General features: G+C 40.2%; 9 protein-coding genes across 10 annotated transcripts in view; 6 read left to right on the top strand and 3 right to left on the bottom strand.

Moving 5' to 3' along the window:
- LOC134000030 (uncharacterized) overlaps positions 1 to 1352 on the bottom strand; it is a 6160-nt gene extending 4808 nt beyond the window's left edge. The window contains exon 1 of the mRNA XM_062439337.1: positions 909 to 1352. Coding sequence (XP_062295321.1) covers positions 909 to 1352 — 444 coding nt within the window. The remainder of the gene's footprint in view (positions 1 to 908) is intronic.
- Positions 1353 to 13720: 12368 nt separating this feature from the next.
- On the top strand, positions 13721 to 19140 carry LOC134000028 (uncharacterized). Its single transcript, XM_062439336.1, has 3 exons — positions 13721 to 14164; positions 14316 to 14717; positions 15229 to 19140. The coding sequence occupies exons 1-3, from the start codon at positions 13721 to 13723 to the stop codon at positions 19138 to 19140; spliced, it is 4758 nt and encodes a 1585-aa protein (XP_062295320.1).
- Positions 19141 to 23622: 4482 nt separating this feature from the next.
- On the top strand, positions 23623 to 25179 carry LOC133999123 (mitochondrial ribosome and complex I assembly factor AltMIEF1-like). Of its 2 annotated transcripts, none has more exons than XM_062438287.1 (2): positions 23623 to 23702; positions 24930 to 25179. In XM_062438287.1, the coding sequence occupies exon 2, from the start codon at positions 24967 to 24969 to the stop codon at positions 25177 to 25179; it is 213 nt and encodes a 70-aa protein (XP_062294271.1). In that variant the 5' UTR covers positions 23623 to 23702; positions 24930 to 24966. The 2 variants fall into 2 exon arrangements, with proteins under 2 accessions (XP_062294271.1, XP_062294273.1); XM_062438289.1 differs by having other exon boundaries at positions 23682 to 23706.
- Positions 25180 to 25610: 431 nt separating this feature from the next.
- mief1 (mitochondrial elongation factor 1) lies at positions 25611 to 30405 on the top strand. Its single transcript, XM_062438285.1, has 4 exons — positions 25611 to 25757; positions 25859 to 26039; positions 26435 to 26706; positions 26803 to 30405. Exons 1-4 carry the CDS (start codon positions 25611 to 25613, stop codon positions 27631 to 27633), a joined length of 1431 nt encoding a protein of 476 aa, XP_062294269.1. The 3' UTR covers positions 27634 to 30405.
- On the bottom strand, positions 29988 to 35403 carry napsa (napsin A aspartic peptidase). Its single transcript, XM_062438286.1, has 9 exons — positions 35217 to 35403; positions 34680 to 34833; positions 33976 to 34099; positions 33604 to 33722; positions 33233 to 33432; positions 32980 to 33102; positions 32095 to 32239; positions 31914 to 32012; positions 29988 to 31299 (listed from the first exon to the last, which is right to left on the bottom strand). Exons 1-9 carry the CDS (start codon positions 35282 to 35284, stop codon positions 31138 to 31140), a joined length of 1194 nt encoding a protein of 397 aa, XP_062294270.1. The 5' UTR covers positions 35285 to 35403; the 3' UTR covers positions 29988 to 31137.
- Positions 35404 to 43725: 8322 nt separating this feature from the next.
- On the top strand, positions 43726 to 46680 carry atf4b (activating transcription factor 4b). Its single transcript, XM_062439168.1, has 3 exons — positions 43726 to 43880; positions 44658 to 45119; positions 45288 to 46680. Exons 2-3 carry the CDS (start codon positions 44762 to 44764, stop codon positions 46289 to 46291), a joined length of 1362 nt encoding a protein of 453 aa, XP_062295152.1. The 5' UTR covers positions 43726 to 43880; positions 44658 to 44761; the 3' UTR covers positions 46292 to 46680.
- Positions 46681 to 49764: 3084 nt separating this feature from the next.
- si:dkey-110g7.8 (GTPase IMAP family member 8) lies at positions 49765 to 53760 on the bottom strand. Its single transcript, XM_062439130.1, has 6 exons — positions 53651 to 53760; positions 52269 to 52824; positions 51955 to 52052; positions 51700 to 51831; positions 50853 to 51443; positions 49765 to 50637 (listed from the first exon to the last, which is right to left on the bottom strand). The coding sequence occupies exons 1-6, from the start codon at positions 53679 to 53681 to the stop codon at positions 50564 to 50566; spliced, it is 1482 nt and encodes a 493-aa protein (XP_062295114.1). The 5' UTR covers positions 53682 to 53760; the 3' UTR covers positions 49765 to 50563.
- Positions 53761 to 55008: 1248 nt separating this feature from the next.
- On the top strand, positions 55009 to 61555 carry adsl (adenylosuccinate lyase). The gene is made up of 12 exons (XM_062438434.1): positions 55009 to 55257; positions 57699 to 57902; positions 58237 to 58281; positions 58542 to 58621; positions 58782 to 58953; positions 59076 to 59122; positions 59493 to 59583; positions 59758 to 59827; positions 59934 to 60081; positions 60553 to 60733; positions 60911 to 61087; positions 61347 to 61555. The coding sequence occupies exons 1-12, from the start codon at positions 55114 to 55116 to the stop codon at positions 61431 to 61433; spliced, it is 1446 nt and encodes a 481-aa protein (XP_062294418.1). The 5' UTR covers positions 55009 to 55113; the 3' UTR covers positions 61434 to 61555.
- An 858-nt stretch (positions 61556 to 62413) lies between these two features.
- On the top strand, positions 62414 to 65212 carry tmem150b (transmembrane protein 150B). The gene is made up of 7 exons (XM_062439335.1): positions 62414 to 62448; positions 62644 to 62730; positions 63201 to 63260; positions 63351 to 63418; positions 63821 to 63948; positions 64131 to 64308; positions 65001 to 65212. The coding sequence occupies exons 2-7, from the start codon at positions 62666 to 62668 to the stop codon at positions 65210 to 65212; spliced, it is 711 nt and encodes a 236-aa protein (XP_062295319.1). The 5' UTR covers positions 62414 to 62448; positions 62644 to 62665.
- Positions 65213 to 69751: the final 4539 nt, after the last annotated feature.

Below are 69751 nucleotides of genomic sequence, written 5' to 3'. Positions count from 1 at the left end.
TAGATAGATAGATAGATAGATAGATGAATAGATCTAACTATATGTGTCAACTCAAGGCCCGTAGGCGACATCCAGCCCGCAGTACAATTGTATTCGGCCCACAAGATCATATCTTATGTCTATCAGAACTGGCCCTGTGGTATATAGCATGCACACCGCTGATGCTACAAATCCCAGATTGCACTGCAATAGCTGGCACATTGGCAAGTCAATCAAGGCCTGCAAGCACCAGCTACCCCTCTCCCCTCTTAATTGACATACTCATCAGTGTCCCATGCTCATCCAGTCATTTGATTCAAATTTAAGCTAGCCCTTAAAAGAAATGGTCAAACAAAAGGTGGACTCTGAAAACAGGCTTTCAAGACAGGTGGGAGTCTAAGTCGAGGAAAAGTGCTGAACAGATGTTTCAAGTTGCGTGAGGAAATCTGTCAGTCTATGGAAAGCATTTCCACAGTTCAGAATCTGTCCCCAAACACTGACGAACTTGTACAAGAAAAGATGCCAAGCATCTGGTTTGGGCTAAGGGGCATCAGAGCAGACTGAGCTTAAATGTTTTCTTTTTGCATTTTTCTATTGTAATCACAATATAGACTGTTAATAGCTGTATGTTTGAAATGTTTGCACATTTTCAACAGCGTGATTTAGATTTTCATTGAAGAAAATTATAATTTTTTGAGAATTGTATTGCCTGCAATAAAATGACTCAGTGAAAAAAGTGCTGATAGAGAGGAAGACAGAAAAATGACTACCACTGATATGTATTCTATGCGATATCTTGAGAGACTCAGACTTTTTCAATTCCAAAGGGGAATTAATAAGATGTTAGAGCAAGAGATTATCTAATTCAGGATTCACCCTGACATGTTTAAAATTGAAAACCCTCAGTTGTGTTCTGCCAGTAATCTTACCTTAATCTCATCTTGATTTCTGCCAGGAATCCGGCTGGCAGCAAAAACCTCAGACTGCTGTGTGCGCTCTATTGGCACATCACCCTCCAGCAACAAGGGCTCACTGTACAGCTTTGCTGCTGCCCAGAGCAGAGTTGCTGCCCTCTCTAACTGGGAACATCTCTTTGCCTTAGATGGGGGTAGCACAATAGGGAGAGCTGTAGAGATGGGCACAGGTTTAGAGCAAGACAGCAATCCACTCTTGAAGTGTTCTGTCACCCAATTCTCTTGGCCTGCAGCACTGGTTGCTAATTTCTGCTGGGCCTCTTGAAGGAGCTCCCTCTGCTGTTCTAGTGTGCTTTTGAACTCAGCGTGAAGGTCAGGGCCTAAAGTGAGCTGTAGGACACGGCCCACTTCTTGCAAGGTGACATCCAACTCTGGAACAGGGTAATCGGGAAGGCTCATCCTGTTGATATGGTGGAGGCTTGGGGAAGAGAGAGTGAGGACAGAGAAAAACTCAGTTGTGTCACATCAATAGAGGATATTAATTTTGTTGGTGTGTTCACTGTAAAGGACTGTAATGGAATAGCATACAATCATTACCTACACTTGCCTGAGTTTAAACAGTACTGTTGCAGTACTAAAGCATTCTGACATTGAGTCTCAGGCCCTGCTGTTTGCTATTGTCTGAGCACACTTGCCTGGACCACATAAACACAGCAACAAAGATTGTCTCTCAAGACTGTCAGACATTACATTTTCATGCACTTAAAGTTTTGTGTTTAGTAATTTCAGTGTTATCTGTAAAGTATATGGATACCCAAAAAGTCTGATACCACCTTGGAAGACAGACACAAATATATACAGAAACCAATAAATGAAGGAATAAATCAACATAGAAAGTTCTGAGGTCATTTAAAAAATCCCACAAACATGGAAACATTGTGAGGTGTAACAAATAAATATTGACAAAGCGTCTTATTAACTGCTCTATTAACTTTAACTGGAGCATCCCACTGCAGTATATCATATCAAACAACACTTCAGCATCATGTCACTGTCTACCTTTTCTTTTACACTATTGACATGATGTCCAACCTTGTAACAAACAATAAGTTGAGCCAGTAAGTCAATCATCTGATTAATGCTTAAGGGCATAAAGAATTTATCATAGGTCTCTTTGTGTTCCAGTGAACGTGGATGGAAAGCATCCACATTTTCCCTCTGTGTGAGACATTAAACTGAACTATATTGACTCTGACAGTAATAATGAATATTAAACCATACACAATATATTTTTAATTTTGTCTTTAAGTCTACTAATACAATTTTTGCTATGTGGGCTTGACAAGGGTAAAAAATGAGCCGGCATGGAAGATGTCCAAATGTTAGATTGTAGATTTATCTCAAGTGATTCAAATTAATTACCTAATGTGACTGTCTGACTGGTATAATCATGTTATGGGTATTTCCTTTTTACTGAGATATTTCCAAAATTGTTAGTTAAAATTTGCTATTAAAATTTGAATTCTGCTTAACTAACTGTACCGTTTAAGATCTCTGCACAAGTGCTGGTACACATGACCTTTGTTACATGTATTCATTGCAGAATAATTAACCATTTATTGAAGACATTCGGTTGTGTATTAAAATAATGTTACCTTAATGTGGACATTTCTCAAATCCATCTGGTAGGTGGGATTGAGGATGAGTCCGCAAAAAGAAAATTTGGTTTTTACAACAAGACTGTTTGCCCATAATGCAGAACCAGTGACTCCAATTTCCTCTCTGTACTTAAGACTCACTCATTCCTCAGACTCACTGTCTGTCTGCGTGCCTCTTAGCGTGCGTGTGTGTGTGTGTGTGTGTGTGTGTGTGTGTGTGTGTGTGTGTGTGTGTGTGTGTGTGTGTGTGTGAATGTGTGTGTCTGTTTATCAGGTATTACTCAGGTTGTGGGGACATAAAATCTGTTTACACAGATGTGTTGTGGGATTCGCCTCCCCTATGGGGATGAAAAGCAAGTCTCTGAAAGTAGTCCTAAATAATTTATTTTAGAATGCAGACTTAAAGTTAAAGTCAGTTTAAAGTCAGATTAAGGTCACGATAAGTCTCCAGGAAATGAATGTAAATCAATGTAATATCCTCTGACGCAGTGGAAACACAATTGTGTGTGTGTGTGTGTGTGTGTGTGTGTGTGTGTGTCTGTGTGTGTGTGTGTGTGTGTGTTTGTGGGTGGATGGGTGGGTGGGTGAGTATTACTTAAGCTATTTTCGGGGACACCAACCAGAATTGACTGAGGACAGTTTGTGCAACTGGGGACATGTCGTGTCCCCACTTGGTAAAATGCAGATTTTTGGATCAGTGGTTAGTGGAAGAATGTAAGTCTATGTAAACACCCCAAAAGTGACAGACTGTGTTAGGGTGCAAGTGTACACTGACTTTTATTTCCTTTAACTTGTTTCTGAACTTATTCCTAACCATTTGGGGAAGCAGACATTCATAAATAAATGATGCTATTCATATCAGTACAGAAAATAATGTCAGAAAAAGATTAATTAGTTAGGACAACAATGTAAAATATATCACATTTTTGTTCATGCAGGGATATACAATTAGTTCATGACAATTAGTTCATGTAGTTCATCTTTTTATATGTGTTTGTGACATACATGCTGTATCTCATATAATGACTGAGGATTTTGGAGAGGTGAAGAGATATAATAAAATGATTTTGTTGTATTTGTTGAGTCTCAGAATCAGTCGGTGTCGGTTTGCTATTTTTTCTGTTTAGCAAATCCCTTCAGTTCCACAATGTTATCAGCAGATAGGACCTTGGACAGCGGCTGTTATGGAGTGACTGTAGGCTGAGTCTATTCTGACAGACTTGAATCTTTATTATACAGCAGGAAATAATATTCTACATCAGCCTGTGCACACCTGAAGGAAGTAACAGACTTAGACTTAGAACAAAAAATACTCCTATTTTGGATTAGGACGTTTGACTCATTTATGAATCGTCCCTCTCTTATTTCTAATAAGGAGAAAGACTCCTAGGAGAGTGTATGGTCGCTGTTTTTACTATATAGAAACAAAGTACAATTTTGTAAAACAGACTGTAAACAAAGGTATTCACATGGATGAAGCATGGTGAAGCAAGCAGCAGATGTTTGACTAGCCATTGAAAGAAAAGCATAGACAGAAATTATAACATTATTTAATAACGTTAAAGTTACAATAGGAAGTTTTTTGTTTATTCAAATATACTATTTTTGACGTTGCAGTATACATTTGACTATAGTTGGAATAGTTGTGTCAGTTCAAATTTTAGATGGAATGATAAGAGAGATCATCATCATCTCAACATCACGGAGCCAGTCTGGGATTACATGAAGAGACATAAGCAGATTTGCATAAGCAGCGTTTTAAAGGCAAAGTGTGCTCAGATCAAATATTGATTTCATTTAGATTTTTTCTCTTTACTGCACTTCATATGACATTAATGGATAAAAACTTTTCATTTCATTGTTTTTGAAAGCATCCTACGGAGCCCCTCTGGTATCATGATAAAAAAAAATTGTGGCCACAATATAGCTATAACGTGGGCACAAAATACTAATTAATAATATTAATATTAATATCATTCCTGGGTGCTCGGTGCACTCTCAATGCCTCCCGTATTTCTGGTGACAGCTGCACATTGTAGAGCTCTGAAACTTTAAACTTGATGCAGCTGATTTAAACATTATGCTCAAGCTCTGACACTGTCCTATGAAATCACTTTAGTCTTCGGCAAATCAAAGTGGAATGATTTTTATTGATCAGATATTATCTGTGGTAATAAAGGATTGCGCAATTTTCTAATCAGGGTTCTATTAGCTGTAATATAGCAGTGTAAAACGGACTTCAGCAAATCAGGACCAAGCATAAAACATCATCAAAGTGTTAACATAATGGTTTAAAGGAATTATAGCACATTTCGTCAGACTGATCAATAATATAGTGAACTTTTAATCTTCTGTGATTTTATTGAAGGACAAATGTCCAGAGAACACTACAGACACATTCAGTAGTTCAGTCAGAGCAACAACAACCTGCAAATCAATACAAACTAGATTCTGATCACTGATAGGCTATAGGTTCCCTTGGCAACGTGATACATAGTACAGTGAGCTGCACGGCTTCGTCCGGTGGCATCATTAAATGCTGTGGTTCATATAACCTATGTATTCCCTCAGCTGAGAGTCTGACACACATGATGCTACTTTCAAAGGAGATGATCAGGGGGAAAGGCACTTTTTAAGATGATTTCAAGCTGAAACTGTAAACAGAATTTGGTCCAGACGTAGGCTATTGCAGGTTCTAGAGAAGGTGCGCTCGATTTGTGTACCCAGCTGTCCAGGAATGTTATTGATATTATTAATTAGTATTTCATGCGCACGTTATACCTATTTCTTGGCCACAAATTAGTATCTTGTGGCCACAAATTAGTATTTTGTGTGCACGTTATAGCCTACTTATTTCGTGGCCACGAATTAGTATCTCGTGGCCACGAATTAGTATTTTGTGTGCACGTTATAGCCTACTTATTTCGTGGCCACGAATTAGTATCTCGTGGCCACGAATTAGTATTTTGTGCGCAAGTTATAGCTATATTGTGGCCACAATTTAATAAAACGTGCACACGAGTTAATAACGTGCACACAAATTAATAAAACGTGCACACGAGTTAATAAAACGTTAGCACAAGTTAATTAAATGTGCTCACGTTTTATTAAATCGTGCGAACAAGTTAATAAAAAACGTGCGGTCGATTCCGTCAACATTAAAAAGATATTGCATGATCCTTTACGGGCTCCGTAGTATACATTTTCAAAACAAACTATTTTTTAAAACTTCAAATAAACTTACTTTTTTCGCGTCTCTGCGTTAGTTTGCCTGGTGTCTGGTAGTCGGGTTTCTTGTGTATTCTTCTTATGCCAGCCTATATATATTCACCACAGTCAACTCAAATTGAAACGAGAAGTGACCCCCAGAACATGTGCTTTCCCATAAATCTGGCTATAAATAATCAAGTCTTTGTCCTGCACCACACCCAACCATGCTGACTCTGCAGGATTTTCTTTGAATTTGTCACCTGTCTTTAGATTATAGCCTGTTCTCATAGTAAATCCCCCCCCCCCAGATGCTGATTAGTGCTTTCACTCAGTATCACCTTTTCTATTACAAACCAAACCAATACGCAGCTGGTTAATGTGACTAGATGGTGACTGTTTTGAATCAGCAAACAGTAAATTTCCTTCCACTGAACAAATGAGTAAAATATTAATATATAATTTGTGACGGCTTGTGTAATGAGAACAAAGGCTGTGTCCCCATTTAGGAAGAGGCTGATTTGGGTCAGTGGTTAAAGTCAACATTTTCAGTATCACTTGTTCTATTACAGAGTTTTCAAACCAAAATGCAGCTGGTTAATGTGTCTTGTTGGTGACTGCATTGTATTCATGTGATTATGAAACAATGGGTATGTATTAATGACTTGATAAAATGGTGTAACTTTACAGTTGTCAGAAGTTGAAACATCTACAGTACCATTTCATAGGTCTTAAGGCTTAATTGATTAGATTGATATTCAATTAGGAGGTGTTTGGCGTTCTTACATTTTGTTCCAGTATTTTTTGCTGTCTCATTGTCACAAGGTTTGTCTCATTGTTCCTTATTTCGGTTTGTAAATCCAGTTTTGGACCATTATTGGGACAATAGTCACATGTTCCTCTGAGGGGAACCTTAGTTGTCACAGGTGGGTACTGATAACTCCAGCTACAGAATTATTTATACATCTGCATCAGACAGTTTTATTGTAGATATTTGCCAATGCAATGACTACTAAGTGGTGTAGATAATCACACAGTATTATTTTAATTGTTGCAGCTGTGTCACCCTGCTGTAATGTGGTAGTACTGTAATGTCAGTCACCATACTGTAACTACTTTCATAGTGCATTATAAGTAATCTCTAACTGAACATCCAGACTGGACATCCAGAAACTATTTTGTCATTGAGCTATATGGTTACTGACAAGCTGCATTTGTTCCATTACATGTACTTGTAGGAAAAAATATTTTTTTCTCTGCGTGTTCTGTTTATATCATTCTAGTAAATGAAGTAAATGAGATCTTGTGATGAAATGACTTTATTCCGACATTTAGTTTCAGAATTGCTCCACAGAACAACTCACCTCCTGAATGAGGCAAAATTCAAACAGTGTGTGTGTGTGTGTGTGTGTGTGTGTGTGTGTGTGTGTGTGTGTGTGTGTGTGTGTGTGTGTGTGTGTGTGTGTGTGTGACTGCCTGTATGAGATTAGAAAATCAGAAGGTCTGGAAATGTAAATACACTTTGCCTTGTTTCACCTAAACCAAACACAAATCAACATTTTCATTAACTACATATTCAAATATTGCCAATAATGTCTCTGACATGTATGAAAGTAAATGACATTTATACTTATATATGTATACTTTTATGTTCATACTTGGAACATGAATATACTTTAATTTTGCAGCCTTGGATAATAGAAATATGCAGGTGCTGTTTGGATATAACTTTAATTTGGTTTGCAAAATATATCTATGCAGCTTTTTTTGTGTGTTTTTCAAAGTATTAAACACTGTTAGATCATCCTTTTCCTGCAAATCACATGGTTTTGAAATGAAGAGGTGGACTTGCCAGCGGTGACACTCCCTACTAGAGTGGGAGTCTGTTCATTTTTTGGTCACTCTCTCTCCCTCCTCATTCCGTCTGAGATGTTTCTGTACCAAGTCCCTGTGTTGTTTAAGGTTTTATACTAATTTTTGCTAGTAAGGCCTGTGTCCTTCCTTACTCCAATCTTAGCACCAACAAGTGGTGTGGCAGTGCACAAAAACTGTTTTCTAATCGATGTGAAAATGCATCATGTTTTGAAACTATATGCTGTTTTTCACATGTATACAGCATAAAGTAGATAAGCTTTGGTGTATTTTAAGATTAAATAAAGACAAACTGTATTCAAACACTGACTACAACTACAAAACATATAACTGTTGTAGCTACTGACACTGCACTACAGCCATGCTGCTGTTGCTCTTAGCTCTGTGTTCATTGTTCACTGTGGGGAGACACAGCATTCAGGTTTACATGTTTTAAGAATAAGATCTGATTTTGAACTCTAATGAGCACCAAATCTAAGCTACTGATTAGAGCTACATATTGAATTAAGTTTGTGGGTACCAGAAGGAAAGATTGGGCAACACCTTGTTGGACTTGAGCTCTCTTTACTTGCTTATCTTACACTATATGTGACCTCCTTTCTCTGAAACTACAGAATCACAAGACATCCTGTATCTATCCTGTGATAACTTGAGACGTCATGTCTTTATCTTGTATATCTTCCAAAAGCAGATGTTTATTTAGGTTAAAGATTAAAAATTAGCCATAAAGGACAGGCCAGAAGCTATCTCTCCAGACTGACCATTTGTTAAAAGCTAGTCATAAATGAGGGGACAGGGCTGTGCTAGTTCAGACTGAATGTTTGACACCGATCTCCTTGTAATGAAAACCTTTAAAATATACAAGTGAGACGTGTCAGCAGTGGTTTCCTTCTTCATCAACACATCAAGAATCTACCTATTAAATTACACTTCAAGGTCGACTGTCTTCAGTACTTTTCTACTGTCATTTAGAGTGCATTCATATTACATGACACACATAATGCTTTCAAACTGTCATACATTGCACCACATTATCATATGAAACAAACACTAAAGTAATTAATCCCATTAGCTGATACTTTAGCATTTGTCAATTCATAGCATCTATTTACAACCTCCAAGACTGATGCTAGTCATTGTGGGAGTGGGAATCTCAAAGGTATTTGTCTGGACACTTTATTGTAATTTGTTTGATGTGCTGTGCCTGGTGCTGGTCTTTGGTGGGCAGAAATATAGACAGAAACATGGTAGCTACAATGTGCTGCACTGCCTGCTTAGGTATCTACAGTATAGATGTTTTCAAAATCCCTTGCAGACATGTTTTAAGCTACATAAAAATGCCTGCTTTGAGTGATAAATTGTGTCCAATATGTTTTTTCCACATAAAAAACTTGAATGGCCTCTTTAAAATACTTGAAATTACATCTACTGCTTCTCCCTTATTAACCCACAGGGTTCAAGTTTCTACATCAAGTGTAAAGTGCATACTGGACCACTATTGGCTCAAAAAGCAGCTATATTAAACATGTTTCAGCAATATGAGTTAACAGTTAATCATTTAATAATTTTCAGTATATTTGAGTGTTTTTAGTGTTGAAATGACACCTTCAAAACATTCATGAGATGTTATATTATATACTATATGATTTGGCTCCACTGTTCAACAGTCTTTATTCAGATGTGTCCTTTGCTGTTATTTTAGTGTAAAAACGTTCATTTTGTTGTTGTAATTTTGGTACCTGGTACTTTCTTCATGGTTTCATGGTACTTTAATGGAGTTAGACAGTGTGACAGATGTGCAAATTAAACACGAGAACAAACAAAAAGAAAACAGGTAGGAAATACGGAGAGAGAGAGAAAGAGACTGTGTGAAGGAGAGAGAAAGAGAGAGAGAGAGAGAGAGAGAGAGACTGTGTGAGGGAGAGAGAAAGAGAGAGAGAGAGAGAGAGAGAGAAAGACTGTGTGAGGGAGAGAGAGAGAGAGGAGAGACAACTAAATTGCTTAATTGGAGTCACTGCTACTATATTACAGTCAACCCCTTGTTTTTGTAGTCCAACCAAGTTTTCTTCTCTGACTGTCCTTCCATCCTACCGACTGGCCAGACCTTGGAGAAATTTCGACATTGAGGTGAGTTCAATTTATTTCTAAAATCAAACAAATTTGTGAACAATCTAGAAAGAAGATGGTGGGTTAACATTTATAATGATGTAATCACATCACAGTAGAGCATGTGTATCTATACTCAAGCCTGGGTTTTTTATAATATAGTTGTAAAAAGTAAAAGAAAAAAATATTTACGAAGTACCTTCCTGGGATACAAATTAAGGACTGTCACTGTCATTGCTTTTTGGCAGTTTTTTTTTTCTTTTTCAGAGGATTTTCTTGTCTTGAGAATAGTTTAAAAGTGTGAGAAAAGACAACGTTCAAGTCTTGAAACACAAACAGACATGCCCAATAATAATTTTTTGGAAAGAAACATTACTGAGCTTTTAATTTTTCTAAGCTTTGAGCTAAACTAAATTCCATTCATTTTGACTGTATTAAGACGACAGCAGAAATATCAATGCTAAAAATCTTAAAACAACAGATAAAAATTAAATGATAATTTCATACCACTGGGGCTAAGGTAGAAACAAATGTAAAAGATTGAATTTGGGTGAATTGATGCATTGAATCTTAGGAGATATAAGCCAAATGTCAAATAGTTTTCCATTTAAGATATTTTTATGTAATATCGAGTAATAATAGTACTAATAGCACTGCTTATATTCAGTAATTGAGCTATTGGAATCACAAGATAGAGTACAGACGGTCAGCATTGTGTGGAAGACTGATAGATCAAATCAGGAGAAATCTGATTTTCCAACAGTCACACAGCGAGGGACTCATTCGCCTTGACAACCAACAACAAAACAAAAAAAATGCCAAGCTTCAGTTTTGTGCAGGGTAGGTGGAGGGGGGCTGAAAATGGAGTAACTGCTCTCACATGTGAGCAGATGGGTTTAGTTATTAGTCATTACTAGTTTCTGAATTGCTGCTGAGCTCAGAGGGTATTGTCTCACACAGAAGTAAAATCTGGATGCATTCCATTCATGTTCACCACACAGATACACAAAGAGACCTGTGTTAGACTCAGCAGCCCCTTAACTATAAATCAGATAATTGACTTACTGGCTCCACTAATGTGAGAAAGGTTGGACATCATGTGAAGGAAACCAAAGGGCAGATGAGAAGGAGCACATGTTTTGTGATATTCTGTATTGCACTCTGTCAGTTTGTCTGTGTGTACAGCATGTGTGTCAGTGTTTGTGTGTCTCAAGGCCTGAGGTGTAATTTGTCAGTAAAACTGACACTTGTAGAACAAGATTAAGAGTCCATGCAACCACACTAGGCTGTATGTAGGAACAATAAGGTTCTTAGCTAAATGCTAATCAGCATGCTAAAATACTTACAGTGACGTTAGCGTGATGATGTTTAGCAGGTGTATTTACTACCTTAGTGTGTTAGCATGTATACATTTGCTAGTTAATAGAATATTTGGTCATAAACAAATGTGTTGGACATATAACAAATTTGAACTGATAATGGTGTTAGATGAAAAGCCATAGGATCACCAAAGTTGTTACAATTCATCCTAAGGGGAATGTTTGTATCAAAGTTCATGGCTATTCAGTCAATTTGTTGAGACATTTCATTATAATAAACAAAAATGTGGCAAGAGATAATTTACGGAGCTTATTGCATTCATTCAATAAAAAAAATACAGATCCTGTTTTTCTGAGTAATTTTTTCTAAAATCAGTTTTTCTGAGTAATTTTTTCTGTTTTTCTGAGTAATTTTTTTTAAAATCAGTTTTTCTGAGTAATTATTTCTGTTTTTCTGAGTAATTTTTTTGGATCAGTTTTTCTGAGTAATTTTTTTTGGATCAGTTTTTCTGAGTAATTATTTCTGTTTTTCTGAGTAATTTTTTTTTTCCTGTTTTTCTGAGTAATTTTTTTCCCCCTGTTTTTCTGAGTAATTTTTTCCCCTTGTTTTTCTGAGTAATTTTTTCCCCTTGTTTTTCTGAGTAATTTTTTTCCCTGTTTTTTTGAGTAATTTTTTCTCTACTTCGAAATCTCGCGATAACACCTCACTTGCAAGTGACTCCTGCAGCTCCTGCTCCTGCTATGACCCGTCTTCAGCTCTCTACTCCCCCGGGGTCAATTAAGGTGAGGCAAGTTACACACAGGGTATGATACACATGATTTCAGTTTAGTTAGCCGCTAACAGTTTTGTTTCCATCATGCCGGACAGTTTCTTTTGTCAAAAGTGAATCGCCTTTCTTCCATTTTATTGGCTTGGCACAAATAAAACGAGCCCACATGCCGTCATAATATTAAGCTATATGCTAATCGTAGCCTATGACTCATAGGCTATGAGCAGTGTTGGGTAGTAACGCGTTATTAGCCTAGTAACGCCGTTACTTTTTTCAGTAACTAATAACGTTTCCGTTACCGAACGCTGCGTTACTCCGTTCTTTTCCGTTCGTTCTGGTGAGGTTTTACAACGGCACACAGTTCCCACCATAGATATATATGGTTCCCACAACATTTGAGCGATCAATAAAGTTTCATTGAATTGAAAGACAGAGCACAACAAAGCACTCGGTGCCCTCTATCGTCCTACATGTAATCAAACGCGGCTAACTAAACTGAAATCATGTGTATCATACCCTGTGTGTAACTTGCCTCACCTTAATTGACCCCGGTGGAGTAGAGAGCTGAAGACGGGTCATAGCAGGAGCAGGAGCTGCAGGAGTCACTTGCAAGTGAGGTGTTATCGCGAGATTTCGAAGTAGAGAAAAAATTACTCAAAAAAACAGGGAAAAAAATTACTCAGAAAAACAAGGGGAAAAAATTACTCAGAAAAACAAGGGGAAAAAATTACTCAGAAAAACAGGGGGAAAAAAATTACTCAGAAAAACAGGAAAAAAAAAATTACTCAGAAAAACAGAAATAATTACTCAGAAAAACTGATCCAAAAAAAATTACTCAGAAAAACAGGAAAAAAATTACTCAGAAAAACTGATCCAAAAAAATTACTCAGAAAAACAGAAATAATTACTCAGAAAAACTGATTTAAAAAAAAATTACTCAGAAAAACAGAAAAAATTACTCAGAAAAACTGATTTTAGAAAAAATTACTCAGAAAAACAGGATCTGTATTTTTTTTTATTGAATGAATGCAATAAGCTTCCGTAATAATTCATCAAGGTAGTGGAAGAAATTACTGATAAACTGACCAGCTGATGTTCCATACCTAGAGACACATGCTAGAGCTTCGCTAAAACAAATCAACAAGTGACAGCAATTCAAGTTAAGTCAGTGAAGATGGTTAAAACTGTTTTCATTCCCTTTCCACTCCTGTCCCCTATACAGTCATTGTTATATACATATATAAGAGAACAACACTACTCAACATTGGCTGATGATTTGGAGTTCCTACTTCTGACTTTGACTATGGCTAAGGGTTGGGGTTGCTTGAAAATAATTAGTTGGTACACCATGTTAAAAGGCAAAAGTGTTCATAGGATGGCCCCAAAGGTGAGGTGAAACATGGATTGTTATAGAGAAAAGTGAGACATGAAATATGGTGATAAAGCTTCATATTTTCAGACAGTGTCTCCTGCAAAGCATTCATAGTGTTGTTTCAGGTTGACCACTTGACAAGCAGTCCTGATGAAGTATATATTTGCAACTTTAGCATAGCTATATTCATTACCTTTAGGAAGTATGAGGTTGGGCATATCAGTCTTGTCACATTTTTTGTTTGTGTGCTACATATATTTTTAACTATTAGGAGAGCTAATCTCAAATGAATATGGTTTCCCGTGAAGCTGAACTGTGTTTAAGCTGTTTATTAAGTCTGTTAACAAAAGTACATGTATACCTATATGTATATGTATACATACATACATCTTATTTTTGCTGTGTTGTTTTGTTGTGTGTTTAATGCTGTTGTGCCACACAGTCCCACACATAATACCTGGCTTCACCATTCATTCTTTCTCTCGTTTTTCCTTCTCTCTCAAGCCTCTGCCATTTTAACAGGATGAATCTCCAAGACTACCCTGTCCCAGAGTTGGATGTCACCTTGCAAGAGGTGGGCCGTGTCCTACAGCTCACTTTAAGTCCCAATCTCTACCCTGAGTTCAAAAGCACACTGGAACAGCAGAAGGAGCTCCTTCAAGAGGCCCAGCAGAAATTAGCAACCAGTGCTGCAGGCCAAGAGAATTGGGTGACAACGCAGTTCAAGAGAAGTCTGTTATCTTGTTTTGACCCCTTGCCTACTTCCACAGCCCTCCCTGTTGTACTTCTTCCATCCAAATCAAAGAGATGTACTCAGCTGGGGAGGGCAGCCGCTCTTCTCTGGGCTGCAGCAAAGCTGTACAGTGAGCCCTTGTTATTGGAAGGTGATGTGCCAATGGAGCGCACACAGCAGTCGGAGGTATTCGCTGCCAGCCGGATTCCTGGCAGGAGTCGAGATGAAATAAAGGTGAGATTACTGGTAGAAGTGGGGAGAAAACTTAGAGGCTTTCTATTTTTGGCAGTAAATGAGTTAGGTTGAATCTTCAATTAGTTTATTTCGTCATCATCTCAAAATATTTATCCCTGTATCATGAGCCATTTCTAATCTTTGTCTCCAGGTCTACACAGACAGCCTCCATGCCATCATCACCTGTGCTGCAGGAGTGTTCCCTGTTGACATACTGTGGCGTCCAAGCACTGGTGGGCCAATTTCTGCTCGATCATTTGTTGACATCTACAACCATCTGGCTAAGGTTGTAGATCAACCCAGTGCCGAAAAACTGAATGATCCCTCAGCCATTTGCAGTCTCTCAGCTCTGGAGCGCAAAACCTGGGCTGCCATCAGGGAAGAGATCCTGGGACAAGGAGGGGCAGAAGCAGCATCACTGGGGCTGATGGAAAGTGCCGTGCTGGCACTATGTCTGGAAGACCACAATGCACCCTCTGAACTGGCTGATGTCCTCAATGCAGTGAGACTGGGAGGGGGAGGAGACAGTCCGTGTCTGAGATACTATGATAAGGTACTGGATAGTATCTGGATAAAGATTTTTAAAAAGCTGCAGATTAGATGGAGAATATTTGACATTGGTTCAATTTGCATGTAACATTCATATCAGGCTTTTTGTTTAGCATCTTTTCCACATTGCAATTGCATCTGATTCTGAGGTCAAATAAGGTAAACCACATTATGACATGATTTATACCAGGGTTTAAATAAGCATTGTGATTTTCTATATGACAAAGTAGTTACACTCTCAGAGCATAGCTGAGTTCATTAGATTAACATTAACAAACACATCTTGAGCTGCAATTTTTCATTGGCTCACCAAAAACTAGTCGGTTCATTGCAACTTAGGACACCTAGTCTAAATGAAGACATTAAGAAGACCAGCTAGTGAAGTTCTTGGATTTTTATATGTGCAACATGTGTATGTGCTTAACATTTTCGACATTAACAGAAAAATAATCCACTTATAAGGTTCAATTTCAGTGGACTAAAAGCACACCAATTGTTTTTCTATTTTTTGACAGGTGGTGAATCTGGTGGTGTTCAAGGACAGCACAGCTGGGATGGTGTTTGAGCACAGTGCTGTGGATGGGATGGTGGCAGGGCTTGTGACTGAGCATGTGTATCATTTGTCTGAGACTGCTGACTTAAACCTTGTCCATACTGACACAGAAAATGTGAACGGGTCTGTCAAAGTGAACATTGCTAATGCTAATTCTATTTTCCCAACTCCTCTAACGTTACCCTTGCAATGGTTGAATACCCCCAAGCCAAGCCCTGACTTGAAAGTGACAAATCCAGTTCTCACTTTTGATGTGTCCTCCTATCCCGATGTCTTTTCTACTCTCAGAGGGCAGAGAGGCCTTTATGATGCTTGGATAAACTTCTCTTTGCAGCTTTCCCTGATGCAAACTCTTGGGGAATCTGCTGTCAATCACATACTTGTCACACCTACCCATATGCGCCACTATAAACATGGCCGTTGTGATCCTACATACACACTCACAATGCAGTCACGCAAGTTAGTAGGTGCCTTGACATCCTGCATTACCCCAAACAAGACAATGCAATACACTACTGACCTCCTACGCTTGTTCCATGTTGCATTTTTGGAACACAAAAGCCTCATCAAAAACACCAAAAGTGGTCAAGGTGTTGGTCCCCACCTAGCTGCCCTGCGTCGATCTTTGCCATCTGACAATCCATTGAAGACGTTTCTGGACCCCTTTGGATGTCCATCTGTGTACCTCACAGGTACAGATCTGAAGGAGGGTGTAGAGTGTGGAGTAGGAAATGTTTATGCACAAGACCAGCTGGCTGTAACCTACCTGGGCAAGAGAGACATGGTTCGAATTGTGCTTAATGGCAAAGGGAGCTTTGCTCTGACACTGGAGAAGCTTCAAGAAAATTTGAAGGTAAACCTGAAGTTAGTGATGCTTCTAGCTGTCAGATATGCCATTGCATGCCAAATGGGAGCCTTGGAGTGTCTACTCAAACAGGGTCAAACTGAGAAAATGAATGGAGAGATAAACCACAGTGCAGGGAGCCTAAACAACCACAAAACTACTTCTGAACCTACCACAGGAATGAGCCCAGACCATACTCTGGTGATTCATGGTGGTGCTGGAGAGGAGATGATGCTGAACCCCCATGTGATTGGGGTTATTGAGTTTGCTCTGCAGACAGCCTTAACCCTTGGATCTCAAGTGCTTCAGCAAGGTGGCAGGAGTTTGGATGCAGTTCAGAGGTCAGTGGAAGCTCTGGAAGACTGCTTCCTGTTCAATGCAGGCAAAGGCTCAGTATTCAACAAAGATGGCAAAAATGAAATGGAAGCAACCATTGTAGATGGCAATTCACTGAGGTCAGGATCTGTTGCCTGTGTGCAAAGTGTGAAGAACCCAATAAAAGCAGCCAGATGTGTCATGGAGAAAAGTTCTCATTCACTCATTGTGGGAGATGGGGCTGAGGAGTTTCTGCAAGGGTTGGAGGAGAAGGGGAAGCCTGTTGGGCCTGAGTATTTCTACACTGATATACGTCACAGAGAGTTAAATGCAAAGCTCAGTGCTGGAAATATCTCAAAAAACAATCACCCTCAGACAGTTGGAGCTGTGGCCTTAGATCGTTGGCACGGATTGGCTGCTGCATCATCCACTGGCGGGTTAGTAGGAAAGCTGAAAGGGCGAGTTGGGGATACAGCAGTAGTGGGGGCAGGGATATATGCTGATGACATGTTAGCTATTAGCTGCTCTGGAGATGGAGATGTGTTCCTGAGGCACACAGTTGCACAGAAAATAGCCAGCCTCTATCATCACAAAGGCCATAGCCTTAGGCAGGCATGTAGAGAAGTGATGGCCGAAAATCTGGAAGGGGTCTGTGCAGGAATCATTGCTGTGGACACTAAAGGTGATGCCATCATTGAAACAAATGCTGGTGTGATGTTTGTGGCTTCAATGATAAGTGGCATTTCAAGAGTGGAGGTCTTAAGGCCCTTAAAGAACTTCTCTGATGTGATCTGGGAAACAGATGAGCTGGTTGCCTACCTCGATCCAAGCCCTTGGATCTCTGGGTCAACCATTTTGACTAGAAAAACTTTAAGTGGGGTAAGCAGCATCTTCCAGTTAGCTGCACCTGATTATGTGGCCATGCTACAAGGAGCAAAAGCTGTGTCAAGTTTGCTATGTGAGCGACTGGGAGTGAAGCGCTGTGCCTTGGTTTTCAATCCAAGTCCAGATCAGCCAGCACAAATCAGAGTGCTCCCACTTCATGGTCTAGAGCCAAAGTGGCAGCCCCATCTTGCCAATGAAGAGGAATTTCACACTTACGACCCTGGCTACTGCACCTCAAAAAGTGGCCCATGCTGGGATGGTGAAGCACTGACCCAGGTTCAAGCCAAGATCAGAAACGGACTGCCAACATCAAATGCACCTTCTTGCTTTGACTTTTTTGGAGATCCTTCTGATGAAAACCTGTTTAGTCGTATTGTACGTGGAGATCAGCAGCAGTGGAGAGTGTGGGAAGACAATGAGCATGTTGCCTTCCTCACACCGTACCCAAACACTCCAGGACTAACTGTTGTGGTGCCACGCAAACCACTGCCCAGCGACATCTTCAAACTAGGAGAGTGTGACTATGAAGCACTGATCCTGGCCACTTATAAAGTTGCACGACTACTGGAAGAAGGAATGAGAGCTCGAGGTGTTGCTCTGATCTTTGAGGGCTTTGAGATTGACTACGCTCATGCCAAGCTGATCCCTTTGTTACCTTCACCAGATGACATTAAGACTGCCAAACCACAACCAGAATGTTTCCAAAGCTACCCAGGATATGTGTCATCACTGAGTGGCCCAGCTGCTGACCATGAGACTCTCAAAAAGATCCACACAAAAATCACCCAGTGCAGGCCTCCACACTCATGGGAAGACCCTCAGTCCCACTCCACACTTGCCATTAAGAGCCAATGGTACCGCAACTTGTTCCAGATTCAAAACACTCTTTTCCACAGCACAGTGGAATATTTCCACAGTTCCTGCCGGTACTCCTACGCTCTCACCCCTCTCACCACAGACACCATCTCCTCACCAATGGGCCTGGGATCTGACTCTGAGCCAGTTTCCGTTAACCTGCTGGGCCAGGACATCTACCTGGCTGACTCAATGCAGTTTGTTCTTGAATATTTCCTTCGCTTTCAGGAGAACCTTCCAGGAACCTACTATATATCGCCCAGCTTTAGAGGGGAAGATCCTGATGCCACACATTTGAACCAGTTCTACCATGTGGAGTGTGAACTGTTGGGTGACATGGACAATGCCATTTCCATAGCAGAGGGATACCTGGCTTACCTCACCAAGTCCATGTTGAAGAAACACGCCAATACAATCCTCAACACTGCTGGGACCCTGACACATGTCAAAGACATGCTGAGTAAACTGGATGGAAGAACTCCACTACCAAGAGTCACTCTAGACCAGGCCATTCCCATGATGCCCTCTGCTGACTGCTTAGAATGGGTACAAGATGGCCAGCCCCAGTTTGGCAGAAAGCTAACACGCAAAGGAGAGCGGGTGTTGATAGAGAAATATGGTGGTGCAGTTTGGCTGACTGAGATGGACCATCTAGGAGTTCCCTTTTACCAAGCATATGTGGAGGGCACTGGGCGGTGCAAAGCCAAAGCTTCTGACCTTCTGCTGGGGCTGGGTGAGACTGTTGGTCTTGGTGAACGTCATTCAACCCCCGAGATGGTACAGGAGGCTCTCAAACACCATGCAGTGCCAGAGCAGCCCTACAAGTGGTACCTAAACATCCGCCAGGTGAAACCACTCCTAACCAGTGGATGGGGCATGGGGACAGAGCGCTACCTGTGTTGGCTGCTTCAGCATGATGACATCAGAGATATACACATCATTCCTAGGATGAAAGGAATGAAGTACATGCCCTGATCGTCAGTACTCAAGATTTTCCAGTCCTTAGATGTGATGTTATTTGTAAGAACAGGGCCAAAGAGGATTACACATTATGGATTTTAACCATAAAAGAAGAAATTTCCTGCAGCCTAAGGCCCAACTTACCCTGTCACCACTCAAAGGACAATATCTCTGAAAATTGAGTTTATTTTAGCAGTGCATCACAAGCTGAGGGTATCATTTCAGAAAATTAAAAAAATTAAAAAACGTAGCGGAAGTTAAAATTGAGGCTACAGTAGGTAACTTATTAGTTTAACTTTAAATGTTAACATATTACACTAAGAGTTGATTGTTTTCTTAGGGACAAAGCTACAGCATCTGTAACTGCTAGGTGAAATCACAAGGATAGTGCAAGTAAAACCTGAATTGTGTCAGTATCTTCATGTGCTGGTGTAAGACTGAGTTATAGCTTATTCAGACTATGTAATGACAGCATAAATAAACACATATGGTAAAGTACTAATTCTTCGCCATGAGCAAATTCTTTCTTTTGGTCTATAATATAATGTTTTGCTTTATTTCTCTCACATTGTCTTTTTATGTGCATAATTTATGTGATCATGTACCATTTCTTTTTTGATTAAGTAATAATGTTTTTATTTAACCTTTAAACAGATAACAGACACCAAATAAATAGATCTGAAATCTGATCTGGATGGATTACTGAAAAGGCCAATGGGCCCTGCTCCTGGGCACAGGGACAAATATCTTAAAGCTAAAATATGTGTAAATGTAGAAATTTAATTTGAGATAATAAATTATATCACAGTGTGACATTGGTAAGGAAATGTAATGCTGTCTTTGTTCACCAGATGTGTCAGACAACAAGATAATTTTACATGGTAGATAATCTATTTAAAATGATAACAGAACAGACTGGCCCAATCTTTGCATTGACTCTGCATTGATATGATGAACACAAAGTCAGTTGATATGATGTCCAGATCATAAATATTTCTTGATGCAACTTAAAAGATGACCATTTTGATGTTTTCATAAAGGACATCATTTGCATACCAATATACTGTTCTTTGCCAATTTTTTCCAGTAATTAGGAATAGCAGTTGAGAATGTTGAGTGCAAGAATAGTGTGCATGTATACAAGTGTTCATATTTATGGTTTGCGCACACTTACATGTGTAATACACACACACATAGCCCAGGCACTCCCAGAGACAAATTTGTGCACACACATGCAAATCCAAGTACACACAGACAAATCCATACAGAACTTTGCAGAGTGGGTTTTGGCGGAAAACTGACCCCTAAATATATTAAGTGAAATGTATCCATGAAAATATGACTGCATGAAACCTATCAACATGTCCCGTCCTCCACCCAAACACACCTGGAAAAGGCCTCCATTGCATTTCAAATTCAATGTCAACAAGAAGTTTGTTTCCAATATTCTATTCAAAGTTCATCAAGACAATTATTATGAATAGACTCCAAACACAGCAAGTCCAGCAGTATGCGCACTAAAGGTCTGAACCTCTTTGAACCTGTCTGATCTGTGATTTGCACATTTCCATTTGATACAAAATGGATACCATGAGGGCCAACACTGCAAATAAACGGATTTGCTATTACTATTAAAGGATAGGTACACATTTCCAAGTCCATCTCAAAACAATGGCCAGATGCCAATGTGAACGCTGAAACTGTTTATGCTTGCTGTATATGTCCCTCTTCCTGATACAATGTAAGTGATGGGGGAAAACATTGACAAAAATAAATACCAACGTTTATCTGGCAGTAGTATGAAGCTTCAGAAATCTGAGTATATCAAGTCAAGTGAATATCCGTTAAAGTTTCAGTCTTTTTGGTATAAAATTACCTCTATTTGAATGGCCAGTATGAACAGGAGGAATGATTTAATCAAGAAAACCCTGTTTCAATGTTTGTTTGTGTTCCTGACAATTGTTTTAAGACACACTTGAAAAATACTGAACCCATCCTTTAATGTACATGTACAAGCACTGGAGTATTCTGTCAGGAAATATTGAATTAGGTTTATCAGACTATTCCAGCATGGTGGCATTCAATTCACTGTGTACAGTGTGCACAATTATACTACATGTCTATTATCCTCTAAATCATTTACATAATTGACACATTGACGCTACAGTACTACATTGTACTGCATTAAGTATTTCAAACAGAAACTACATAATATGACATTTACAATTACAATGACACAATCTGATGATCTTGTATTGATCAGTTGTATCCGACATTTCATGGGAATCACAAGTAACATTTAGAGATGAGAAATGATTTTGTACTTGGAGCAACCTCTTTCTTAAAGGTCTACAATAAAACACCTTAAATAACATCAGAGGGTTGGGTTCACAAGACCCAAGATTATTACTACGTAAGCTCACTCAGGCCTGTAATTCTACAGGTTTTTCAGACTAATTTTGACACTTCCCACTTATATTATTATCATTTTATCTTGATTCATAGCAACAACTAAAAGGGAAATATTTTTACACTTTGCCTATGAGGTCGCTATTTAGTTCTCAACATAGGACTTCCCAGATAATGAGTAGGGAGCAGTTAATGAGAGAATGATTTCTGAAACATCACTGTCCTTTCAAGATGATCTATAGGTCTGTGATTAAGAATGATGAATACATTTTATATACAGTGCTGATAAGGCTAATGCCTCTATAACTAAGTAGTAATTTGGGATCATTTTTTATGCTTAAGTGGTTCAAAGTTGGTCTTATATGACTGAGAAGGCCACTATCAAAACAGACTTCAAATAACTCAAACAGAACTTTAAATAATTTAAGAGACTTCTAAACATCATTAGAAAAGTCCTTGTTACCAGTAACTTTCCTAAATGTACTCTTTTCAATCACCTTTAATATACATAATGTGTATGTATAGTCTGATGGAAGATTTCATCCTCTCTGGATGTCTGTGTGCATCTTCCTGAACATTGTTCTTGGAAATGTGTCTTTCTAAGTCAAGGGGCTCCTATTTATGATCTTTGGTGTTCACAGGACATTGTGTTGATGGTCTGGTAAGTGAGAAGTCTGTAAGTCTCTCTGATGTATTGATGGCCAGCATTCCTCAGAGGTTGAAGAATGAGCTGTCCTGTTGAAGGTTTATACCGTCAGCATTTGAAAATGATGGGACTTTCACTGACACTATGTTACTGCCTGTTTAATCAGCTGCCAATTTCTGCTTCTCCAATATAATGAAAAAAAAGGAAATACTATATGAATTAAAATGTATAAAGGTTGGTAATGATTTTTTAATGACTTCAAATAGAGAGATATTTATATTTATAAATATATATATATATATATATATATATATATATATTTATAAATATAAATATATATATATATAAATATATATATATATATATATATATATATATAAATATATATATATATATATATGGCACCTATGTAGACATGCCTGTGTAATTTTTTAATGCAATTTCAGTACAAGGGAATTATATTTCTGCAAAGGCATTTGTCTATCAGATACAGAAAAAAGACTTTCCCTGACACATTTTAATTGTGTACTAGATGTTTGTGTGTAAAAATGCAGTGTTCTTGAGGAGAAATTATGTGAAAGTAAAATATAAACTCCAACCTTATAATTCCCTGTTATTATATAGTATATACCTGATGGTTATAGCCTGACTCCAAACTGTGATATATGTCTAGTAATTAGTTGGTTAAGGAGGATTATTTAGTAAAAACAAACAAACAAACAAAACAAAAAAAACATTTAACTATATTTCAAATGTAAAAATAGACAATAGAAACAAAACAGCATACACACACACACACACACACACACACACACACACACACACACACACACACACACACACACACACATACACATACACACACACATACACATACACACACACACACACACACACACAGACACAGACACACACATACACACACACACACACACACAGACACACACACACACACACACACACACGCACGCACGCACACACACACACACACACACACACACACACACACACACACACACACACACACTTCTTATAGATGACACTACTGCATATTAAATATAGCCTGTAGTACATATTTAATTTTACTTCCTGAACTACTTTTGCACATTTTTTTTTTAAATTTAAAAACAAAATTTAAAAAAGTTGTACTGTTTATAATGCATATAATGTCTATAGATTGAATTCCATTTACTTTAGTTATTTTATTTGTATTACTGTATTATTTTCTCATCTGTTGTTTCCTGCACTGCTGTAACATGCGAATTTCCTCCTCCGGATATCAGTTCAATCTTATTTTGATTTCGGACTGACATTCACATCTTGCAGATAAGTATAATAATAATAGTATAAAATAACCTAAAAATGTCATAATAAATGAAATACAAAACAACCCATCTTAACCCGGATGCACTATATTAGCAGTCAACTATCTGCTTCCGGTTGTAACTATCGAGTCTGACCCCGGCTTGAGGAGGGCTGTTCCTCTGACAGAAGATAAATTCCTTGGTCTAGTTTCTGCAGCGTAGGTTGGCCTGTGTTTTTTGGCTGTGTGTGCTTGTTGTTCTGCTTCTCTACTGTCCTCTGCGTTTTTTTTATCAGTGTGTCTTGTCAGTAAGGCTGGCTGAAGGTAAGGTCAGCGCCTGCCGAGCCCGACAGCTAGTAAAGCGTGATAAGCTAAAACAAGCTAGTCAAGAGATGTGTGACTTTCCGTCGAGCCAGCCATTTTCTAAAGACTCATACATCTCGGTAGCTTACTGTGCCTATATTTTATAATATTTGGTGGCAATGGACACATAACAGTCGATGTAGACAGTGAGTGGTTTAAGTTGTCACATTTGCAGGGTTGTAAGCTAACTTGAAGCGTCAACGAGCTGAAACTGCAGCGACGCGGTTTTGTAAGGAGTGTTAACCATTTCTGCCATTATGCAACAGAAAAACAGCAGGTTTAGTAGTGTTTGGTTTTTAAGTTATGTGCTTTTAAATGTTAATTAAACGTTTAGTCCTATACTAAGCATACTAAGCAAAGATAGTTAAGCTCAACGTGTTGACAAAAGAGCCGAGATAACTGTTGACATCCATAAGCAATACTGCCCTTAGATGTTACTTCATGATGACTGTAGACTAAAAGTGAAGGACGGGTAGCTAAAACCGGCGATATCTTGCATAACATTGCTTTTTAAGTGCAAAGCATGATCTAATGATATGGTAATCTCTTCAACATTAAACTGTATTGAATTGTATGATGCTACTTTATACATTATAAAGATAATCGTTATTATGGAGTAATCTGCTGATGACTTTCTTGTTCAATCGTTTCTGTAAAACCTCAAAAAACTGAAAATTGCCCATCCTAAAGCCCAATGTGACACCTTGAAATATCGTGTCTGACCAATAGTCCAGAAAATATTAAGTTCATTGTAATGGACCCAGAAATGCAATAAATTCTTAAGTTTGAGAACCTGGAACCAATTTCTCTATTAATCACTTATCAAAATAGTTTAATTGATTTTTCTGTCAATTGTTTAATCACTTAATCAACTTATTGTTGCAGCTCTACACATGATCCTCCACCCTTTCCACATCCATTGATACCCACTGAACCACTGTGGTCGTTCATTTTTAGCTTTAGTGCGTCACTGATCTTCAGGGTATTGCCATTGCATTACCCCTTTCCACAAAAAGTCATGCAACTGCATTATCTGTAAATTTCAGTTCCTTCATTACATAACTTCTGCTTTCCTCTGCCCAGGTGCTAGGGTGTCCCCCCTCTCCATGTGTGGTCCCTAATGGGCGGCTGGTCTCGCAGTGCCGTGCTGGAGCTGTACCGGGCGCTGCTCCGTGCAGGGCGTCACCTTCAGTACACTGACCGTAATTACTACCGTCGCGCCGTGGCTCGCGAGTTTCGTCGCTGCCAAGCTCTGACGGTAGTTGAAGATAAGGAGGACGCGCTGAAGAGGGGCCAGTTCTTCCTCAACAGCCGATTGGGCGGGCTTATGTAGGGGGAAGGGGTTACAGGTCATCTGGAGGTGGGATAACAGTCATCTGGAGGTGTATCTCCCAGGTGGGTCAACAATAAAGACAATACCTAGTCAATTGTGAACATTTTTACACCTGGGATGTTCTTTGTGGGGGATTGTGGCCAACTTAGATTTGAAGGATTGTACAAAGATCGCAGGTCATGTGGCTGGTCATTGATTTTCCAGCCGCTGTTATCAGATCAGTGCTGATTGCGAGGTTGAGGTGATGTCACAGCTGTGTGTGTGACATTGCTAAAATTGAGAATCTGGTTATCAGCATATGTATTTTGTAGCCTCTGAGTGAAGGTACAGAACAAGAGATGACAATATATTTTTCTGCCACTATCCTCCTCCTGCCAGTGTAGAACTATGTCTGACTTTCTTTCTTTACCTCGTCTGTTTTCAGCAGCAGGATGGCAGGGGTAAATGGAGACCGTAAAGGGAAGAAAGATGACAATGGAATCGGCACAGCCATTGACTTCATGCTTTCCAATGCCAAGCTTGTGCTGGGAGTGGGAGGAGCAGCCATGCTTGGGATTGCAACACTGGCTGTCAAAAGAGTAAGTGTGACAGTATTTATCCCCATACCCTTCACTCTCATGAGTGATTAAAGGCTAAGTATCCAAACCAGCACCCACAATGTGCACACTTTGTTGTACAGATGTACGACCGTGCCATAAGTGCTCCTACTAGCCCCACCAAGATGGAACAGACAGGAAAGAGGAGCTGGGAGGAGCCCACCTGGATGGGTTCATCACCTCGGGTACTGAACCATGACATGAAGTCCACAGTTAGCAGGTCGCTGCAGTCTCTGCCTACCTCCTCGCATGCTTTTGAACCAGGTGAGGAAAACCAATTGCAAAATTTATGTTATGCTAAATTAGTTCTACATTATGGTTTCAAGTGTCTCTCATGTTACATTGACCAGCTATATTTTTGATTTATACTTACAGTCTGCTGTTGTTTTTCAAGTTTTTTATCTGTTGACAGACAGCCTATTTGGAGGATTCTTGCTCTTCCTTTACAGTGGGTGTTGTCTCTCTTGAGCGCTGTAGTTAGTCAACAGCTGTTTTAATATCACTGGTCTCTCACACCTTCAATTATACTTGTAGATTACGTTAAGTTAGTTTTTAGATTACCCTCTTTAGATCATTTGCAAATTTACCCACTGCCTCATTCTCTGAAATGGTGGAGAAGAAAAACTCTTAACATTAAACATAACTCATAATCTCCTCAGACTGTCTTCGGAGGGTCGTGGGTCGAGCTGCTGTGGGAGGCAGTGGAGCCACTCAGTCAGACCTGCTGCGGGCCCGGATGCGTCTGTCCCTGCAGGAACATCTGTGGGAGTTCTACCAAAATAATGTGAACATCCCTACTGAGGAGCAAGCTACAGCCAGGAGGGCAGCGCTGGACATCTGTGCTGAGCTCAGAGTGTTCCTTCATGCCAAACTGCCCGACATGCCGCTCAGAGAGATGTACCTGAGTGGCAGTCTGTATGATGACCTGCAGGTAAGAGGTTACACATATTTGGTCCCTCCTTATTAGATGTAGGAGTTTAAGTTTATTCCAACAATTTTTTTTTCTCCCCTTTCTCCCTCATCCTAGGTGGTGACAGCAGACCACGCCCAGCTGATGGTGCCTCTAATCCTGGAGAAGAACCTGTGGTCGTCCATCCCTGGGGAGGACACCATCATGAACGTCCCAGGTTTCTGGCTGGTCCGCAGGGAGAACTTGGAATATTTCCCACGGAACAGCAGCTACTGGGACCGCTGCATGGTCGGAGGTTACCTCTCCCCTAAATCAGTCCTCGATGTCTTTGACAAGCTTGTCAGCTCTATCAACTGGCCAGCTATAGGGAGTGTCCTCGACTATGTCATCCGTCCTGTGGTTCCCTCAGAAACGCTGACCCTGGAGGTGCAGTACGAGACGAACCGGAAGCTGAATGTGGACTTTCTACCATTACTAGTGATGGAGGATGGGACCTCGCTAATCGCCAAACCACATCGGCTTGCTGCGGAGCGCCATGAAAACTTGTGGCGGCAGAGCTTCCGTGTGGCGGAGACGGCGCGGCTCAGGGCCTTGGATCAGGAGGACGGAGGCTGCCGATGCGCCTGCTTGAAGGTGGCGAAGGCCATGTGCAAGCTCAACCCTGCCCTTAACCGGCTCAACGCCAGCCAGCTCACCAACGCCATCCTGCTGCTGAGCGAAAAAGAAGGCGACTGGACCCAGGAAGCGCTGGCTGACCGCTTCCTTCAGCTGCTACGAGCACTAGTGGGGCACCTAGAGGCCGGGAAGCTGCCCTGCGCCCTAAGCCCCAAAGTTAATTTATTCTGTGAGTTGACTGAACATGAAGTGGACGAGCTCGGGTACACGCTCTACTGTGCACTCTCAGATCCTGAGGGGCTTCTGAGAACTGCTGTGGAAGTTAATCCCTGACAACTTCATACATGAACTGTCAAAGAAAAGTCAACTACTGTTTTTGTGGTCAATGGTGACCTGTAACCATGACAATGCTAAAAAAAACAACAACAAAAAAAAGAAACAAGAAAAAAGATCGGCTGCATGGAATCATCCTCCTGAAACACAAAACACATGCTCGCTACATTCTTAAATGCCTCATCACAAACATCTGTGAGAACATGTGCAGTAGCAGTTGACTCTTGACATATAAGCTGTATGTGATGTGAGGCGTGATCATCCAAATATCCAGTTTTAATCTCTGATAAAAGTGAAGGCCAGTTTGAGTTCATGGCTCTCACTAAAACCATTGTATTAATGAAGTTAAGAGTCAGAATGCTGCTATGACCAAATGAATTAGAATGGAGGGATTAAAATGGGAAGATTGAGATGCAGTATGTGCATCTGCATTATATTTGATCTCTTTTAAAACTGGTTGGACTGTTTTATAGGAGGACAGATTGTGGTAACCATGGTTACATCGTTGACTCTGGTGAGATGGGTCCATGCCCCTGTGCTGAGATAGAATGTAATGTTGATTGTGTGTATGCAAACCCAAAAGCTAATAAATTGTTGACAAATTGATCAGCCTGAAAGACTCAACATTCTTGAGTTAAAGAGACAAGCTAACAATCTTTAATAGAGTTCAGTTTTTTATTTTAAATCAAGGTTTTCTAAGAAAAACTTCATTAATACAGTGGCTGCGTTCAAGATGAAAGCTTTACATGTTTCCGGAGACAATGTGAAAACAAACATTAGGCTGTGTGTGTGGAGTGTTTGCAGCTTGCATGTGTTAGCTACCAAATCAAGGTGAATATATACACTTGTTGATGTCTGCTTAATATTTCTAATTCCATGCCATTCAGCCAAGAATCTGACACATTTAAATATATGTCCACAAAAAGAATAACCTACCATTTGTGGAAATAAGCATTTTCCAATTTCTTGCTCATTCATTAAGTTTGAACAAAAATTACAGCAGCGTCATCTTGTCATACAACAATTTTGGCCTTGAGAAAATATTTCCTTGTGACTGGACGTTAATCTGTCTGATACAGAGATGCTCTTTGTTTGCTCTTATGAAATGGAGGTTTCTCCTCCAGGCCCACATCTCTGTCTTTGCTGCACAGGTCTGCTGCGCTTTATTAACCAATTATTATTGTCTTGTACAACCTCCATCACGGGTTATTTTGCACTGTTAACATTTTAATTTTTTTCGGCAGATTTGCAACAAACGCTGGTCAGAAGCTGTTTTTTGCTTGTTACTGGTCATCATATCAATGATATTGAATCTTGGCGTACAGCAGTATAACTTTGTCTTAAGTATAATTCAGATTCTCTTTACTCTAGATGATAACTTTTAAAGATGAGCAGTTTTCAGTATGGGTTGCATACACTTGCTGGTGCTGAGTGGGTCGATCTTTGTAGCAAGGGAGTACTTTTAGCTGGATTATAGTTTTTCAGCTACTGTCTCTCTGCATTGTCAGAATAACCAACAGCACACTGCTGTGAACGTGGTCCGTACGAGCAGGTTTTGTGTGTTTGTCATTTAGTGTATTAGTCTCAGTATTAACTTGGGAATCAGCCTCAAGCCTGATTTCATTAGAGCACGGAGCCTGTTACCTTTGTAGTACCTTTATGTGTATATCTGTGTGCACGCTTGTGCACGAGTTGAGTCCCTGATTAACGTAGAGGTGCAGATCTGGTCCGGTGTGTCTTGGGTAGGTAGCCAGACATGGATTAGTGCAGTAACAGACCATGTTGCACAGGACATGTTAGTGGTCAGCTCCCGCACTGTACATCAATCTTTACTAACACGACACCTGGCTGCTTCTTCCTGTCAGGTCTGCTTGTATAATAATAGATTACAGGTGCTATTCTCTTTTAGATCGTGATTTGATCAAGGGGGTCATAGATTTTCGGTTATAACAGCAGCTTTGATAGTCCAAATTTCTGGTGTTAGCCTAGCATTCAATGCAGATTGATAAGGTTTACAACCCAGAGTTAAGCTGCACAATTCATGAATGTCAGTTCACTGTCATTGCATTGCAAGTGACAGTAGGTGGACTGATGACAATTCAAAAGCTGCCAGACTGTCAAATGGAGTTTATTATGTATCTCTCTAAATCACTACTCTAAATATGTTGTCCAAAATAATCACATTACTGCTTTTGTTCTCACTTTTAGCCTTAGAATGGAGATATGCAGTGATAAGGAGCAAGTGTCCCCTCAGTCCTCAACCCAGTTTGTGTAGTGTAAAGTACGGAAGGATTTGGGTTGTTAATAGTTCTGTTGTGCATCCAGTTAAATAATCACCCATATAATAACGGAGAAACAGGTAATATTTTTGTATTTATTGTACATTTGTAACCAAAGAGATTATTTATTTGCAATGATTCAACATGTAATGTACCACTTGTTGTGCTTCATTAAGTGCTTTGTTCTGGATGTACAGGTAGAAAATTAATCCGCAGTGAGTCTTAATAGTCTTCCTTTGCAGACCTAGGTAATGCTACAAATGACTGCTGTGTGAAGTGAGGGGAGTCACTGTGCCACATTTGTAATGTTATTGTAAAACAAAACCCAAAGTAGATCACTACCTCTACCTTGTGGAGTTCATACTAGCCATATGCTGTGTTGCATGCTGTGTATTTTGCCCCCAAGCTTTTTTTTCTTTTCTTCTTTTTTAAAGTTTGGCTCTGGAGCTGAACGCTGCAGCACTTTGTATACTTCATTAAATGTTTGAAATTACTTTCTGTATGGTTATCTTTGCTTACTTGAAAGAAAAAACAAAACATCCAATAAATCTCACATTTCTGATTTCACACTCCGAGGCAGATTACACTTCAGTAAACCCATCAGTCTTTCTACCATTTGACAATCAAAATCTTTATTTTATCAGATAACATTGCCATGTTAAAAAGAAACATCCTGAGATCAATGTAAAGTGTAAATGTAGCTCTAATGATATTAATATATATTAGAAACTTGAAATGTGGTCCAGATGCTAGAAGTGAAAGGTTACAATCAAAATGCATTTGTTCCCCAAAAGTCACACAATTACAAACATTATTGGGTCTATAACTAGATAAATGCATAGTTCTGATTGTATACTACCATATAAAACGTAATTTTAAAGCTCAAAAATCATAAGCAGCTTCACAGAAGTGCAAAAAACTGAAGCTGTCCCTTTGTTCAGTGGCAGAGCACATTTGCATGACTTTCTCAATGTTTGATAAAGACTATTAAATGTAGAAATTATACTTGAGAAACTTTCCAGTGAACCAGTTTCTCATGTATATTGTCAACAGATATGAGAGATGAAGGTTGAAATCCAGACCGTGCAGTAACCTATAATAACCGTAAGATGTATTTCACTGCAGCAAATCAAATAATGCAACATTATCAAAAGATTTGCTTTGCGTGGAATGATCTTTAAAAGTCAAGAAGTGCAACCAATATCATACAAACAGTCTTCAGTGACTACTTGGAAGGGGCAAACCCCACACGGTCGGCGTTCCTATCAAACACAGTATAGTATTTGCCAATGAATACGTCTCCCAGGATCCACAGGGGTCCTGCAGGAGGCGGGATATCCATGGCCATGAAGCCTGACAGACAGATGGATACACCCATCTGAGACTCCTGCAATAGATGACAAAGCAAAAGCAAGACAATATCAGTTTGGCAAAGACACTTAAACAATGGGTTCACACTTTTTTTCCCCCCCCTTTCTTAGGTACGCCCATATAAACAAAACCCTGACCGATACAGGATGTTTGACACAGGTACTGTTATTGAAAGTTGAAAAAAGAAAGTTAGATAATATACAGGCTAATATTTTAACAAACACTCTTGATACAGATCTTATATATTTGTTTTTTGTGACCTTTGCCACCAAGATACCCACCATGCACAACATTTTACAGTAGGTTGTAGTGTTGCAATTTCTTGTTACTTGTTGGTCAACATAAAGTATACACTGATACAATACATCTGCTCAATCTATCTGGCATTCTAATATGTACACTGAAAGCATTATTGGTCCATAATTGTTCCGTAATGATTGATAGACAAAATGCAAAACTGCATTTTAAAGTTTAACAAAGCTATATGAGCAGCAGTGTATAATGTACATCATCATTAGCCCATCCGATCATTTTAAAACTTTCACATTTGATGATCATTGAAAGAAAGGTCCACTTTAAAATGTTGGTTAAAAGCAATGAAAGTCATCCCTGTTACATTAGTGTCTCTACCTTCATCACATAATCCTCTCCGGTCAGGTTAAGCATCTTCCCTCCAATGTTGAAGGAGATGACAGGGAGAGATGGGATCTTCTTACAGTCAATCATGTACTACAGAGGGGAGAGGAGAATATACTGAAATACTTTCTTAAAACTTAAGTGAGCTTTGTCAAGATACATGCATCAGCTCTACCTCTCCCATCAGCAGGGGCAGAGCTCCGATGGCTTTCTGCAGCGCTCTGACTTCCTCCTTAGGACCCACAATTAGAGACGTTCCTGTGTCAACGATCGCCTGGCAACCTGCTTTGCAGAGAGTTAGCTGGTTGCCAACTGTAAGTCTGTGGGGGCAGGTTAGAGAGGGAGCAGTAGGGTGGGGCAAAAAGACACAAGAGTCCTCAGTTCACTTTCATCACAGGGCAGGTCAGCAGGCAACTGGTGCACCTGCTCAGAAATGGATAATCATGTTACTGTAATTGCATTGACTATATATAAATATGGATGTTGTGTCTCCACTTCCAGCTGCTATGCAAAAGTGAAGCCAAAATATCTTCTTTCCAGGAGCTGCCATTTTCCTTGTTTTATTTCATGTGGAGCCAGAGTCAGACGGTGGGATGACAGCCTGCGGGATACGCCCCCTCAGCCATCCCGCCGTCTAACGAGTTTGAAAGCGACTGTAACAGCTGTCACTCAGGACATCAAAATTGTCAAATAACTGATTAAAAACAAATTCACCAGAAAAATAAGCAGATGCATTAACATTAGCATGATGCCTAAGATGACTTAAAGTCTGGCTCATTTCCCATCCACTAACATGGAAGGGGCAGAACTTATAACCTACACTGCAGCTCGAGATGTTTCACCTTCACTTTTGGGGAGCTGTTATAATGTCCATGTTTATATACGGTCAAATCAGTAATGCAGAACTTAGAATTTAAAAAGGGTAAAAAATGAAGACCTTTGCTTGCATATTTACCCACTTCTTTGAGGTGAAATCCTAATAAATGTGTCAATAAGGTCTAGTTCAGTATGTACATGTACATTCATGGGTCTCATGTGCCACACAGGGTTTATTCCTCACCCGTCCATCTTAATCTGCCAGTAGGCCTTGCGTGTAACATTGACATAGTGCAGGTCTCCAGTGTAGTACTGGGTATCTGTCCCACCCAGCATCAGCTCCCCTCCTACAGCTGCTTTCGGGTCTCTGATAGAAAAGGCGGAGAAAAACATAATTCTGTGAGTTACCAAACACACCAGTACAGAGGGCAGTGATCCCACGGCTGGCTTAACAGAATTATATTTTTTATTATTTGTACCTTACATCAGAAACCAACCTGCTTATGTAGAAAGAGAAGATGTTCTGGGGCAGCAGCTTGGCAGCCATGGCCATGTCAAAAACTGGTGTGACATTAGCTACTGATATAGAGGGGTAGGCCATACCCAAGACCCCATCGAACCGAGCAACGGCGAATGTGATGCCAGGTTGCTTCACCGCTTCAGCAAACTGCTGGCTAGGCACAGGCAGGCTGGCCACCTACAAGAACAGGGCAAAGGGGGTGGAGCGAGAAGTCAACACAAACAGAAAAAGTCTTCTAATGAAATGATAGGAACGGCGTGACTCTCAAAATTGTGGAATGCAGTTGAACAAAAGTGGCTATGTGACAGAGTGAGAGAGGGAATGCGAGTGAGTGTTTTTCAAACTCACAGAGACAGTGTCTTCGCTGATGAAGCCAGACAAGCTGCCTCTGCCATACTGGATGGAGAACTTTGTGCCATTCTGAACATATGTGCTTGACTTCTTTGAGTTGTAACGATGATGAACCCCTGATGAAAATTATAGATGTGATTAACTGCATGAATGCTCACCTCCCTGTGGTTAAAAACAGCCCTCGGATGTAGCAAAAATGATTGCATGCACACTTCAGTTAACAAACTCATATGGAAAAATCAAGAAGTGTGAGATATTTTAGTCACTGCTGCATGAGAAGTACAGCAAACATGTTCCAGGAAACTGTACACACATTCAAACACTGTATTAACATGCTGAAGGCATCAGTTCCCCAAAAAGCAAACTCACAGCAGGCCACATCGAAGAAGGAGCAGTGAATGGAAGGGACCCAGAGGTTGGAGGAGCCAGTGTCAAACAGCACGGTGAAGTTCTGTGGTGGGGTGCCAATACTGATCGCTCCATAGTACTGAGCCTGAGGAGACAATCAGAACAAAGATTTTAATATTTAACTACACTTACAGGTAATTTTCACAGCAGATGTTTGAAACGTTAGCAGTAAATTAAAGGTGTAACTAACAACCTTCTCTGTCTCATTTACCCATTAGGACACACCAGTATCTGTCCACAGCATTCCCACATCCATGTGAACTAAAGTAGTTTGCATTCAGGAGCAAATGTAGAGCGATTTCATCTTTCTGGTTCTGTCTTATCATTCCTCAAAGTTATTTGTAATAAGAGTCAAACTATGAGATGGTAAAAAAAAATAAACCCATGATGTAAAACCTATGCCAAAGTCTAATATTTACCTAATCATTCCCTCCCTTTTCTCACAGGCAATGCTCAAATATTGGGCTTTGGAACTTTATTGACTTGCAGAACTTTGTGCGATTACAAAACTCTTGAATTATGCTGCTATAGTGGAGCAGTGTGTTGACATTTTACCCATCTGGAACTGTGAGGAACTGGCTCCCTCCGATAAGGATGTAATAAGGTCACTGAGGGTGTGCTTAGGTGCTAAGTTAAGTAGTGAGTAGACTACAGGGCATACATACATCCATGAAGTTGGTAAGTCTCTCTACAGGCACGCTGGGGGAGGGAGAGCTGTCTGGTGCGCCACTAGTCTTCGCCAAAGCCCGAAGTTGCTCCACAGACATCCCATTATCGCTCATCAGGCGGCGTAGGCTTCTCGTTTTATGAAGGGGAATTCTGCAACATCATATTGGATTATAAACATCACGGCCACAACGATGCGCGCGTGGTTGATGCACGCGCGCAAAACGGCCGCTTCCTGATACAGAGCTGTCGGTTTGTCATGTTAATTTTGAAGCTGTACAAAGTGTACTGTTATCGGTAAACATCATTTTGAATTGCACCGGTGTTATTAAATAATTCGCACATTAATTGGATACAGGTGGGGCTAATTAACCATGCCGGAGAACAGAATAAGGAAGTTAACACACACACATACGCGATACGCCTATTTATCTGCTTTCAATGATGCATTGCTGTTCCCACAAGTAAAAGACTGCCTGACATGAAATATTAGAACAAATTAGTTGGCAAAACATTAGCTGACAGACGATATTTACCTTATAATGGCAGCGCTGTGTGCTACCAGCAGCGCCCCGAGGATATACAATATCTTCAGTCGTGTCATTTTTGTCCTCGGAGAAAAACAAAAAAGATACTTATGAAGTGTTTCCGATTGTAACGGGCGACCAAACGCAAACCACTATTCAACTGACGCAGGTAGTTGAAGTTAAAGTGCCTCGGCAATGTCCGTACTCACTCGGTTTCCCCCGCTATGGACGCCTCCGATTGGAGGAAAATAATCAGTCAAGTGCTCCTATTGGTAGAAGCCAATAGCCATCATCGAGCTCTCCAAACCAGTGCACTGGGTGTTTGAAGGATCACGAGTTGTGATGTGAAAGTACAATAATAATAAAAAAAAGGATAGGGCACATACTAGCACGCTATGTAAATGTTTGCAAACCCAGCTGAGAAAACCTTTCTCATAATAGAAAAGATAGTTTAAATCGTTGTTTTTTTAGCCTGTGTGTTAAAAGTTTGCACAGTTGGTTAAGAAATTATTGCATTGCATTGAAGCAAGATGAAAGAAAATACAACTTTCCATTCCACTTAATGTTGATATACAGTTGTCCATATGGACATTGACATAGGTTTTGCTTGCTGTAATCATTCCTCCTGTTCATACTGACTATTAGAAGACCCCTTCATAATGCACTTACAATGTAAGTGTCCATGTTTTGTGCAAAGATGTATTTAAAAGTTAATCAGAAGATAATATGAGGCTTCAGTCATTTGAGTTTGTAAAATAAAGTAGATGTCTTCCACAGTGACAGTCAGTTACAATAAAAAGTTCCTCATTATGTCTCAACAGACTGTGTTTTCCTGTTCTGCTGCAGTAGAAAGATTGTAACAAAAAGAGTGAACTTGACACTAAAAAGTCACTTTGAAAGATAATGACTTGATTTGATTAATTTGGAAGAGTGAAGCTTCATATTAATTTCAAATAAACTTTAAATCCATTTTTGAACAAGAGGGACGACAGTAGATTTTCTTTACCCCAATCACTGGCAATGAAAGTGCATTATGAAGACGATGTTTCAATGATCAGTATGAACAGAAGGACTGATTACAGCAAGAAAATTGTGTGTTCATTTGGGCACTTGAATATTGATTTAAGACAGACCTGAAAAAATGTGAATATATCCTTTGATATTATAGTTGCATACAGCTGGGCCTTGAAAGAAACAGAACATTTAAAAAATGGTTGATACATGGTTTCCTTATCTTAAATCCTTAGTCTTAGTCAAGCTCTAAATATACTGGACCCACTTCCCATAATACAGCTAATAGCATCTTTTGTCAGACTATCTCTTTCTGGTAAATACCTTTCTCTTTCAAACTGGAGGTATCTGCAATCTCAAAGTGAGATAACCCTGATGACATCACAGCAGTTATTTTTTTAGACTTTACAAAGGTCCTCTAGTGTGCTTGACGTTGAACCATTTCTGCATGACTAACCTCCTCCTACTCTCCTTAATTCCCTGTTTCCTCTCTGCCATCCCGTATTGAAATAAAGGCATCAAACAAAAAGTCATAGAATCACCTTTGAAATAAGACACTATAGATCTTGGGCTGTAATTAATTTCTCAAGTCTTCTGTTATAACAAAGTGAGAACTTAAGAGCTTCAAATCAAAACTGCAGTGATTTCAGTGAATTCAAGATGAGTCATCCAAGTCACCATGCGACAAACTGCTTCTTCCGAACCATGACGAAGCATGAAGGCAGTCGCAGGTGAGATTTCAACACAGACACTCACCTGGCCTGTTGATCAAGTTCCTGAGCAATACACCCTAACGCACGGAAAAACAAACACTTTTTTACACACACAAAAATCACATTCACCAAACATCATAATCAGACTTCAGACTGTTGATAATAGGAAAAGCGTCCCCACAATGAAAAGGGTTGAAACTTTTGGTCAATTAGGGTCATGTTTAGGGTTTTGTTTGGCATGTAAAGGTTAAGATTTGGGTAAGTTTCAAGGTAATAAATGCAACTGGATGGAAAGTCCTCCTATGTGACAAAAACACCTTTATGTATATATGTGTGTGTGTGTGTATTTCCCCCGAATGACCATGTTGACATATTTTTTCCTGTGTAAGTATATATTGCAAAACAAAACAGAAGATCCACCCACACCTTTTTTCCCCCTTTGTTGTGACGTTGCAAGTAAATCACACACCTTTGGGTGTATTTAGGGAGAGAGAGAAGAGTGAGAGAGAACAAAACCAGACAGGGAGGAGCAGACACCTGAGGCATCCTGGCTCAACAGGAGTACAGGCCAGGAGTACGTGCATCGGAGATATTATTAGCCATTTATTATATCAGATCCAAAGATAAAACGTAATACTCACATAGAGTGGACTAAACTGGAGCATGACGGTAAGAATCAGCTCTTTCCATATATAAATTACTCAAATATATGTGCACTTATGATATAAACACAATTTGTGTCTAATGAAACGTGCAGGACAACACTGAGAAGTTCAGTATAATTATTGTAGGTGGTTTTATCAGTTGATGCATGTGTGTGAGTAAGAGTTTTGTAAGCAATGCTCAACTGGTTTAGCATTCAATTATCTCAATACATGTCAGTTATATTTATTTTTTGCTGAAAAACAGGGCTTGGATTTAATCATTTAATTGCATGTTGCAACGCTAAATTGTCCTCCAACAGTCGATGAAAAGAGCAGACATGCATTTGTCTACTCCCTTGAAAGTCATTTTCTTACTGCAGCATGTCTGGTTATTAACATGGCCAGTAGTGCACATTTTTAATATTTGATGCTTTAGTTTTGCATCTCCCTGACTTTACTGAAATGTTTAAACTAATGAGAATTGCACTTTTCATTATCTGAAGTAAACTGGAATACAAACTGGTAAAGCATTTGGGTTTCTATAGTTGTAGTCACATGTGCTTTTCCTACTATGATATGCAAAAATGTCTTAAGTGAAAAGGGTCTAGTTGGTGTGTTATGTTTTGACACATGGTGCTAAACTCATTCACAAATTTGCACATGGCTTTACCACTAAAAGCAAGGTAACCCAATCTCAATGACTGACAAAGCCAGAAAGCCATATCAATGAATAAAAAAGGGTGATAATATGCCCAATTAGAACACTATATCATCTATACTATACTGCTATACTATAACTGTATCAACTGATATGATTCTGGCCTAAAGCTCGGTTCTGCTTTAATTTCTAATCTTGAGGCCCTTGTGTCAAAATCAATTTCTAAGATGTTCATTATTTGAATATTGTGCTTATATGTTGTTACCATTCAAAACACAAAAAGGAGGAATCGGGGGGCTGTAACCATGATCAGCACAAAATTAGGGACATACACTATGTGGTAGGCTACTTATTTGTGAGCTGTGGATGGGGCAGACATACATCAGATGTTATGAATGATAACACACACGTGTCCACTATACCCCTGCATTCATGTTTAGAGATTAAAATGATTACGGGAACCAAACTGTCAGTCAGACAAAAACAAAACCTGAAATGTTCCAGGTGGATCACAGATAAGAAGGTTTCTGGTAACATGTCTAACGTAACGATAAACAATGTGAATAGCACAAAATATATTAGAGAATAATATTATTATGATTATGGGAATAATGGTTCATAGAGGTAATTTCTGTCACTGTTTAAACCCACAGCTGAGAACAAACTACATGATGTCTGCAATCAGCTCCTCTGACATCCAACAGTCCGCCTATGAAGACCCAGAAGCATCGATGGTAAAAACAGATAAAATACTTTCCTGTTAGCAGTATGATTTTTGGTTTGCCTTCTGGAAATTTTTATCCTATGACGTTTTTACACCTTTAGAAGAAATAAAAACATTCAGAGTGACCAACTGGAATCTTACTAATTAACCTGAAGTTTCCTTTTCTTCAGTGCATTTTGGCATAGAGTTGATGAGTTCCCTTTAAACCATTTATTGCTGTAATTGAGCTGTGTACATATAATAGTTGTAATATTCATAATAGTTGCAGATCACATGCATATTAACAATGTACATTTACTTCTGTTTTTTTTCAGCCTGCTCTCACAGATGTTAAAGTCAAGCCTGTACCTCCTCCCAGGACTAAAAAACCAAATACCCAGTGTAACAACAACAGCACTGTTAACTCTGTAGATCATTTTAGCAAAGAAACGGTGAGTTCAACAGTTGTTCAACAAGGTTTTGAAACCTGGTTAACTTATGATAGCATGTATTAATAAGTCATTTTCATGTCCACTTGTTATCAGACTTCCCAAAATACTGCATACCCTGCAGGCTATAAGAGGCCTCGTCCTGCTCGTCCTCCTCCCGTGCCACCAGTGAAACCCACAGCAGCAGTCAACGGCAGCGATTTATATTATACGACTTCAAATACTGAGCCAACTGTGACGGTACATGATATTTTGATGAAAATAATGAATCAAAATAATCTTATTCCTTTAATGATTGTTACACATCTTAAAGGAACAGTTTGTCGTTTTTGGAAAATATGATTACTTGCTTGTTTGCCAAGAGCTGGATGAGAAGATCAATACAGTCTTATGTCTTAAAATGTTGACATCAAGTGGGATGGGTTGCCAGGCAACCATCGGCTTCTCCAGGAAGTCACTACTGCCCGTACGGAACAGTCTGCCACTTTGATTTATGTACAGATTCAACAAACTATTTATAATCTGTTGATTAGATTGTGTTGATTACAGGGACCCCACTGTGGGAACCACTGATCTAATCTAACCAGCCACTGGCTTAAACTTCATATTTAACAAATGAAGGTGGAATTGATCTACTCATCTAGCTATGCAAGAAAGTAAATAAGCATATTTCCCATAAAGACTATTCATTTAAAACCTTTGCTTGCATTATAATATTTTAGCTATTGAAATGTGCAAAATTTAATGTGCAAAAGACTACATTTTTGAAACTAAACCCGTAGTATATATTTTTTAACTTTCCCAACTTTGTGTGTTGTGATTATCAACAGTAATAATATAAAAGTGTCTGTTGTTCTAGCAGTAAAAACTATATTTTACTTCCTCAACTTCTCTAGTCTCCAGCTATCACTGAGAAAAAACTTCCTTCTCCTCCCCGGCCTGCACGCCCCCCTCCTCCCTCTTACTACAATGATAAACAATCAACAATCCTGCTGAAATCTAAGGTCAGTTTTCACATGTTTCCCTTTTTCACTTCCTCCTAATATTTATTCAACACATCAGACTCCTTGGAGACACATCTGAAGGTTAATGACACAAAAACACATTAAAATAAGTAAGAAACTTGCCTTTGCCTGACTTAAAGGTGCCAAATGTTTCATTTGTTTTTGTTTTCTATCTTGTTAATATTTTCTTGGATAGAGCGACACAGACCTGGAGTATCCATGCAGGACGTATGGCGCAATGGTAAAATACTTCTATATTACTTTTTTTTTTTAGTCAAACTTTTGGTTGCTATTTTTATCATTAGTCCAACTCATGAATCAACAGCCTAGACGTCAGCAAACCTTCCATGGAAATAGAAAAGTTTTGCAATATGCAATCACAGTACGACATTGTGAATGTCCTTGATTTTCAGGCTACAGACACTTACAGACCTAAAGTCCTGCCTCGTCCTTCTCACCCCAGACAGTCCTCCCTCCCCTGCACTTCTTCAGTGTGTGAAACATTGCCTACACAGGTATGTTAGGTGATGAATTGTGCTTGGACTGTTGCCAAAAAGGAACAAAAGGTCTAACAAATACATTTGTCATGCTGTCATGGAAAATCACATTTGGAAGTCTTCACTCTTCTATTCTGTATTTAACACAGTTCAAAAATCATGTTGTTTAAAAAACATCATTTTTTCCACTAAAAAACTTCAATTACCTTGCTTAAAAAATCTTAAAATGGAAAGCAAGGGTATCTATAAAAATGTACAGACAATATAAATGATCATACCAGGTAATAATAACTAGATTAAATGAAAATAACTGTTTCTTGGTTCATTGTCAGGAAGAAACTTTACTGCACATTTGTCAAACTACTGATGTCATTATAAGTATGTTCTAGAGAAAAGATAAAGTATCACTGTAATTCATTTTGTTTGTACATAACAGACCAGACCACCACCACCTTCATTCAGCCCACCACCCCCACCCTCAGTAAGGAAACCTTCGGAGTCAGCGTGCAGTGAAGCAGAGTATCCACTTTACCTGGAAGTTCTGACAGAGGATGGTGATGAGACGGTAAGAGAGACAGTGTATACATGAACAGTATATATGAAAGCACACACACACACACACACACACACACACACACACACACACACACACACACACACACACACACACACACACACACACACACACACACACACACACACACACACACACACACACTCATTTATATTAGGCAATGGTGTACGTTATTTAATTTCTGATATATTGATTTATTTCTATCAAACAGCACCAGACACAAGGGAGGTCTACGCCTTGCACTGAAGAACCCCAAAGACGTTGTTTCTCTTCACATCGACAAAGCATAGATCACTCGGAGGTAAGCCTAATATTCAAATAAACTGTTCACACCTACAAAATGTGCTTGAGAACCATTTGATTTAGTACCAACTAGCTAAAAGTTAGAGAGCAATATCAAAACCATCATGAATAAAATCTACTTTCTTCTGTTTTTCTCAGGAGATTAATGGGATGTTGAGATGGTTGAAAAGAGTGTCAAGTAAGTATAAAATGTCACCTGCTAGATTGATAATGTTTCTATATCCTGAAAACTAAGCAAGGAGAGAAGCATCAATGTGAAAAAACCTGTCCTCAGTGACAAAGAACGTCATCAAAGTGTACATTATCTAATCTAAAGTATCTCTGTGCTGACATTCCAACAGAATCTGATTACTTGACTCCGTCACTGTACGGCCTGAGTGTAGAGGAGGAAATCAGGTAACTGGCACATTAATTCTTTCTTTGGACCTGGCAGTGTCATTTTGGCTCTATTAGTTTTGTGTTATCATATTTGTATTTCTTTCTAAGGTGGAATTTATACATTAATACATATAAAATATCTAAATTTATATAGGTTAAGTTTGTTACTGGATGTGTCATTTTCATTTAATACATAATTACAACATGAACTTCTGTGTATCAGCTTAAATGCAATAACAATAAAGGTCAATGGTTTACATTTGTATAATTAATATAAAGTTAAACAAAATCTAGATTTACAGCCAGATCAAGAACTAAATCAGGTTTTTGTTAAGCGTTTTCTGTTACTTTTCCTATGCAGGTTATTTAATGAGAGAGCCATGAATGTGAATCAGGCCCTGCGTCTCTACAACCTTCTCATGATGAAACGCAATGAAATTGTGCGGGACCATATCTCAGAGTTTGCCTCTATAACAGAAAGCATGGACAAGGGGCAAAAGAAGATCAAAAACATGGGTATTGCTGGAGGCACCACGGGTGCTGTGGGAGGGATGACTGCAGTGGTGGGTATTGCCTTAGCTCCCATGACCATGGGTATCTCACTAATTGCCACAGCTATTGGTGCAGGTATGGTGGCTGGGGCTGGGGGCATGGGCGCCCGTGCTGCCAAGGCCAAAAACAAGAATGTGAATAGGACGGCAGTTAAGAAACTAGTCGACGACTACATGGCAAATATTGTTGATGTGGAACATAGTTTGGATTTTATCCTCTCTGGGATGAATGAGCTGCGAAGGCATGACCTTGCCAAGTTACAGAGGGCAGGAGCCCAGCCTGATGCTGTGAAGATGGCACATCTGTCACAGTCTGTGTTTAGGAGTACCATGAACAACAGTAGGAGGACCTCGGTACACACAGCTGGGATGTCATCTGAGAGACTGCTTAAGGCTTTTGCTCAAGAAATGGATCAGTATTTTAAAGATGAGAAGCTGAAGCAGTCCACTAAGAACAAGTTTTCAGCTAGAGTTCTTCTGCTGGCTCAAAATCTGCAGGATGAATTTAATCACCTGAATGATATGTGGGAAAAGTTTTGTTGAGAGAAACAACTGTGTGTGTTTGTTTGTTTGTGCGTGTGTGTGTGTGTGTGTGTGTGTGTGTGTGTGTGAGAGAGAGAGAGAGAGAGAGAGAGAGAGAGAGAGATGCTGCTGTTTACACTTGGTGATTATAAAAGTTACATGTAACATGTCATTTTAATTTAAAAAAAAATAAATGCTACAAACCTTCTTTGAAGTCGGTGTCTGATTAAGTAAAGTCAGTGCTTAAGGTTAGTTCAACCATCACTGTCATGAATAAAACTGTAGAACTAATGGAAATTTATATTGTTTTATTATAAAGTCATTTAATCTTGTATTGATAAAAAATAGTGCGTGACTTTGTAAAGTTCAGTACCAGTTATTACTCTTTTAGGATGCCAATAAACATGCGTGGGATGGACCATACAAACGAAGGCGGAGTGATATTACGGGCAGTGCGGAAGGATACCGGCTGTCGTAGCTTTAGCTCTTTAATAGTACCGCTCCACACCACTCGCCATTTTCCATCCCGAGGAAACCGAGAATCAGCATTGCCGGACATCGCTCTTTTTGCCGAAATGGCAGTGTAAACGTGTGCCGCGACCTAGCAGCCAACAAAACAGTGCATCCAACCAGTGCACTGAGTCACTTCTACTTTAAAAACATGTCGTAAGTATTATTTTTGTAACATTTGGTCGATGACAGCTGCCCGGCCTAGAGTGGGCGTTAAACCAAATCTTAATGAATTCCACTTATTTTTGACCGTTTACTGTTTAATTTTACATACATTATGTGTACTAGTTTGAAATAATTAGGCTACTTGGCGGTAAGGTATATAAAGAGGATTAACCAGCAAGATGACGCAACACTAGACCTTAAACCCAAATGTGGCCCTAATGTTTTCGTTACACTGTATATATGTAGCGAAATGTATCTAGCAAGAAAAGATACAAGATTTGTTACATTTGTATTAAACTCTGTTGTTGTTGTTATTTCTATTGAGTGCCAACGTGGCAGTCAAGAAAATGGTTCGTTTCCTCTTTGTGTCAAAATGGCGGCTTTATGTGGGCGGATGGAGAACAAAAGTGTGGCTGTGTTTCAGTGAGGGAGGGTGGCGGACAGTGTGACCCCATTTGCAAGCAGACTGACGTCAGTGTCACAAGACTCATAGCTGGGTAGAAACACGTGATGTGTTGTAGGTGCATTGCAGTGATGGGGGCAGTGTTGTGCAGAAATGTGAGGCTGTGCCTTCTGACATCAGAACTATTGTTTTTATACTTGCACTACTTTTTTGTGCAGTGAAATCACTAGTGTTGACAGTTTGAAGTCTAAAATTAAAAAAAATCCTCTATCAACTTTATTAAGGTTTTATTAACTATAACACATTTCTTTACTGTTAATTAACTTATTTTTAACACAAATGTCTTCTCTTTTTCCATTCCCCAGGTCCTACGTGGAAACCCTCAGCACTGCTGCATTCGACAGCATAAAAGAGTTCGACGCTTTCCTAGCATCGTCACATACTCCATTTGTGACCAACAACAGCCACTATGACCATGATGATGACAAACTCACAGTTTGGCCTGGAAGACATGGAGGCCCTTCTTTGGGAGCCTTCCTCTCCCATGGTTGATGCCATAGGCTCCATGTTATTTCACCCTGACCAAGAAGAACAACACGAAGGAGGAGGGTCCTCAATGGAGGGGGCCACATCACCTGTGTCATCCCTCACCTCCTCATCGCTGTCTTCTTCCTCTCCTCCTCCCTTCTACTCACCTCCTCCCTCACCACCGGCCGTCCTCCTCCATGGGGACAAAGCCGGGACTGAGTCTGAACTGCTCTCCCTCCCCTGGTTGGGCCACTCCGGTCAGCTGAGATGTACCCAGACAGTCTTAGATTGTGGCAAAGGTAATGACTGTAAATTAATGTTAATTTCCAGAAAGTAACCCTTCATGTACACCTTTTATAACATGTTTGAAATGCTTGTCTAACACCATCTTCGTATAAGCAATCAGCACTAACTGTGGGGAAAAAAACCAATAGCTCATTAATATTGTGCCTCATTTTCCCTCACAGAGGATGCGTTCGGTGACCTGGACTGGATGGCCGAAAGGATGGATCTGAGCGAGTTTGACCTGGACTCCCTGATTGGCTCATGCAGTCCTGCTGAAGAGTCCCCCAGCTCACCAGAAGACCTCCTGGCCTCCCTGGATTGCCCCATGGAGCTTGACTCCCTGCCAATACCTGCTCTCTCAACTCCTGCACTCTCAAGTCTTCCCACTGCTTCTCCAAGTATTCTTCCTGTCACCCTTCCCTCAGTCTGTTCAGATCCTCCTGTCATTCCAGCTGTTGAGCCTGCATCCCACATTGATGGTCAGGAGGTCCCTTCCCCTTGCCTGTGTGTCCCAGAGCCACAAGAGGAGTTGGAAATCAAATCTGAGCCTGCCTCCCCTGACCCCTCTTCCCATTTGGTTGACTCTCCCTCCTCCCCAGTCTATACCTTGGACCTGGGCAGTGAAGTGGATGTCTCGGAGAGTGAGGTGAAGCCAGTGGTAGCTTCTGTGGTCCCTCAGGTCCCGAGGCTCGTACTCTCCCTATCACCAACCCGTATTGTCCTGGTTCTGGCTCCCAAAAATGAAATTGGGATCACCACCACCACTGTAACCACCACTTCAGAGGTCATTCACTCCTCTCCTCCAGCCTCCCCTCCACAAAAGTCCTCCAGAAGCAGACCATACCCTGAGCCCAAATATAAAGCCATCCCAGCCTCCCCCAGTGCCACCAGTGTCAAAGTAAAGACCCTCCCAGGAGCGGGTGGAGAGGAAAGGACATCTTTGAAGGTGGTAAAGAACAAGAAAATTAAGAAGATGGAGCAGAATAAGACAGCTGCCACTCGTTACCGGCAGAAGAAGAGAGTTGAGCAGGAATCGCTTTCGGCAGAGCATGAAGTGCTGGAGAGGAAGAACATGGAGCTGACTGAGAAGGCTGAATCCATGGCCAGGGAGATCGAGTACCTTAAAGAGCTGATGGCAGAGGTGCGCTCGACCAGGGTCAAAAAAGGTCTCAGTGCTGACCCTTAGTGGTTGGTCCGAACAATGACAGATATTGTGTGTGAGAAGAAGTGGATGATGGAGAAAGGGGCTCATCAGTGTAGTATGTGTTCTGTCCACACAGCTTGTCATCGATGCACATCCCAGTAAAACCAATGTTTGTCAACATATTTCCTTTTTAATATATCACACTGGTATTAAATATAGAGTATAGTCATGCTCTGTAGTTTTATGGGAACAAGTATTTTCCATTCAGTACATAATCATGTGTTCTTTATGATGTGTATATACATTTCTCATATCTCCTGTCAGTAATGTCACAGTGGGATGTCTTTTTTAAAGTTTTAAAAATGTGCATATTCTAGTATAACCAGATCATCTGTATTATGAATCTCTTAATAAAGAGTCTTAAAAACTAATTTCAGGTATGTGGTGTGATTTTTATTTTATTGTATTTTTTCCTCTTGGAAGCAATGATGTTAATTTACAGGATAGTGTTTAATTTATTTTCTTACTTTGAAATTTAATAGAACTGCTACGTACTAGTAAATCTACACATGACTGTTTAGGGTATATACAGCGTGTATAGACATGTTACATCATGAATGCCTCTTGATATGAAGATTGACCCTATAGCATAGCAAGTGTGGTTAGCCTGGAAGACCACACCACAGGTTTGAATTAAAACAAAAGATACACTGGAGTGCAGATGAGTTGTACGTAACATGTACAAAAGACCTTACAGTCTGTTTGCAATGTAACCTTTTCTCTTACAAAGAGTCTTTGTTCCCTATCTGATTACTGACCACAATGAGCCAGTGGGTGTTTGTCTGAGGGGAGCCTCTTTTCAAACAAAAAACCTCTGAGGATAATGGAGCCCGCCTGACTGGCAGCGTGCGGCAGATGCATGGGTATTAAATTAACTGACAGTCATGTGAAGTCAGAGAGGCCATTTCTAAATAGAAAGTCTGAGAAAAAAAACTACTCCTTGTGTATTTTGTCTCACTGTTCACTTAAAACACTTTCTCAAGTTTGTGTGCGTAAGAGAAAACGTTTTGTATTTGTTAGTCTGTAGGAGAATGAAATAGGCTTGCGAGAGGGGGATAAAAAAAAGAGTGCTGACCTCGGCACAGCATGAATAATTTTACCAAGAAAAATGTGTGCATTCAGCCTACAACTGGGCCTTGATGAGCGCACTCTAATTGGTCCAGGCTTTCCTCCAGATAGTTTGGGGACAATCCATATTTGGAGGTGTGCCAAACTCAAGATGCTGTAGAGCTATTTACAATAGGAAGAACATTTCTTCTGGACAAAACAACTTGCCATTGATCTTCCTTATGTAAATGTCTTCATTTTAAAAGGGTAACATAAGATGTTAGATGGCCTAGAACATTCATTTAACTTTGAAACAATGCTAACAATGGACAATAACAGTACAATTCAATTCAAAATAAACCCCTGGTTTATATTGCATTGAAAGAAAAGGGCAAACTCAGTTTATTTAGATTAACCTTGTACTACAGAATTCTTGACATAGTGACATACAGTATAAATGGTAACTTGACCAGATTAAGCAGCCAAGATGAATAGAAACCTACAAAAAGTAAATTGTAGTTTTTGTGTTTCAAAGGATCAATGATCATGACTGCAGTTGGTTTTCAAGAGTACAGGTACAGACACTGTATGTACTAACAGCAGTTTTTCTTTGGTAAGGTACAACTCAGTTAATGATAAAACAAATCAAATGATATAAAACAGCCTTTTTTGTGTGAACCCTCATGACAGTTTTAGACTTATTTTTATGCAATTTCACTTTAAACTCTTTCCTCAATGGACAATGTAATTCTAAAAGACAGTCATATTGCATATAAAGATGTATTATTTCACATTGTTTAAAAATGTTTTTTCTTAGTGTACTTATCCACATAGTACTCTCATAGTACACACTCACATTGTACTCTTTATTATGGTGGATGACAAATCCTCTTGATACAGTGCCACCTAGTGACAATACTAGGTGTGCACAATGCACAATTACTACTTCCTCCTTCCACAGAGCAGTTGTCTGAATAAATTGGTATTATTATGCCATAAGACTTATAATAAGATGAAAGCCAGAAATACACAACACTATATACATATCTTTTATTGTTGTCTGAGAATGAACAAAGTACTGATGACGCAATCACCATTTAGGAAGGACCACACAGGAAGTAACGTCACTTTGGCTACAGTAAAGTGGTAGAACTTACACAGTGCAAAATACTCTGCTAAAAGCTACAATGTAATGTTTTTCACACTGTAAATATACACTGCTTTGACAATATATTCACATGTGGAGTGGGACTCTAGGATTCAAATGAACGTTGGAAATATCCTCATATCAAATTGTAAAGTCATGCTTGTCACACTAAGTGCTGCGGTAGCCTACATCACTAGATGAAGCACAGAGTCAGTAAGCATAAAGGAAGCAGTGTCAGGGTATCTTTTATAGGCTTCATCATTTGTATAAAAATGTACAGCATGGCAGTGGTATTGGTCATGTATATGCCTTCATGTGTACCCATAAAGTACGTTTCACTGTTTCTTTTTTCCACTCATATTTTTTTGCAGCTGTAAAGGCGGGATGTGATGTTATATCAGAAAATTCACATGGACTTGCTCAAGCAAGATTCAGAGAAGTAAGAAGTGAGGTTGCCATCAACTCTTTAGGCACTCATTTATCTGCATGCGTTGTCTTAACATGCCTCTGAGAGCTGAGTATATATATATATAGATATATTATTTTTTTCAAAACATCACTATTGATGTCAGGAGCAGATGTCTCAATGATGTAGAAAAAGTTGTCAGGTAGTAAAAGCCCTATGTGAGCTCGAATGATTCATGAGGTTATGTTGTTTCTGTAGCATGCGTAAGCTTGATGTAATCTATAGGATACTGCCCTGCCGCAGGGCTGTACTCCCACTCTCACGCTTTGATGCTGAGGCACGTAGCTGAATCTATCTGTCGATAAATGCACTGGATGCATGACCACAAACAGTGAAGAGGAGCCAGCCCGAGCTTCTCCACAGGGATCTTAAGACTGCACATTGTTTCAATACAGCCTTTTCCAAACTGTTTTTAGCATGAATGCTACAGAAGAGGTGGGCTAATAATGTCCATATTTACTGATTCAACTGATTTAATGGGCTAAACTGATTATTTTAACATGAGACGACCAAAAGAACAACCAAAGTGCAAAGACCAATTCTTTCAGTTCCAGAAAACAACTACTCAGAGTAACTTAAATTAAAATTAATATGTAACTCCTGTCTTGCAGTCAGCATTGATCGACATTCCTGTAAATGTTCCAGATTTTTGGAGCAGAAGCTAACCAAATCTTAATGAAGAAAATTCACTTTAATATATTTCGGGAGACATCAGAGAGCATGTTTCATATCTGAAGGTGCACAAACAACTCTCAAGGCTCTCCATGGTTTTTTAAATACTGATGTGCACACGTCAGTACACATTATCATCTTTTGTCACACTGCTCATGTTTTGGTTCAATGTTGAAAGGGTTGCTTTCACTCATTTCCTTTACATCCTTTGATTCAACTGAAACTCAAATGGCACATTATGTAGAAGGGGATGACAGTAAAATCCAGTAAAAATGTATATATGGCACAAGACATACATTGGGACATTCCTCTTAGTCTTACAACAACAAAGAGAGTGACAAACTTACTTCCACCAAATCTGAGTGCTCCTGATAATATTATCTTCTTAAACATATCCCTTCTTAGTTTTGATGTTAGCTGAAGGCAAAGTGACAAACCACTAACTGCGCTCTGAGCTTGTAATGTGAAGCTGATCAGTGCAATCTGAACATATAGTTACAATGACAAGTAATTCTTTACTCTGCAGTGTTGAAACAGGGTCTCTTTAGCAGCAGTTGATTTCTGTGAACATGCTCATGAACAGGGATCGAGCTCTTGTCCCTTGAAGCAGAAGCAGAACATTTCTCCTCCTCTGGTTTGAGGAGAACATTTAATGTCAGACGTGGGTATTTATTAGTCCAAGTCGAGCTTTGCTCAGTGATAAGAAAGTTCAGGTCTTTCTTTACATTTCTAACAAACAGATACTCATCTTGAGACTCCTGTTCCAAACCTTTTGCTGTATCTCAGTTTTCTCCTCAGAACTCCTCAGAGTCTAAGAGGGAAATCTAGATGAGGTTTCAGTTACATTAGGTGATGTTTGGGCCTATTGAAGACTCAGAACAAGGGTAAAAAGCCAGACCACTTTCCTTTTGCTACGACCGTGTCACTGGAGCTGGCATCCTCTACAGTCGTCCTCAGGCTCGGTGTTGTCAGACGAATAAGAGCTGTCCTCACTCACTGTCAAATACAACACAGTTATATTAGTCCTGGACTCAACAGATCCGTTATATGGTAAGTTGACGATAGGACACACAAACAGCACACAGTGAAATGCATCAAGAAGATGTTTTTATGTGTTCATATATGTGTATTTCAACTGCAACACAGAAGAAAATCACTGCCTACTGATCATCTTTGCAAAATGTGTTTGGAAATAATAATGTGTGACTTACACCATTCGGTCTGTATGGGGAGGAAGGCCTTGTCACCGTTTTCCCTGATCATCTCCTCGATCTTATCCAACAGGACAGAGACACTCCTGTCCTTTCCAGGAACCTTACTGTCCAGGACGTGATAATAGTTCCCACAGTACTCAAGCAGTCTTTGCAGCTCACGCCCGCCTCTGAGAATGTGCTCCTCTATGGGCGTGCGACCCAGCCAGTCGCCACAGCTGAACAGTATCATGGTGTGGAGGCACGCACTGTCGCCAAACAGAGTCTCTATGTGAGCCAGAAGCGTTCGCCTCTTCCTGGCAGTGAGGGACGAGACAACCGGGAGGACCAGCAGCAGGGTGTGGGGTCCAGGTCTCAAGAGGGCAGCGCCACGCTGGGACTCTTGGCGGATGCGCTTCGGTGTTCGCCTCACTGAGAACCAGTCCCATCCCGGGGTGTCGACTATAGTGACCCTGCGACCAGACACGAGCGCCTGCCTCCTAAGGCACAGTTCCGTCTCCTGGCCCGACTCAAAGAAACGACGGCCTAGGATGGCATTCCCCACTGAGCTCTTTCCAACGCCCTTCCAGCCCAACAACAGCACCCTTAACTCTGCACACACATGAAACCAGACAAAGAAACATGGAGAAACATGGCCAAAAGCAAACCCAATAGAAATATAAAGAAAGAAAAGGGGGAAAACATAATATTTTTTGACCAGTAAGAGCAAGTTATTTCTAAGAACATCAATTCAGTTCATCAATCAATTGTTTTCCTAGGCGTCGCGTTGCGACACGTGCACTCATCTCTCTCTCTCACTGTATGAATCACTTACACACCGACACAGACATGAACAGCTCCCTCGTACCTCTGGGAGGTCCTCCGATCATCTGCTCCCTCTGTCTGGCGTGCTCCTCCATCCTCATCCTCTCTTCCTCCAAAGCTCTCCTGGCCTGCTCTTCCTCTAGCAAAATCAGCTCATTCACCTCAAAGTACCAGCCTGCATAAACAACAGCAATGAATTATTAATTGAACTGTTTTCAATCAACTTTGGTAACACAATTTGTTTGTTCATTAATGTCATACAGTATCATTAAGTGTAAGCTATGAAATCCAGCCAAACCTTGGTTGTCAGTAATCATTTCCTCCACCTTTTCCATCAGCTCGGGCACCTGTGTGTTGTCCTCAGTTTCTTTCCGAGTGTTATCAAAAGGATGGTACCTGCAGGTGGAAAAAAAAGTTGAAATGAGATTTAATAGTTTAGAAGATCCACCAGGAGTCACCTTGTTAAGCTGTCTACTGAACCACTGTCACAAGACTAACAAGGACTCGATACAGACAAGAGTGAAGGGATTTGATTGTGTTTAGAGGCTTTTGTAAAATCAAAAGGAGAAAAAGGGAAAGAAAGCAAACAGATATCCAGAGAAGACACTTTACCTGCTTCCACACCTCTCCACCAGCCACTGCAGGGACTCTCCAGTGTTTGCTATGTGCTCTTCAATGAAGACACCTTTTGGCAGCTTGTCCACCCCAGTAAAGAGCACCATCGAGTACCTCCAAGTCCCTCCACCCAGGGCCCCTAGCTGCTCCTCTGCGGCCCTCCTCTGTGTATCAGTGAAAGGCTGCGTGACGGACACCACCAGTAGTATTGCGTGGGGTCCAGGAGGGCAGAGAATGGCCCCCATGCATGGCCCCTCACTATCCAGGCTAGGCGGGGCCCGTAGAGGGGTGTCTGACTCGGCACCAGCATCTTCGTTGTTGTCAGCTTCGGTGTTGTCCTCCGGGTCGCTGGGGATGATCCACGGCGGGGTGTCAACCACAGTGACCCGTCGGCCGTAGATCTCCGTCTGGCCCACGTTACTGTGAGTGGTCTCTGTCCCTGCGTCAAAGACCTCGTCCCCCAGGATGGTGTTGGCGGTGCAGGTCTTGCCAGACTGCGGCCCTCCCAGGATCAGTAGTCTGCGCTCAGGGGGGTGTCGGCCCCTGGAGTCAACTGTTGTAACACAGAAAGGTCAGACTAGAGGTTCCTTTTGGCTCTTCTTCCGTGTGTCAAATGTGGTCATTATTAAAACAGCTGGCTCTCAGAGGAAGTTATTCCTAACCTTTATCCCTGTTCTGTCCAGTAAGTATTGTCTCCTGGCTTGTCCCCAAAGGGCTTTTTCGATACAGGGAAACTAATACGTTCTTTCCACTGCAAAATATCCCTCTCCTGCTCCTAGACATGAACTCTCCCTAATTTCTGTCCTCACTCCTTACTTTCCCACTATGTGCTACCTTCTCCTTTATTGCCTCCCTTTTCATTCATGCCCTTATCCCCTTGTCTTCCCATAACCTCCCTTCTCAGCATGCCTCCTTTTTGTTCTCCTCTGTCCTTCACCTTTGGTCAAATTGGGTCATAGAGCAGGAACCTTGGACTCTTTTCAGAGAGGATGTCACGTGGACAGAATATGATTTACTTTGACTGAAAGTTACATGAAGGGGATAGATGTTTTGATAAAATGGCAGTGCAGAGAAGAGTATGAATATTCAGCGGATGCAAAGAGGAACAACGCCTGCTCTGCAAGGATGACAAGAGGAGACGATTGGGGAGGAGAGGGAAGTTTATTGATTTACCCCTGTTACTCACTGCCACTGACACTTTCCATGTGAGCTTCTGTACACAGGAAGTTGACTCCAGAAAAAGTTTCCCAGTATTGAAGATGTTTGGTCCAAGCATGAAATGGTGCTGAATGCCCCCTCCCACTCCCTGGATGCTGCGACTAAACAAATGATGATGACTGAACTGGAGGTGTGCGGCAAAGGATGAAAAACCGACTTACCAGTGTCAGAGGCAGAGGACACAGCAGCCATCTTGTGTGTAGAACCTCTGGCTTCCTCCTCCTCAGCCCCCCTCCTCCTTCTCCTTCTCGCCTCCACGGTGGCTTCCTCTTCTTGCCTCTTCAGAAAGAGGAGTGCGCGGCGGCGATGGGTCCTGAGTGGTGTGCGAAAGGCTGGCAGCTCAAATGCTTCTTGGCTCTCTCTTTCACTCTAACCCTCATTCTACTGCAGTGTAACTCACTCTATCTTCTGTTCCCCGTGTCTACCGCTGCCTCCTTTTCCCTCGTCATTCCTCCTTTGCCATACCACCTCTCTCTCTCCTTTTTGTAATCTATTATCCTCCACACGCCCCCACCTCACTATGTCTCTTTTCTGTCCTTTCCTCTGTCTCTTCTCCCACCCCGTCTCCTCGTCTTCCAGCGTTCCTTGTTTCGTCTTACTTATCTGTCCAAGCAGAGCTGAAAGATTGTGCAATGCAGGAGACTGGAAGCCAAAACCACCCCTGCAGCAGCAGTTACAAGACGTCTAGTCATTTTCTGAGGAAATACAGAGGAAGCTGTTCCTCCCACTCTCGTATCACACAGCAGCAGCAGCAGTGTGACTCTGTATGCAGACTGCAGTCAGGAGGACAGATAGAAAGATGGATAGACAGAGAGAGGGAGAGACATGGAAGAGAGAGAGAGAGAGAGAGAGAGAGAGAGAGAGAGAGAGAGAGAGCACTCTGATCTGTTTACAGCTGAATGTATTCCCCAGCTGCTGCATCATGCACAAACACACTATTTTTTATGCCTCCGGACAACGGAATAACTGTGAGTCAGGGAAGGGATGCATACTGCATGAATACATTTAAATATTGATATAAGACATGCACCCACAGTTTAAATAATATACATAAAAGCTCCCATAAATAGCAAATTCAAATGTTATCCAGATCCAAAGCACTGTCATCTCAGTGTGAATAATTCCTGCGTGGTGCATCACGATTATGTCATGTGTAGCAGAAAAAAACACCATGTCTTAGCTCATCATTGGCTCCTGTACAGGTTAATTACGTGTGTGTTACAAAGCGAGATACGTTCACGGACCCAAGGAACTGACGTTAGAACGAGTGTTAAAATGTACACACAACTGTATGCACTTTATAGAAAACAACATTTTGTTACGTTTGTTTGCGTGCTTTCGTGTATTGGAGCGTAGTTTTAACGTGTTAAGGTCGCGGCTGCTTTTAAAAAAAAAGCAAAATACAAGACAGTAATTAATCAAATGTTCCCACCACGCTGGCGTGCACCGTCACCACGTTTTGCGTTTTACGTCAGGCCGGAAGTTGTTTTTACGCGCGACTTGTCCATGTGACTGTGTTAGCTTGAAGTCGTCTAGTGTCTGCTAGTGTGTGTTTGTGTGTGTGTGGGTGAAGGTGCAGGGCAGAACCTCTCAATTTTTACGGTCACCATCTCCTCTGACAACCATGGCAGCAGCCGACGAGTTCATGAAGTACCGTTCCCCGCTGGTGTCGAGATATGCCAGTAAAGAAATGGCCTACAACTTCAGTGACAGGAAGAAATTCACAACATGGAGGAAGCTGTGGATTTACCTGGCTAAAGCTGAGAAGGTTTGACACATTTTTAGCTGTAATTAACAACCAGAGCCCTGACTATTAAATGTGTGTTTATATTCACACTTTTGTCAAGCTTTATAAGTCTTATGAACTAAAGTTTCGACCTTCAGAGACATATCAAGTTCCCTGTTCTAAATATAGTTGTAAAGAGGACCCTAAGGGCTCCATGAGAGCTATGTACAGCTGTGTCTCCTTATTGTAATATGCGCCAAGCAGAAAAGCTATATATGTAGTATGCATTAAAACACTTTGCAGTATAAAGCTGGACTTACATTTTAGAAAAGTATTTTGTTAAACAACTTTTATGTATGTATGTATGTATGTATTTGTGAATGTATATAACACAGTGAAATTAGGCTTTTTCATTTAAATAAGCGCTTGTGACTTTTAGCTATTACAATGTTATGTTTATTTTTCAGTATACCAAATAGTATTTTTTGCCAAAATTAAAAAACAAACACAAACAATAATAAGGCTACTGATTAAAGCACATCATTTTATTGCCCTTTCTCTCAGTGCTGCCCTTTAACAAATAGCGTGTGCGGTCTATACTGAGATAACTTAAGGTACAAAGTGTTGGTTAAAATTCAATAGAATCAGTGCAGCAAACTCGACCCTCTGGTCAAGGTTCATTGCACTGGTTAAACAGAGTTCCCCCGTCATGTATCCCCTTAAGTAGCCTCACGCTTGATAAAATGATTACATACTGTCTAACAGTATCATGCATATTCAGCTTGTGTTAGTTGGTTCCAACTCATTATTGTAGCTGTATGATGTTTACAACCCCAGACTCAAATTCAAATATTCTGCATGTGTTCTGCTTAATTTTAAATGTATTTTCCAACATACAGCCTGACATGTTTGGTATCTGAATTTTGGGATTTTCACTCAAATGAATGTATCTGGGTAAATTGGGTTTGTAGTATTCATCATTAAGATACAAGATGTGTTGAATCAAATAAAGTTTGCAGTTGCTGTTGATTTGAACTAGAGCCTGACAGATAAATTGACAAATGGGTTGATACTGGCGTATATTTCAACTGATAAATGGGGGAAAAAAGTAGTAGTAAAATAGTGCTGCCATTGAGTAGATTGTCCATTAAAGAGTAGTGAAAAGTAAAATGTTTGGCCAGTACATTTTTTGTCAAAATAAATCAAATTTCAGGGAACTGTATGTGTATATAATGACAGGGGTTGTGTAAAGAAAATTGATATCAACGAATCAGATTTTAAAAACTCTCAAATATTAAAACCAATATCACCCTCAAAAATCCTGCATTGCTCAGGCTATAATTTCATCTATGAAGGCAGAATACTCAACAATCTAAAGTCTTTCTCTTTTACTGTAGAAATATTCAATTTTAATGTGTTTTACCATCCTGTTACTCTGTAGACATCACAAGTGCAGCAACAGCCCAAGCCCTAATTCTCAGAATGACTTCTTCAATTAAAATATTAAAGAAGTCAGGAGGTTTGCTGGTGACAGACCCTCTCTCACATGCATCACCTCACATGACAGGATACTACTTAGAAGTGGTCAGAGTCCCATTTTGGTGCTTTTTCTTCACTTTGAAGTGTTCTTCAGGAGGTTATCTGTGCTACAGTTTGCCTGTGCGTAGTGAACTGGGCCTGTGGCTGCTGCCGAGTTAAAATAGCATACAGAGAATGTCACGGTAATGGGAGACTGAATTTTTGTCTCCTCTAAATGGTGGTACAGCTTGCTCACTACAGTTTCCCCTCCAGTCTATTCTCTGTAAATCTGTTTTCTACAGTGAGATTTATTTGTTTGAGTCATTATTTGCGTGAAGTGGGCCTGCCTGCAGCCTTTCCTTTAACATGACAGTGCGAGAGAGAGAGAGACTCAGTTTCTCAAATAAGCCATTCTGTATTCCTGTCATAGTTGCTTTAACTCAATAGAAAAAAACTCAATCTAATCAGGATATTGAGAATCTTCTCAGGAGGAGAGCACCTGACTGTCGTGACTGTGGAAAAGACAGAAAAAATAAAGTCATCAGTAGGCAGTTTACTTTTTGCTCAAGCATTTTAAAGAATAATGTGTATATTTTGTCTTCTAAGAAGATGTTAAACAGTCCTAAGAAAATGGATTGTGTGAAAATCATGTAACCTTTGACCACATTACCTGCCTATACAACCAGTGTGTAGGATTTAGTGGCATCTAGCGGTGAGGCTCAGTCTAAGGCAACAGAAACACAACAATTCTTATTTTCAGGTGATCATACACTAATTAAAACATACTTGTGAATATTATATTCCATTTTTGCCAAGTCTCTCTACTAAATGCCACTAAATTCTACACACTGTATCTTTTAACAGAAAAGCCACCAATAACTAACTTCATCGTAAGAAATGTCAATAAATAAAACTGTGCCTGTGGAGAGTCGTCCTCTTTCTCACCATATCTTCCTCCTCTTCAGGCTTTAGGTCTGCCCATCACGGACGCTCAGATTCTGGAGATGGAGAGCCACGCAGAGAACATTGACTTTGTCATGGCAGCTGAAGAAGAACGTAAGCTCAGGCACGATGTCATGGCTCACGTCCACACCTTTGCACACTACTGCCCCACCGCTGCTCCCATCATCCACCTCGGGGCCACTTCCTGTTACGTCGGAGACAATACTGTAATTATGAATCATTTCATATACTTTGCTATAGATTGTTTTAATTGGATCAATATATATATATATATATATATATATATATATATATATATATATATATATATATATATATACAATACTGGATAAATAATCCACTACAATGTATTGCCCTCCCTACTTGGCTTGTTTTATGAAGTAGAAAAAGATGAGAAGCCTTAATATTAAATGTATTACCATTTTTTTCAGAGATCCATATGTTTATGCTTAGTAAGCTACAGCATATTATTTCACAGCTCTCTGCTGCAAAGTGCTTCACTTTAAAAGTTCCTCAAGTTGTTTTGTTTTTCCTCCTCAGGATCTTATTATGCTGCGTGATGGATTCGACATTCTGTTACCTAAGGTGAGGCTCAGCTGTTTGCCCGTGCATGCGTAAAATCGGTGGAAATAGGGGCATAGTAGCTTTTTCTTTTTTTTTGTAGGCCTCAGCTGTGTAGTATCAAGTCGACAATGCAGAAATAATCACCTCTGTTTATATCCGATGGGTTTTTTGTAGTGTTTTGCAGAGTTACAAAGCACCAAAAATAGTCAGTCAAGATGTTACGGTCGGTAAGTAATGGAATATTATGTAATTATACAGTGACAGTGTTTTTATTTCCACAGCTGGCCAGAGTCATTGACAGACTAGCAAACTTTGCAGAGAAATACGCTGACCTCCCCACACTAGGCTTCACACACTACCAGTAAGTCTGAATACAGCTACTTCTCTCTAATAAATGCATCCAGTCATGCAGTGTTTTCATATGTCTTTACCAGTTTGTGTACAGAAACCGTACAATGATTATGTATTTTTCCTCTTTTCCTTGTATCAATCACTTTGTCTCTTTTGTTTTCTGCCTTCAGGCCCGCCCAATTAACCACTGTAGGGAAACGAGCTTGTCTATGGCTGCAGGACTTGGCCATGGATATACGGAATCTTCAGCGAGCCCGCGATGACCTGCGTCTCCGGGGTGTCAAGGGGACAACCGGCACCCAGGCCAGCTTCCTGCAGCTCTTTCAGGGCGACCATGACAAGGTATAAATCAACTTGATTTAAATAAATGATTGATTTAATTTAGCCATGTTGTATTCTGGCATGTTGAATTGTGTAAATTATAATGAATAATGAATTATCATAAATTATTTGTCCTCCACCAGGTAGAAGAGCTTGACAGGATGGTGACAGAAATGTCTGGCTTCAAAAAGTAAGGTTTTTTTTTTTGTTCAAGGTATTTTTTATTAATTTTTAGATTCTACAAAATACAATTTGAGATACAGTTTAATATGGTCCAACAGTCTTCAACAAACAACCCCATCCCTTTGCACCATACCGAATGTTCAAAAAATAAGTTTAAACTTAAGTAGTTGCCTCCGACTGCCTCCAGTGTGCAGTAGAATCACATATGTCTTAAATGGTGAAAAAGAAAAATCATTAATAACACAAAACAAGCAGGAATGGAGATGAAATACAATTTATGGTGACATTGTCCAAACGGTTAAATGTCAGGGTGGTGGAGACTTTGTCATTAGCATTAGCTTCATTAGCTCTTATGATATTGTTTCTCTGCCACACAGAGCCTACCTGGTGACTGGACAGACTTACAGTCGTAAAGTGGATGTAGACTGTTTGTCCAGCCTGGCCAGTTTGGGAGCTACTGTTCACAAGGTAAACTGCATAATCTTTAGACTTAGAGAAATATTGCCATCTAGTGGTGTGTAACAGGAGCTGGATCATTTACACAGCACTGACTTTGAATGTAGACTTTAAAAATTTTACATCAGCATTAAATATTTGCATAAACTTGTTGAAGCTAATTTTGAATCGGTCTGTGTGCTGCAGATCTGTACTGACATCCGTCTGCTTGCCAACCTGAAGGAGATTGAGGAGCCTTTCGAGAAAGAGCAGATTGGTATATTCCATCATTATTTGCCTTATACAGCTGCATAAAACATTATCCTGTAATGCAAGCACTAGTATAAAGTGTATGTCAGCATGAAGTTCTTTTCCTCCTCCAGGTTCTAGTGCCATGCCCTACAAGAGGAACCCCATGCGTGCAGAGCGTTGCTGTAGCTTGGCCCGTCATCTGGTGGCACTGATTGCCGACCCACTGCAGACGGCCTCAGTACAGTGGCTGGAGAGGACGCTGGACGACAGTGCTAACAGGTCAGACCGTCAGACACACATGAGATATGTGTGATATATGTACTAGGGTTGGTCCGATGGACGATGCCATCGTCCATCGGCGATGGCTGTCAGGCATCGCCGATGGACACCACATCGGCAATGTGCCGCCGCCCCCCCCCCCGCATGCGCAGCAGTCTCCCGCATATTGATAGCGTCTGCATGACACCCGCAAATTAGACGTATTCTCCTGGAATCTGGAGTGAACGAGCAAGAGCGTGCAGTAGAGTGACAGTGCGTTTGTGTGACTATAAATGCAGCGTGTGCGAGAGCAAAGCTCTGTGTTGCCGCTTATTAGAACGGCGATGTGCCGCCGCCCCGATGTTTTGCTTTGAACATCGTCGATCGTCCAAATCCTGGACATCGCCCAACCCTGATATGTACTTTTTAGTCAGTACCTGCTGCTTCCCTACATAATTGGCTAATTTCATCTTCTCTCTCTCTCGTGTGTAGGAGGATCTCCCTGCCCGAGTCCTTCCTGACTGCGGACATTATCCTCAGCACACTGCAGAACATTACAGAGGGACTTGTGGTGTACCCCAAAGTCATTGAGAGACACATCCGTCATGAGCTGCCCTTCATGGCGACAGAGAATATTATCATGGCCATGGTAAAGGCCGGAGGAAACAGACAGGTACAGGGTGCCAACACTACTGATGTGCGATGGATACTGCTCAGAGAGCCTTGCAAAATAATCCCTGACGTAGTAAATCAGGTTCTAAACATAAAGCAATTATCTCTTTTTCCTACAAGAGATGATGTACATAACAGAAGATTAACTTTCCATCTTCCTACTGCTTCTCTCCTTCAGGACTGCCATGAGAAGATCCGTGTTCTGTCTCAGGAGGCAGCAGCTGTGGTCAAACAGGAGGGTGGTGATAACGACCTGCTGGCCAGAGTCCAGGCGGACCCCTACTTCGCCCCCATATTGGGACACCTTGATGCCGTACTTGACCCCAAGACCTTTATTGGTCGTGCTCCTCAGCAGGTACAATATGAACAATCCTCTTCCTTATGCTAGCTGTCATCCTGACTGCTCCTCTGCTATTTTATGTGTCTATTTTTAAGTAGCTATACATAGTACCATGTATTTTTGCTCAGGTTTTTCTTGAACATTAAAGCTGCAGCTAAGGTCAATCCAAAGGTCCATCTAAAATGTAATTTAGGATCATATTTTAGACCCTATAGACACATATTTCTGGGTGTATAAATAGTTTTTTCTTCTGCTCTATTCTCATCCTCTTCAGGTGGCCAGGTTTCTGTCTGAGGAAGTACGCCCCCTGCTGGAGCCGTACAAGGCTAAAATGGATGTCAAGATTGAGCTTGAGCTTTGACAGACACACAAACACACAAACACACACTGACTTGAAAACAGGTCAAGATAAAGAAAGATGGTCAGTGTGTGTCTGTAGTGAACACCGCGTTGTACCTCAATAAAGAACAATGATTGAATTCATTTCTTTTCATGGTTGTTTTCATTTCTGCATGCTGCATTTGAATAAGAATTGAAAATATCTAACTGTTATGTGATTGTACTCAAAACTAATGTGTTTTTAAAATGAGATATAACAAAGTCTAATAGGTGTGGCCATATGATATTAGTCATGTTCCTGCCATCTTTATTAACAGGAACCAAAGGTCATATTTGCCTTTTTATAACATGCTCAGTCATAATAAAGTGCTGATTAGGTGTTGAGGTAAATTTATACTTCCCCCCATTTTATCCCTTAACATGTGTGATAAGTCCCCTAGTCATTTGCAGACATCAAGGTGTCAGTGTTGTCATTGACACTGTAACCATTTCACTCATGTAAGTTGAAACCATTTTGAATTTCAAGCTCCCGTTCAGTGTTTATACTCAGGTTTGTTTTCAGCTAGCGGAAAGGAAAATGTAAACTGTAGAGGAGAGGAAGCACACTGTTAGCATTGACAAGAACAAGCACAAGAGGTTGTAAATCTAAAAAACCACAGACTCAAAGTCCAGCCCAGCCCTCTATAAAGGAACAGTCTGGTTACCATAACCTTCAGTCTAGTTGCGCATTTTGTCATTCCCAGTGCAGAGAATGATGAAACTAGCTGTTTTATTATAGACCTTTGCGAAACCTAACTTTTCAAACACCATTACTCATCATTTCTCTACACTCTTACTATCTACTGCATAGCTTTGACACCACATACATAACCGTTGTGGTCATATTTACGGTATTCTGCTAACACAAAGCAGACTTATCATTTCACACATGCTATGTCCAGACTAAGTTGGTGTAATTACGGTAAAGTAGGTGAAATGAGTTGCTTTGAATATTGATGAAACAGAACTGCATCTCTACTTACCGACCATTCCTCAGAGTGAGTAGCTCTTCTTTCATACACACTGTTCCTCTGTACTTTTGTGTTATTCAACCTCATTAAATTAATCTCTTAGTACTGTATTTTTACACTGTCACTTTAACTTTTGGAAGTATTCTTACCTGAGGATCTTAAAAGCTGAAATTCCCTTCCTCCATTAATGTTTCACCTGTGTCTTCTTGCCTCCATATGAAGCAAGCAGCAGTGATATTGTAACATGTGGCTGTGGGCATTGCTTCCCATCTTCCTGGCTATCTTTGGCACTGTGGGCATTTGGACAGTGTAAGTAACTGGCCTCCTTGTTTTTATTAATAGAGACTTCCTGGTTCACAAGTCTCATTTCATTTCATTTCTAATAACTGAACCACAGGAGGAAGTAGCCTGTTGAGAATTGGTGTTAATACAATTGTGCATTGTGTCTACAATAAACAGCAGGATTTACTCTCATTTATGTGACATTAAAGGATGTTAATTTAAAATACTGTTTTATAAAAATACTTTCTTAATTATTTTATTATTTGATTTATGCTCCCAAGTTCAATAGCGGATTAGTTGGTTCTTTTAAAGAAGAGACAGTAGTCTGGTTTCCTTCTTCTTAAAGTCTGCTCTGATAATTAATCACACTAAATCTTAAATTATTCTATACAAATGGTCAAAATACAAAATGTATAAGCAGACTCACCACTTATATATAATATAATATTTTATCTCCCCTGCATTCAGTCACAATACATCTGTTTTCCTCCCATTAGGTTTGGTATAGCTGTAACAAATGGATCAGTCAACTTAACAGAGTCATTCCCCTATATCAGGTTGGTATAATTCCTTTCTTTCCTGTGGCATGATGGGAATTAAAGCAGTAAAAGAATTATAATATTTCTGTTGTCACATCATCCCTTTAGTAAATGTGGCACTGACAACCCGCAGAGCTGTCTCTTCTCCCAGATCTGCAACATCTGCTCTGTTTTAGGTAATAAAATATATGTTTATTTCATTTACTATGTCTTTGACTTGCACTTGCCTGTTTTTCATTCAGTTCTTACTGATGTATGATTTATAGTCTGTCTCTTATACTACTAATATTCTACTACTATTACTATCATACATACTATTCACAGATTGAAAAAAGAGTCCTCAGTCGACATTTGACTGACATTTGAGGACTCTTTTTTCAATTTATGCCCTATAAATTGGATATTGGTATTTGCAGATTGATCTACGTAACGGTTTATGCTAAATCAACATTTTTGCATGTGAAAAGACATTTAAAACTCAAGGTCTTTAAATTTAACCATAACTGTCTTCTAGTAACTTCTAGACCATTTTTGCGATCTCTTCAGCCCTCTTTCCCCTGTCTGTCTGTCTCTCTCAGCCCTGTGGATTGTGGTGATCCGTTTTCAGCAGGTTAGAGACTATGGTAACCATGGAAAGGCCAACATCGCCAGCATTGTTTTAGGATTCATATCCTCCATAGGCATCTCTCTCCTTGGCAACTTCCAGGTAACAGCTCTATGTCTCTACACTCCTGCCATATTTTGATAACTTTCTACAAGTTCCCCGCTCCATTTTTTTTGTATTCCACATCCCCATTGAGTTTGCTGCACTCTTGATAACATTTTTTTCTTCAACCCATCATAACCCATATGCTCACAATCTCCTGTCCCTCTGCCTACAACTCTTAGCAATCAGTCTTGATGGGAATTCACCTTTTGGGGGCATTCCTGGCTTTCTTCGTTGGTCTGGGATACTTCTGGGTGCAGGTGTTTCTAACCTATCGGGCACAGCCATCTTTGGAACGATGTTGGGTGGGGCCTCTCAGAGCGATCTGCTGCATCATCTGTACCATCCTGGTCATCATTAGTATCCTTCCTATCTGAGCACATTAAGAAATGATAATAAGAGGTAAAGATCAAATCCAAGCAAAGTTGTCCTTCTAAAAACTATTTAAGTGAACAAAGACATTTTTATAATGTAAGAGGAGATATACAACCCCAGTTGCAACCCCAGTACTGACAACTTTTTGTTCTCTAAAGCAGTGATTCCAATTGTGTACATTTTAAACAGTGTGTCTGTTACCTTAAGCTAACTATTTATACATTACTTTTAGCTATTTTAACTGTTTAACCATTACTTTTAGCTACATTTCCACAATTTTACTTTTAGATAGCTATGTCAACATATTGAACATTACATTGGCTAATTATTTCAACTATGCAAGCATTATTTTGGGAGTGTGTCTATGTTCCCACAGCCCTATGTTCCCTCAGTTTAATAATAAAATAAAGAATTCCACCTGTCTTTCAAGCGTTTTTATAGATGGAAAAAAAAAGCTTAGAAAATGATCCTCCTCTGCCAGCGATAGCTGTAGCCGGAGGCATTATGTTTTTGGGTTGTCCGTGCATATGTATTGTACAGTATGTCCGTCCCACCCATTCTTGTTAGCGTTATATCTCAGGAACACCTTGACAGAATTGCTTCAAATTTGGTTTTTATTTTATCTATCTACCTATGTGTACCTCTTTAGTCTTTTTTTCCTTGACTGCTCTCTCCAGTGTCCATTCTCCACAATACAGGCCATAAGTCTGGGGCTGCTGTGTGTGAATGGGCCTTGGTCATGTTGTTCTTCTGCCTATTTGGCCTGTTTGCAGCTGAGTTCAGACACATCGACTGTCATCACCTCACTATACAGAAGAATAAGGAGAAGGCTGCGAGTAAAAACAGCAGCCATTCCTCAGCAGAACTGAACGGTCACACACTCGGCTGAATACACGCACATACAAAGTGCACATGGCTCAAAATCAACCTTCATGGGATGTAGACTACCTAAAATTGCCATACTTTCTTTAATGTAGGTAAAATGTCAGATTTGTTTAAAAGCTGTATATTTAAATATTTTCACAAATGCTTTATTTCAATCTTTTTAACATTATCTCATATTTAGTTTCAAGTGTTGAAGACCATAACAGTTAGAATAGAAGAATAGTAATTACCTTTTATTTCTTTCAAGTGAACTGTAAACTAATAAACATTATCGATTAATCTATAGACTATTATTTTCATGATGAATTGATCCATTATTTGCCCAATAAAATGCCAGTATAGGTAAACAATACATCACAATAAAATACACAATAACAATATTCAAAAACTCAAGATAATGCTGTAATAATTCTTATTTTGTCCAACCAGCACTTAAGAGGTAAATCAAATATATTTTGTTTAAACCATAAAATCCTCATAATTAACATGCTGGAACTAGATTATTTTTAGATTTTTGCTTAATAACTTGAATGGCTAATTGATTATCTTCAAATCTGAGCGCAGAATGTTCTTCTGTCAGTTGACTCTCATTGTTTTGGTCATTTTAGCTATAAAAAAGTAGACGTAAAAAAGGAAGAGACGATGTAAAAGGAAAGTTGTAAACTTGGCCCAAATAGCAATACATATATGTCAACACATGGTGGCACCATTTAGCTACTATTCACCCTGCTGTCTTTTGATTTTTTCCAAAACTACTTTTTACATAGGAACAATTAGTTCACACTTCAGTCACTTGTAAAATCATTCATACTTTATTGTTATCTATTCTGATAAATGTTTTCATATACTTTTACTTTTTTTATACTATAACAGTCTTTATCTTTAGAACATGAATGAACTCATCATTAGCGCATATATGGTGAATACCAGGAAAAGTCTGGTCTTTTTCTCCCTCACCCTCCACCTGTCAGCTGGATAACACAATAGAGGAAGGCGAACAGAAAAGGAGGATGGAGGTATGAAAGAAAGGGTTTGTTAGCATGCGAAAAAAAAAGTTTCCCAATGACATAATGAGAACTGTTGCCCGCATACATTAATCTTTGAAAAAGAGTTGCTTTTGTTTTGAAGCATTTGCAGAAATCATCAATGAAGACCTATTTATGTTATTCCACCTAAGATAAAGGCTTAAGCTTAAAACAATTCTCTGTATAGCACTATAGGTAATTTTATCTGCACATCTGAGATGCCCTTCACATTCTCAGAAATGGCACTGACCAGCTACGATGCTGTGGAGTGATGCTGGCTGAAGATCATTTCACTGATGGGAAAATGCAGAGTTGGTGCCGTGCCAGCATGTTTTTGGAAGATGCCTGTAGTTTAGACAGAGGTTCTACATTCAGCACAATTTGTCAGGGCTATTTGAGACGGGCAAAACAATGGAGCTCTCACAGCCATGCTGATAGTGGGAGAGGTCCTACTCTTGGCTCCGCACTCAAAACTCACATCCAAGTTCCCTGTTTATTTGAACATGTTGTCTTGGGGTCTGTCTGGCACTGTCTTCAATAGCACTCTGATCAAATTTTCACTTTTGTTTGTATCTTTTATTGATGTCATTTAAAAATCACTTGGGGCATGGAGGGAAGCTCAAGATGGGAATACTGGGCCCCCAGTGTCCTGCTATGTCCTGACAGCATTCTTTCACATACTCCATGCTGTGTGATCACTAGAGGGGGGGCTTTGACGAGCGGGCGCATGGATCAGACGGACAGCTTGGAATTCTATGGGAATTTCTCAAGCAGTTAGCAGCGTTCTGCTGCAGACAGCGTGCAGAATTTCTACTTACACTTGTGGTTGAACAATGCTGTCTCAGGTCTCTGATAAACCTGTTTACTGCTGCTGATTTGCAGCACAAATTTCATGTGACTCTTTTTTTTCTTTTTTTTTTTTTTAACTTGCTGTGATCACCGACTCTAAAAAAAGAGACAACATTTTGAATATTTCAAAACCAGAACTTGGTTTATATTGTGTTGCAAGCAAAATTATGAACCACTTAAATGACATAAATTCCCCCTTAGATGTTGTGAATATTTTAAATCATTCTCATGGCCTGCTGAAATGACTAAGAGTTCTTGAATTATATAGCAGCACACACAGGAATTCAGAGGGAGCGCTTTGGCGCCAAAATACCCTTAACCCTGCTGTTTTCATTAGTGAGTATAAAAGGCTTCTGATAAAGTAATGAAACTCATAAAATCACCAGTAGCGCCATGTGAAGACTGTGAGGCCCTTGATATAAATGTCAAAAAAAGATCTGGATCCGCTATTGTAGTGGAGGAGAACATGGTTTATGTGACGCCTGCCTTGTTGGTCTTGACTTTGATTCAAAAATGTGGTAATAGCAGACATACTTTCTAGGCCTTTACTGTAATCTCTCCTAACACCTGCTTGTGCTCAAGTCTCTCTTATCCCTTCAAAGCTCTTGAGCAGAAACAATAGCAATGCTCTCCTACCATGTGGCAGAGTAGTCGCCTCCAAGTCCACTATCAGGCATCAGAGCGGTAGCCCTCAGACGCTCCGCTTCTCTGTAACAGCGCAACCTGTCGGCTCTTATCATCGGAGAGCCAAATCCTGTGCATTCCACCTCAAAAGGCCACTTTATCTGCAAGACAGCTAAATGTGCCAAATTTGAAGGGGACAACAGGGATTTAATGGTGGAGTGTTGGGGGAGACGGAGAATGACACACACAGAAGAGAGATGGGATTGTCCAGAAGTGAGAGTGCTAGATGGAGAGATAGATAGAGAGACCTATAGAGACAGACTGACAGAATAAAAGAGTCCCAGAAAGATGGATTGAGTGAGAGCCAGAAGAGAGGGAAAAAGAAGAGTGGGCACCAACAGCCGTGATCTCACCCTCCTCACCCTCCTCTCCTCTCCTTTGGCAGCGGCTTCCAGAAAGCTGCCCTTTCGCTGAAAAATGCCAAGCGCACCGCATTCCACCGGCCACACAAAGACCCTCCCTCGTCTCAGCTGCAAAGGCACAATCAGACAAGGGATAATTATATAATTAGGCTGGCTGGTGCAGACAGGGACCCTCAGATGGTGTGTTGGTGTGTCATATTTATGTTATCAGACAATGAAAAGAGTCTGGCTTATCAGAGGGAGGCAGCAGAGTGTGTGTGTGAGTGTGAGAGGGGGTCCAGCTGTGGCACTTAGGAACAGATTGTCATGATAGAGAATAACGGGTCGATAGAATGACCTTCAGCTGGTGGCCCGGCCGAGATCAGGGGCTGTATTGTGACCGAGCCTTAGCGTGTATGTGTGTGTGTGTACGTGAGGAGGTGGGGACTTTTTGGGGGCTCCAACAACCAGATGATATGATCTGTCAGGAGGTGAGAAACATAGATTACATTTAAACGGAGAGAAAAGAAGCTGTGGCAAGATACAAGTTCGTGTAGCACCACAGAAACATGCACACACCCACACACACACTGGATGACCACTAGAATTTACAGCCAAACAGATAAAGACCACCTCTGGCCTCTTGTCGGGGCAGGATCCACACTCCCAGACGAGAATCGGGCCAGTGTCCCTCTGAGTTGGCCACCATCCAACAATCTCCCCTCACACCGTGGCCTTGGCTTTGGGTGTGTCTCCACTCGCATGGGACAGCACAGAATAGACTATTGTTGACCGCACAAGACAGAGAGCCAGGGGAAGAAGGAGGGCTGGTGGTGGTGGGGACTGGAGATGGTGGTGGTGGGGAGAAATTAGCTTTTAACGAGCGGGCGACAACCACATGGACAATGAAGAGTGACAATGAAGCGTGGCTCTCCTCCCACTTCCATGCATTTGCACTGATGCAGAACCACTGGGCATTTATTCACACACTCATATACACTCTCAAGTCCTTCAGTATTTTTAGATACATGTACAATACCAGTCAAATGTTTGGGCACACTGTCCTATTCAAGGGAACGTGAAGGTGTGTCATATATTTGATTGTACTTGTTGTTTTGTGTTCACACCTTCAGCCATCAGACTGCAGAACACCACAGCTCCCAGTACCTCCCACTCCCACTAAAAAGACTGAGGCTGTCCTTACTATTTAATCCCAGGAACATTAAATTTTACTTTGTAAATTCCAGGAACATTACACACTTGTATCAGGAATTGATGTATATTGCAGCTATATATAATTGCAGATTATTTTACACAGCGATTGTTTATTGTATATAGTATTTTAATTTAATTTAATTTAATTTGATTTGATTTAATACATTAAATTACATTTATTTTGATCACTTTCACCATTACATGGCTACTGTTGTGTCCGTTTTTGAGTTTTTCCCTAGCAGGATCAATAAAGATACCGTACCTTACTCTAACATGGCACACAACACTGGACCTTCATTCAAAGAGCACAGCACTAGAAGCTAATATGAGATATGTAAAGCTGGAGAGCTAGCATTACACAACAAGGTAGCTTTAAAGGAATAGTTCAACATTTGGGTAGCTTACGTAAACTTTTTTTGCTTATCTTGT

This window comes from Scomber scombrus, chromosome 18 (assembly GCF_963691925.1).
Source record: "Scomber scombrus chromosome 18, fScoSco1.1, whole genome shotgun sequence".
Taxonomy (NCBI): domain Eukaryota; kingdom Metazoa; phylum Chordata; class Actinopteri; order Scombriformes; family Scombridae; genus Scomber; species Scomber scombrus.
Note: the sequence above shows the minus strand (reverse complement) of the source record. Positions and strands in the feature narration are given on the sequence as shown.

Excerpts from the sequence above, each read along its gene's own strand:
- atf4b (XM_062439168.1), top strand. The coding sequence starts at position 44,762 with ATGACCATGATGATGACAAACTCACAGTTTGGCCTGGAAGACATGGAG. Across the intron at positions 45,120-45,287 it reads AGTCTTAGATTGTGGCAAAG|AGGATGCGTTCGGTGACCTG; the intron begins GTAATGACTGTA and ends TTTCCCTCACAG.
- tmem150b (XM_062439335.1), top strand. The coding sequence starts at position 62,666 with ATGTGGCTGTGGGCATTGCTTCCCATCTTCCTGGCTATCTTTGGCACT. Across the intron at positions 62,731-63,200 it reads ACTGTGGGCATTTGGACAGT|GTTTGGTATAGCTGTAACAA; the intron begins GTAAGTAACTGG and ends TCCTCCCATTAG. Across the intron at positions 63,261-63,350 it reads GAGTCATTCCCCTATATCAG|TAAATGTGGCACTGACAACC; the intron begins GTTGGTATAATT and ends TCATCCCTTTAG.
- adsl (XM_062438434.1), top strand. The coding sequence starts at position 55,114 with ATGGCAGCAGCCGACGAGTTCATGAAGTACCGTTCCCCGCTGGTGTCG. Across the intron at positions 58,622-58,781 it reads CTAGGCTTCACACACTACCA|GCCCGCCCAATTAACCACTG; the intron begins GTAAGTCTGAAT and ends TTCTGCCTTCAG. Across the intron at positions 59,123-59,492 it reads GAAATGTCTGGCTTCAAAAA|AGCCTACCTGGTGACTGGAC; the intron begins GTAAGGTTTTTT and ends TCTGCCACACAG.
- si:dkey-110g7.8 (XM_062439130.1), bottom strand. The coding sequence starts at position 53,681 with ATGGCTGCTGTGTCCTCTGCCTCTGACACTG. Across the intron at positions 52,825-53,650 it reads GTCCTCTGCCTCTGACACTG|TTGACTCCAGGGGCCGACAC; the intron begins GTAAGTCGGTTT and ends GTGTTACAACAG. Across the intron at positions 50,638-50,852 it reads CCCCATACAGACCGAATGGT|TGAGTGAGGACAGCTCTTAT; the intron begins GTAAGTCACACA and ends TGTATTTGACAG.
- mief1 (XM_062438285.1), top strand. The coding sequence starts at position 25,611 with ATGGCAGGGGTAAATGGAGACCGTAAAGGGAAGAAAGATGACAATGGA. Across the intron at positions 25,758-25,858 it reads CAACACTGGCTGTCAAAAGA|ATGTACGACCGTGCCATAAG; the intron begins GTAAGTGTGACA and ends TTTGTTGTACAG. Across the intron at positions 26,707-26,802 it reads GTCTGTATGATGACCTGCAG|GTGGTGACAGCAGACCACGC; the intron begins GTAAGAGGTTAC and ends CCCTCATCCTAG.
- napsa (XM_062438286.1), bottom strand. The coding sequence starts at position 35,284 with ATGACACGACTGAAGATATTGTATATCCTCGGGGCGCTGCTGGTAGCA. Across the intron at positions 33,103-33,232 it reads TTCTCTTTCTACATAAGCAG|AGACCCGAAAGCAGCTGTAG; the intron begins GTTGGTTTCTGA and ends CTTTTCTATCAG. Across the intron at positions 31,300-31,913 it reads GAGAGGATTATGTGATGAAG|GAGTCTCAGATGGGTGTATC; the intron begins GTAGAGACACTA and ends CATCTATTGCAG.
- LOC133999123 (XM_062438287.1), top strand. The coding sequence starts at position 24,967 with ATGGGCGGCTGGTCTCGCAGTGCCGTGCTGGAGCTGTACCGGGCGCTG.
- LOC134000028 (XM_062439336.1), top strand. The coding sequence starts at position 13,721 with ATGAATCTCCAAGACTACCCTGTCCCAGAGTTGGATGTCACCTTGCAA. Across the intron at positions 14,165-14,315 it reads GGAGTCGAGATGAAATAAAG|GTCTACACAGACAGCCTCCA; the intron begins GTGAGATTACTG and ends CTTTGTCTCCAG. Across the intron at positions 14,718-15,228 it reads GTCTGAGATACTATGATAAG|GTGGTGAATCTGGTGGTGTT; the intron begins GTACTGGATAGT and ends ATTTTTTGACAG.